Below are 72,089 nucleotides of genomic sequence, written 5' to 3' on the forward strand. Positions count from 1 at the left end.
ACACACACACACACATAATCCCACATACTCAAGTTGATTAGCAGGGCTCCTGTGAGTTTGTGTCACGTTTTAGTGGAAAATTACAGCTCTTTCAACAATTCCTCAGTCGGAATCCCATTCCAAAGTGGATTTTATCTGCAAATCACAATTATTTTGTTCATGCTCTGTTTTAATGGGCACACCCGCTGGGCTGAAGAAGACGCTTCTCTATTCATAAATGTATTACTGCTGGGGAATCATTAACTTATTGTTAGCGGAGCGACTGATGGCTTATTGACATGACAACATTCAACTAGCACTTTTGTCTTTAAGCCATACGTCCATATCACTGAAAACAAAGTCGTCTACCCCATTTCCACCACTCCCCTTCTGTGTTTGAGCTTAGTGGAAGGCTTTCAGTGATTCAAAAAAAAAAAAAAAAAAAAAAAAAAAAGCAAGACAGCAACCAGCGAAAGATAAGTGTATGTTAGGCTTCATGGAAGAATGAAAAGCTTCTGTTTATGATGAGAAAAAGCAGCAGATGTCACGGCAAATAGCTCTGAAATGATGAAAGACAGAAATCTCTATTTGCTGAAAGTGAAATACTGTTACTGTTCACATCACCGTAAGAGGACAGTGATAAAAGCCCAAACACCGTTAAGACAGAGCAGGGACTATAAATCGCTATGTGTGAATTATCTGTAAAGTCTGATATTTATGGCTGCAGGAGAGTCATAGAGTCAGACAGTTTGCACAGATGGTGGCCATCCTTGGTCAACATTCAAATAAAAACGGAATGAGCGTCTCCCTCTGTGTCCAGCTATTCCTCTCCCAGTGAATGCAGATGCAGATAAAAGGACTGGGTGTAAAAGTGTTTAAGTAGGCAGAAGTTGTAAAGGAGAAAGAAAGCAGAATTGCTATTCACTGCTTGTGCAATCCTTTCTGCCTTGTTGAACTTTATTAAATTCTGTCGTTCTCTCCTTCCTGTCTCGCTCCCTTTGTCAGCTTCTTCTCATGCGTAACTCAGATGTGGTTTTTTTTTTCTTTTTTTTTTTTTTCAAAGGTGCTATGGAGGGCATTAAGGCTGAAAGAATTTGTTGGTGATCATCATGCCACAATGGGCCAATGAGAATCCAACAGAGATGACTTAGAAATCTGAAGAGTAACAGCAACGACTGGTAACAGTTTATTGTGAGGAATATATCAGAGTTAGCATGATGGGTGGCTGCGATCAACCTATGGGTTTATTTAGATCTCAAGCAATCGTTATTACAATGAGAAAAAAAAATGCAGTTTGATAATGAAGGTTAAAAAGTAATAAAATGAAAGTACTTTCTAGGCTACATTCAACTTTATTTGTATATCACCACTTCACAACAATGTTGTCACAGGGCACTTTACATACACGAAGCATCATTCACATCATTTCAAGCCAATTCATACATATCCTATAATAGAAACCAACTGATTGCATCAAGTCATGACTTCGATCCAATCCCCCATCCTGAGCATGCACACGGTGACAGTGGGAAGGAAAAAACTCCCATTAACAGGAAGAAAACCTCCGGCAGAACCCGGCTCAGGGAGGGCAGCCATCTGCCTCATACATAATGATCACATCCCCAAACCTGACATTTCTAATTGTATATGTCAAGTACGCAAAGTATACATTCTCCAAGAAGTAATATTAGACAACTATACAATGATCAGAAATGCTTATATGGATGTAGGAGGAAGTGGGATAAAATATGTCATCATCTGGAAAGCAAGAAAACCAAGCTCAAGTCATTCTGATCAACAACCAAAGACCTGTCATCTCTTTTCACAAATTTTTTTAGTTATGAATTTTTTCACTAAGACCATTTTTCTTCTGACAAAAACAAGACTATATTTATTTAAAAACTAATGCACAATAACAAAAACTGTTGTGAAAATGCTTTAGCTTTTTGTTAAAAGAAATTGTAAAAATGTAACTCATTATTTAGTGGTATTGAAATGCAGAAGAGATCCAGGAGGAGGACCTATCCCAAGGAGGAAGGATTATTTACCTCAGCAGACACTTTTCTCCTGAGCGACTTCCCTCTTAGAGTGAGAACAACACAAGTAAGAAGTCAAACAGTAGGGGACATCTCAGATAAGTGCTGCTCAGACTGCTGAGTCCAACTGGACACAGGTGCTGCCGTGTAGTGCTAGGCGCTGCAATTTTGTTTTAATGGGACAAAATATCAACAACTTAGAAAGAGAAGAGCAGACAGATGGACACATCTTTGTGAAGTGTGAACAGAAGCCATCACTCATGCATGTCCAAAAATTCAACCCATCATAACCCTGTCAGCCATCCAGAAATCCATGTTACAGCTGACATCATATGACTGGGCACTAAAAGATGTCACACCTGTCACATTAATGGTACCATACTGAAAACAAATAACTCTCTAATCTGAGATTTAAATCAATAATTGACTGACAAATATAGTATATATGTGTTTAAAAAAAAAAAATCTTCACCCCATGGCACAAATACTGAAAACATTTGATCAGTGAACTGCTGGGTAAAGATGAAGAAAAATGTCTCATTTTTAGGTTTTTTTTTTTTTTTTTTTTTTTTTGTTTTTTTTTTAATTCAAGACAAAACTAATGGAAATTAACAAATAAATGAAAAGATAAAGTAAAAAAAAACATTTTCTATTCTTCTGTTATGCTTTAGACATTGTATATACATTTAATCCAATTTTATAGGCAAGAGTAGATTTAGATGAAGATGACATTTTTTCATGAAGTTGTGCAAAGCCAAAGCAATTTATACAAATGAATTATGAGTAAAACTAACCGAGTTGTCAAAATAAACGCTGGCTTAAGACAAAGATTAGTTAAAGAAAGCAAAATAATCCGAATATCTCCCTGTTTCCCACACTGATATGGGGACCAACACATTTGCCATGGCAACATGAAAGATGTTGCACACTACAGTGTACTCTGATTTACAGTGTGCATCCTGACCTTTCTCGGGTATCAACTGCTCTATAAAGTAATATAATAATTGTACAAAGGAAGTGAAAATAAAGACTGAAAGTCAAAATTAAGAGGAAAACTAAAAAAGGAAGTAACAAAAACAATGACACTCATCTTATGCTCAGAAACAAGAAGTTTACCAGCCTCCTGCCTGGAGAGGGATGATGAGGGGGGCATCCCATGCTACAAACTCCTGACCTTGAGGCGGTGTGTCAAGAACTGCAAAAGACAACTTGTGTGTTTACAGTGTTTTTAAAGTAAATTTTCAGTTTGTTAAAAAAAAAAAAATCTGCTGGACAGCAACACTGAAAAATCCCCTACTTGTGTTAGGACATGGAAACGGCAGAAAACAGCTGCAAATGTAAAGTAAATGACTAAATGGCTGTAATATCAGTTCTCCCAAAGTCTTCCTTTCCTTAGTTTACCATGTCACCAGGCTTTCCATCACCTTAATTCATTCTTCATTTGAGGTTTAACTGCTGCTTAATTTATGTAATCTCATTACTTCCTCCTCTTCCTGCAGTTCTGGCTTGAAAGTGGGCAACAATTAATTACAATTGTTTGTTTGTTTTTTTTTACTGGATTTCTGGTTATTTATATTTATAATACATTTGCATAGAAGCATGCACAGGAACACATTTATTTTAGGTAAGTGACAGAAAACTATACCACTGATCGTTTCAAGACATAAGTTGTCATTTTAACAACCTCCTGCTTCCCTGACATCTATAATGATCTTTCATTAGGACCATATAGTGAACAATGACATCCAATGAGATTTGAAACCAAATCAAGGCCCATATTATTAAAGTTATTACTACATGGATCTCCACTTACCACAAATAGCTGTGAATTAAATTCCAGTGTGATTAAACTCTTCTCCATGTTGCCAAGCATTCCTAAAGGTGCCCTGGATCCATCATGAAGTGTTCAAGACTCCCATATGAATCACAGCTGTTCTACAATTTTCCCCTTTTCTTTCTATCCAAGAGACGAGTTTGGTCGTGAAGTATGTCTGTAGTCTGGTCAGTCATTACAGCAGCCACAAAACACAGCTAATGGATATGAAAGTCACATCAATTGGCCAGGAAAGAGAGATTAGGGAGGGGATGAATCACAATATTCTTCCTTCTTGACAACCATGTCATGTCTTGCAGCCTCTCCAGAGACAGCGCTGATTGAAGCCTATCTTTCATCAGCTCAGCTTTAATCTGACTGACTGTGGGCTTCATAATCATATCAGCAAAAAAAAAATCTATATTACATCAGCCTCTCTTTGCCACCTGTGGAACAGAATATATGTTTTCTTTAAGCAGAAGAAAAAGGATAAAATATAAAGTTAACAGTAGTGTGAGGCACATCTTTATCTATTGATCCGGTTCTGAAGAAATAAAGAAGAGAAAGATAGAGAGGAGATGAAGGCAAGGTTGTGAAAAGCTTCCTCCGTAAAGCAAACAGTCATTGTGAAGTGACATTCTGGGAGGAAGTGGCACACTCCCTCCTGATGTCAGGCAACAAACAAACAAAGAAATGGTGGTGGGGGGGGGACAAAGTGCAATCACTGACCTTTGTTCAAAGAAGCCATCTAATCTGTTTCCACTTTACTTAATTAGGAAAAGCAGAGGGATTTTTAATGTGACCAGTGTTAATGGGAAACAGCTCACAGGTGCTAATTAAATAGAAAAGAAAAACTGATCTCTTTGATATCTTTGATGCCATCAATCTTTGCAAATTTATCTCTGTTTTTAATCCTTCAATGTCGTATGTACTATATTCGATATACACACAGTTTCTGAGACATTTTGCGCAACTTTGTGGTAAAAAATTGTTAAAAATTCTGCTGTGCACAATCTTTTGCCCCCTGGTGGATGCTATTTATACGACAAGGATTTTGACAGATCACATGGTACTTATGGTAAATATACTCTTTTTTTTTTTTTTAACATGTAACATGTAGTCAGGTCTAAAAAAAAAAAAAAAAAACAAAGAAAAAAACCGAATTCCCCCTTTGCCCTCAAATTTTTTGGTTTGGGCTTGAAAGGGTTACCTTTAAAATAATCAGTTAAATGAATGAACATTTACTTCTTTGACATAAACACACACTTATCCAGCAGGAATTGCCGACTCTGGCCTTTGTCTAATATTACAACCCGATAATTTAAGCTTTTTCTCTCTCTGGTTGATGGCTTTTCCCCACTGAGGGCTAAATCCTTATTCTGAGGCTGATTAACTGCTTCTTTACAGGATCAACAGAGGTAACATGTGTGCCCTTGAGGTGGCAAATACATTCATTTCCTATTTAACTCCCACAGTTCAAAAGAAACAGCTGCTGTGGCAAAGCAGCTTCTTCAAGCCGTGTTGTACATCAGATGCTTAAGGGCCATTGGGAGGTCCAACCTTAAAATCAACTAAAACTTAAAGAAAAATACACTTTGTAATTTGAAGTTCAAATGAACTCTGATAATGATATTTAGTCTTATGTGAATAATGATACTGAAAATGTGTGGAGAGTTTAAACAAATAGTTTAAAAAGTTAAAAATTGACAGAGTGTGAACATATATCCTGATCCACTTAGTAAATACAGTATAATAACATTAAAGTCACAGTTCGTACCATTCATTCATTCATTTTCCGAACCGCATTTTCCAATTCAGGGTCGCGGGGAAGCTGGAGCCTATCCCAGCCGGCTTTGGGCGACAGGCAGGGTACACCCTGGACAGCTCGCCAGTCCATCGCAGGGCCAGTTAGTACCAGTATGCATTTAATTAGTTTTATGTAAGGAATAAAAAAAAGGCTGTAATCTGAAGAATTATATCTATAATTTACTTGTACTTATATATCAGAGTCAGGGATTTTAATTTGATCATAAACATGCTTAATTTAACTGTAATTATAGGTGCAAATCAAAGTTTTATATTGAACTGATTCTTGTCTTAAAAAGATCCAGTACTCTATAAAAAAAAAAAAGTAAAACAATCTTTTATAAATAAAGTAACTAAATAAAAAAAGAGTCAATTCCCACAGTTTGTACAATTAGTAATAATTTTGCAAGACAGAGTTAAATACCAACTAACCTGGGCATTTAACATTATTTATATTTCTAAAAAATACCAGTCAGTAGTTATGAGTTTAATAAACTTTTTTTTTTTTTTTTTAAATCATGAAGTAAGTGAGTATATTATTACTCACTTACTTTATTGCATTGAAGCTCAGTGCTGTACAGCTGGAAATAAACGTTTCATTTCTGTCCCTGAAGGTCTACTGGTAATTGTTAGAGAGCTTCTTTGTTCGAAATAGAAGTTGGATTTAAGTTAATTACTGTGGACATTTCTTTCATTTCAAAGATACAGAATCATCACTAATGACTAAAGGTAGATAATTGTATTGTTCAACATTTTAAAACATAAAGAAATACATCAAAACTCAACTTTTTTTTTTTTTTTAATTATTATTAGTTAAGTTTCTGAATTTCTTTCTCCATCTTCAATTAAACTTCACACCAGGATATAATTTAATTGGAAACTAACTTTTTAAATTGAATCATTGTCACAGAGTTAAATGCTTCCATTTACCATTAGATGCTCCTTATTTTAATTATTCATTTCTGTAAACTTGACTTTTGTAAATGGCACCTGTGTGCTTTGGGGAATATTTTCTGTTCCATTTGGTTTGGGCTTCCAGGCATCCTCACAGCAATAAGGTTCCCAGTTTGGATTTTTGCTGCGAGGCCTTCCTGAGCAGAGTTTGCATGTTCTAACGATGCCCGTTTTGGTTTTCTCCAGATTTCCCAGCTTCTTCCCCCAGCCCAGGTGCATGTTAGGTTTGTTTGTGATGGAATGAAGATGGTAGTTTGTCACCTTGTGATGCATCCTGCTTCTCACCCAGTTACAGAATAAGCTTCAGCAACCCAGGATGGAGCAGGAAAAATGAAGAAAAAACACAAGGTTTGATCTGTAAATTTAACTATGTGGAGTTATAGCTGAGTTTTTCCATAAAAATATATTGTTATAAATAAGTATAATTTGTCAGTGTTTACTATCATGTTTTTTTTTTTTTTGTTTTTTTTTTTGAGGGGGAGGATGGGGGTGATTTTTAAATGCCAACTATATTTACCTTTTGGGTCTGTTTGCTCGTTTTCACTGAAGTCAGTGTGAATTCTTCTTCCATCATGTCATATTTGTGTGTGTTACTAATGCAGGGACTCGCATGCAGACAGTTTATGTGGTGCCAGTACAACACCAGAAGAGAAAACGTAGCTTCACTCTTCTCCACTTTCTAAAATCCCACATCAGTTTTCATTAAAAGATTTTTTCTTCATGTTTACATCAAAACAAGAGGTAAAAATGTGTCCTTCATAGATGATTTGGGATCCAGTAGCTGATGACTTCAGCTCTGTGTTATTCCCCTTTTGCCACATCAAAGCCCCCCATGTATGGACAGTGTGTGGTCTGCCTCTTAGGGACGGCAGGGGATGCAGGAAACAAATTAGCTGTCTTGACCTTGGCCTAAGTTCCCCTTCCCCCTCCTCCGTCTCCTCCCTCTTCTCCCCCCTGCCCTTCATCAGGCCACTTTAAGGGTCAGCTGGATCACAACATGCCTCCGTTATGTCGCAAGCTCAAACAGTATACTGTGGGACTGAAATGTGTCATAGGAAATCAAGTTTGTGAGTTCAGTTTTTAGACGCAGGGTCAACTGGAAGTGGTCAGGATGACAACCAGGCACTATTGTCATATTTCTGGTGCAGAGTGAAAGAGTTGCTTTTACCAGGAAAACACACAACAGCTCATGTTCGAGTGCTGAATGAAGTCAGCTGCACCAGCTGGGGAGTTGAGAATGAAATCACATGAAGAAAGAACACATCCGAGACCAGGAAGCTTATTTCAGCTTAAGTTTCAGTTTAAGAGACACACACTTCAACATGTTGCTTCCACTGGGAATATAAAGACACGATTCTTTCCTGTTTTTAACTCCAACCTCTTAAAAACTACAATTCTTATCTCTGCTGCTTTAGCTATGGGTCTCCCTAAAATAATAGACCTTTGGCCAAAGGAGTGAAAATAATCCTTTCAGGGACAGATTATAACACCAACAAGCAAATCTAATTCTCCCACTTCACACAAAAGCACGTTGATGTTCATCAGAAAACTGAAGCAAACAGGGGAGGTAGGCAGCAGAACTATATTAATGCTCATATTCCTCATTGATCTGAGAGGAGTCCTTAATCTAGCAGGCAGACTCCTCCTACGTATATTTCATAATGTGATACATTGTCCATCGATAGCACTATCCTCCGTCATGCTGGGCCGCAGCTTTTATTGATCCCGCACTGAAGTAAACATGTCTTCAACACATGGGACTGTCTCTCCTGGCAGATATGACCAAACTAGCAAAGCACAATCCTCCTTAATAGACCCTCTTCTGATGACAGGAATCAATAATTTATGTGAGAAAATATCATCTGCCAAGTTAATAACTGTACATGTGGAATATGAAGAAGTTAATAAAAGACACCTTGGTGTGGTTGAAGCAAAGCAAGCTCAAGACACATGTTTATTGCTCACCAGTTGCTGGAGATTGTTTATGCGCTTGTATGATTCAACTGGTGTTCTGGGAATGGATAACAATAAATACATACAGTAAAATGACTCAAGGACACGGCTTTGGCTATGTACCAAATTGACCATATCCTTATAACTAAACGGCAGCTTAAACCAGAGCAATTTCCTCTGGATTTTCAGCAGGCAGCCAAGTAAAAATGATTATAGGTGTGAGCTTTGAGTAACGCCAGAGCAGTGTGTGTCTTTAAAAGTTATAAAGTCTTTCTGCACTCTAGTTGGCAACAGTATTTAGGTTTATTTAGACTTCATTCTTCTGTGTATACTTTTTGTTTTTTAGTCCAAAATTCAGCCTTTTTATGACAACATGAAACTTGGATTGGTTTCTTTTTTAATCAGCCTCTATTTAAAATCTTTTTTTTGTATATGAAAAAAAACAGCTTAAAATATCCTCATTTTAATCATAATAATATTAAAAGTATTTTTTATTCTCTATTTAATTTTTTTCTGGTAAAGTTTTATTTTAAGTTTTAAAAGCATGAATCAAATAAAGTATTAGGATTTGGCTCCTCATTCGACTGCTTGTTGCTGCCTTCAGCTTGTTTTTGAAGCAAAATTCATCATCTCACGTGTTGGAGTCCTATAACAAACATCTGGAAAGGTATGAACAAATTTGTTTTCTTCAACTCTCAAGCATGTCAAAGAATGAAAAACATTCAAACTGTCTCTGAAAATAACAAAGTAAATACATGTCACCACAAAGCCTGGAATAAAATATAAGTCACTAAATAAAAGTGACCAAAACCAAAGTACGGAAACATGTAACTTGATACTTCCACTAACTTCTGTTCAGAAGCCAGACAAATGTAATAGTACAATTTATGTAAAGTGGTGTTAAACTATATGTGTACGTGTGTGTGTGTGTGTGTGTGTGTGTTTGTGTGTGTGTGGATTTTTCTAAAGTGAGATCACATGGCTCGCAGTCTGAGTCCAGACAGTAGGAAGTGAAAGTGCCGCTGCAGCCACAACACAGGTCAGGTCTCAAACACGGTTTTCCGCTGTACAGTGCAATCACTCTTCTCGTTTTACTCACAAAACTGCAAGAGATTTTTGCAGACCAAGGACAGAGGAGGAGCCCAAGTTTAATGATGCAACGAGAGGACAATGGGAGGAATCGAAGGCAGTAAAGTCACTATTTTTTCCCGAGAACCAGGATGAGGAGTGACAATTTTTTTTTGTTCTTGCTGATATATTTCTAATCGAAAATACAAGTAAAACACAATTAAAAACATAACTTTTAATTACATTTTTTTCCAGCATATTTTGCTGCAAAAAAATTACTAATGCAACTGCAGGTGGTAATGACATTTATTACCGCAATTATTAAAAAAATATTAAAAAAAGAAGAAAAAAAAAAAGCGCCTGTTTGTGTTATCTAAAAAACAACTTGATGCTGAGATCACACGTTCATTAGAAGCACTTTTCACAGGAATTTAATGAAGTAAGACATCAAAGTAATTTGGATAAAAGGGGAAAAAAACGAAAAAAGGAACGCACTATAGGCACCTCGGCTTTATTTTATTTCATCATTGTGTCTGACATCAAGCAAAGGGAGAAAAGGGCAGACTTGTGAGGTTTTTTGACAAAGACAGCAGCAGATGTGGAAGTGTGAAAACTGAAACGGAAGGGGGATAGCTATTTGTGAGCAATGAAGAAAGACATAAAAAACAGCCTCTTACTGAGATAGTAGCTCTAAATGAAATACCTGCAGGTTGCATGTTGCTTTGCATTTGCAGGGGTATTCAATTTTAATTAGGGTTTTGGAGACATCTTTTATCGGACTGTCACTAATCTCTCTCTTTCTCTTCCACCCACCCCCGCTTCCTCTGAACACACTCTCTCACACACACACACACATATGCAAAAGAAATAAAAAATAAAATACCAGAGGAAAAAAAGGACTATACAACAATTTGTCTGATACATATTGTAAAAACAAAACAATGATTTGGGGACAAAAACATTGTCCCGTTTCATTGTGAAGAAAAAAAAAAAAAACCTATTACCTCTACTTTTTAATTGCATTTTCTTAGGGGCAAAGGTGATAATTAATTTAGCTCAGGGAGACACACATGAACCAGTAACAAGAATATACAAAAATGTTAAATAGTATTCTTCCCTTCAGTCCCACAATTTGAATTCTAACATGATTACTCTATGAAAGGCAAGAGAAGGGAGACAAACAAAACAAACAACTAATCGTTGTACTGTTCTGAGTTGTTCAAGGACAAAAAGCTGTGCTTTTAATCATGAAGATGAAACAGATCCATCTTTTTTTTCTTTTTTTTTTTTATAATTAAAGTTTGATCATTTCAATATACTATTTAAAAAGACCAATTAGTAATAAGTGAATATGAGTCAGGCATACGACATGCATCCCACTCTTGTGGATGACCAGAAATTAATGTAAATATTTTGATAAACTGAAAAAAAACAAATAAAAAAATTGGTTTTATGACTAAATGCAATCAGTACAATGCAAGCACATTAAAACAGCTTTTAATGGTCTTTCAACGTGGCAACTTCTGGCTATAAAATGTCCTCTTCCGCCCTTGTATTCTATCTGTGTGGTGGTGTGGTTGGCCTGTCTCCCTCTCTTCATTCCTGGCCCACTTCCATTGTTAGTCACCTAGTTTATTGGCTGGAGCAGCCGTGGCGTACTGGACATCATCTGAAACTACAAACGACAGGATGCAATAAGCTGGAGAATAGCAGCAATCTGAGGAAAGTTCTCCATTCACCAGAGCTCCCTAACTCTCTGTCTTCTTATCCTGGGCAGAAAATAAAAAAATCAATACGGGCTCACAGGGCTTGATAAAAGTGCTGGACAGGGGGAGAAGCAATGCTGGATATAGTAAATTAAAGTGATCAAAATTTTCCAGTCGGCTCAGCCCGCAGCCTACATAAACTAACAACCCTGTCTCCACAACTGTCCGTCATCCCCCTCCACCTACCATCTCCATTCTCCGTTGCAGCTTTATTTCAATCTTTCCACTTCACTGGCTTTCATTGCTTTCCTGTTAGTGTTATTCTTTACTTTATATTACTAATGTAGAACAGTAACATGGAAATGAATGCACCAATATAATTGCTTCCACTGAAAAAAAAAAAAAAAAATCTACTAAGCATTTGTAATTGCAGTCTTTGCTGGAGGGAAATATTTGAAAGTTTTTAACTTCCTCTCTGGGCACCTTTTAAAGATGGCAACAAGAAAAAAAAATGTTCTGATGTGCCACATAAAAATAATAAAACAGAGTACTGGCTGTGTATATGTTTATTGACAACTCATGACTCTGAATCGTGCTCTCATCACTATCGCTTTAGCTCGGTAGACCCCTTGAAAAGTTGTACATAGAGTATCAGTGCTGCAGCAATTTCTGTTACCATTCCTCCACCAAAGCCACAAATTAAGCTTAGAAGACATTCAACCGGTCAGATCCAGACTCAGATGAAGAGGTAGCTGTACCCCAAATCAGCAACTAGACAACGTGTAAGAATGATGAATATTTAGCATGTTAGCAAGTTGTTGGTAAATGGCTTTTTTAGTGTCTTTTATTTTAACAAACCCTGTTGTTAGCAAATGACATTGGCTTTCCTTGTTTCTACAAACCAAAAATGCGAGCTGTCTGTGGTCTTTTTGGACCCATGAGGTCTTAAATATGCTGGGGTTTTTTTTGTTTGTTTGTTTGTTTTTCCTACAACATGAGGCTTTATCAACCAACAAGCAAACAGGTTTTATGGGCCAGGCTAATGCTAACCTAAGTTAAGTGCTAATGCTAACCTCACCTCCTGACTTAACTTTAACAAGACAGACAAAGGCACTAAAGTGAAAGATCTGTGGGAAATGCATTGGAGCAGGGATCCCCATTCCTGGTCCTCCAGGACCGGTGTCCTGCAGGACACCTCATTCATATCAATGTGCAGAGCTTTTCTGAATCTGAGTCAATCTGAGTCAAGTGTCCCAGCAAGGACACTTGGAAAACCTGTAGGACACCGGTCTTTGAGGACCAGAGTTGGGGATCCCTGTGTTGGAGTCACCATGTTAACTGTGGAACAGATTAACACTCTCATCATGCACTAACATGACAACCAAGCACTATCATGTAGTGTGGTGACTGTTATATGTCAATGATCTATGTTAAAAAGGTTTTTAATGATTACTACTGTGCTTGTCATCATTGTTATGGAATTACTGTAATTGAATTAGCACAAAACAGCTACAACTGCATTTTACTATGAACACTGCCATTCCTTTCATTTGAATGCATTTGCTTAGATTATATGTAAGAGAGGATAAGTGCAATCTATGAAGCAGTATACCTAGTGTTCTCACTCTCATAGGATAGGTAATGCTGATGAAGACTCAGAAAATTAGCCTGTTGCTGTCTTCTCACCACTACATTTAGTATCCAAACCTTTCTTTCACTCATGTTAGTAACTGCTATGTCCACATCTATTTTCTGATAAATCCAATTTTCATGGCAACTTCGATGACAGTGCAGCAAACAGTTGATCTTCCATGTTTTACAAATCCATCCAGCTATTTTCTTATTGCTTATTCCAGTCCTGTGTCCTCTTTGGTGGGACAAAGACGCAAGGTACACCCTTAACAGTCTATCACGGGGGCAACACAGAGAGATTAACAACCCTTCACACTCATGTACTAGAAATTTGGAATGACCAATTACACAACATGCATGTCTTTAGATTGGAGGAGGAAGCCAGAGAACCAATGCTTACATGCGGAGAACGTGCAAACAGTTCAACCCAACGAGGCTTCAACCAGTTAAGTTCTTGCTGTGAGGCAAGTGCTAGCAAGTACACCACCATGCAGTCTCATCTTGAAAATCAGACAATGTTAACATTCTGCAAACATTCCCATGCTTTTACATGCGCTCCAATACACACTGTCACCTACACTGTTAGATATGCATGCGGCCACACGTACACTAATTCAATTACAGTAATTCCGGCTGCAGCTGACTCACTCTGCTTATGCATGGCCTATGCCAGCTCCCACACACGGCCCCTTAGCACCTTGTCCACTTTACAGTAAGAGGGGATTAATAAGGATTGGCCAATCTAGTTTAGTCTCATGGTGTGTGAGCTTTATTACAGAGCTAAGCTCACCACCAATAATTTGATGGCTGTGCTGAGTTGACTGGGAAAATATTGTTTGTGATGTGATGATTTTTAAAAGTGCCATTTCAAATTATCTCCTCATGTCCAAGCCCAAGGTTTGAAAACTTTGGTTCCCATTTAAAAATGTCACATATTCACAACTTTCTGTCCTTCAGACTTACTGGCAACGTGTGTTAATCCTAGCGGAGGAATATCATGTGTGGCAACCCCCCCCAACAGACACCAAAACTTATTAAACTGACCTCCTCTGCATCTCTGCACGCTTGTGTCCTCGAATCCTGTGTGTCCCAGTGTGACGCCGCATGTGTGTGTGTGTGTGTGTAAGGGATCAGCTTAAGAGTAACACCATCCACTTGAACCATTGCTCGCTGTGACCTAATATACTGTTGACCCAAGTTAGACAACAGACAGCCTTGAGACACTAAAATCCAGCCGTAACCAGGACCAACATGCACATGTCTTGTTAGCTCACATCACAGGGACCAGAAACATATCAGGCCTCCTGCCAAAAGCCAGCATGGCCCCTTAGTTTTATATCTTTAAACGGCATGCATGCTGTAACATAATGCATATGTTCAAACTATACAGGATGATCTTCCCTCATATGCAGAAATACAGTAAAATAGCCCGTTGATCAACTCCAGCTCCAATCACATATATATATAATAATTACTCAAATTAATTTTTTGCACAGTGTTTTAATAAGAATCTCATTTCAGTAAATACAGTAATAATTAATTGTTTGCATTTCTAAACTAAATTAGGCAGCAAACTCAGCCAGACACGTCAACAGATTACAAGTCAAATGCACTAGCTCATCGGATTAACACTGAATCCTATTTATCAATGTGTCTTGTTATTGTATTAGCCAAGCAGATCCTGATGGCCAAACTCTGGCCTTCTGTTTCTATATTTATCTATTTTAATCTTATTATAAAGCAAAAGCGTTTAACACTTAAACTCAAATAAAGGTCATAGAAGGGCCATTTCCTATAAATTAGACATACGGAGGGTTCAGTGCATTGTTCTGAAACGTTTTGCAAAAATCTTCCTGTATGGGCTCTGCGACAGACAGTTACCAGCAGATCTTTCCTGCAGAGCAGTAAAAAATAAGCAGGTAAGTTATATGCAGTTTTAAAGCTTGCGCTTTGCTCGTTCTTTCCAAAGTGTGGACAAGCATTTTCCCAAAATCCATCACCAGATGTTAGCTGCAGATCGTCTGCATGCACAGTTAAGAGGCAGGTATCTCTAAAGCTTAGCTCAGCCCTATACAACGCTTGATCGATGCGTTTGTTGCCATGTAAACACACACATCCAAACCTCCATCATGCAATGCACACACACACACACACACTGATGCAAACTGATGCACAAACATAAAGTACATACAAAGCTTGATTTTGAAGGGTCCTTAATCACAATGAAGCAACTGATTGATCAATGACAGAACGGAGTAACAACTGTGGAATGTTAACAGGGCTGCTTTTATCAGTTCCTTTATTTCGCTCTGTTTTTATCACAGATTATATTTCTCTAAGTGTCCGTCGCCTGCAAGCCCTGCCAAGGTATTAATTAAAATCTAAACACTAAATATTGATTGATACCTTATCAGGGCATAGCAGTTGGACTGCAGGCTATTGATCCAGCCTGTGATTTATTATCATATTTAAGAAAAATCATTTTGTGTGATTATACAAGGTAATGGATTCTTACCAAGAGTGCTATTCTTTTTTTTTTTTTTTTTTTTTTTTTTTTAGTTTGTTTGGCTGTTTTTCTTTTGTTTGTTTGTTTCTCAATTGCATTTGGAGATCACTGATATCCTTGGTGCTGCGACCCCCTCCCTCTGAGCCCTGCTTTCAGCCCTGCTTGGCCTGCGAGGGGCTGAAGCTTGTGTAAGAGAACGATCCCTGCTCTTGTCACTGGAAATAATGAGTATTGGGATTACCTCTTTAATCACAACAAAGATTAACAGATGGTATGAGAACAGTTATTAGCAAACATCTTGCACTCATCAAATCAATAAGATGATTTGTAATCAGGCTGTTGGTGCGAGTGAAAAGGGAGCCGTGGATGTTCCCAGTGAAAGATCCTGGCAATCAGAGGCTACTGTGTAGCAATTACCTCTCCACCAAGTAGGTGCTCTTCCTCCACTGCCTGGCAAGCCTCCAAAACGCCAGACTGATAGCAACACAGGACATTAACACGGTAAAACACAAAACACTGCATGGGTAACCTTGTATTTGATCAGGTGTTAGGTTGCTCCGCGATTTCATTTCACTTTGTGCCTTTTTAATTTGGGGGGGATCTCTCCTTGTCGGTAAAAGGAAAAAAATCTAAATGTTTACACTTGCTGTCTCTCGCTATAAAAGACCGTATAGCTCATTAGCGGGTAACCATAAATAAGTCACTCTGGGGACAAAGACGGACGACTATAGAAACTACACAGAAAAGGGGCTGCTTGTGCAAATATTTCTCCCTGGAGACAGAGGCGGTGGGAGAGAGAGGAAAGCCGAATGTCTGTTGACATACCGTTGCATGCAGTACAGTAAGCATAAGAATGTAAAATCCCCCCACCAATAGCTATCAGGACTTTTTCTCCAACTCTAAACCAGTTTAGTTACTCAGAGAAGCAATTCTGTTCCCACAATAATTTCACTTCTTGGTCACCATACTTCAACCCAGGTTCTCCTGGGAAAGCCTGTGTTGTGTTTTTGAGTCACATTAAATGCATGTCTGGCACCTTTGTGTTTGTTTTCAAATCAGCGTTCATGTTTCTCACAGTTTATTCTCACTTCTGCCGAGGAGGTGATTTGATTGGTAATTTTACCAGACATGATCCAAGTGGGCAGTGATTAACTTTTGTCCATGTGCATTCAGGACTTTTTTTTTCTGCTTCAGTATTAGTAAGCAGACTTTGGGTTCTTTCTATTTTACTGAGTTTAAATTCTACACTTTTTATTATTGTTGTTATATAATACACCAATGTCTTGTCACAGTCAAACTTTGATGAATAATTTTCCAGAATTGGTCTTTTTTCATTTAAGGCTTATAGACCTTTTTGTCTCTATGAAGAAATAAATATGTTTAAAACTGGAAAAGGTATTTAGGGTACATTTAATTACAATGACAAAGGTCTATTTTTACACCTCTTCAGCTCTGACACTGGTTCCCAGTGGTGAAGCCAGAAAATGTATTTTTATGTGTGGCTGAGATTATAAGTTTCACTCATGTATTGGATTTTTACAGCACAGCTCGCAGTTATTGATATATCTTTTGAGACAGCTTTATACACATAACTTTACATAAACATCACCTTATTAGGAAAAATCAGAAATATTTTCGAATTTTACAAAAAATGTAACATTGAAAATTTATCAAACTAAATATTAGCATTACTTAGTTCAGTTATTTTTCTTTTGTTCTTGTTGTTGTTTTAACACATGAATCAGGTTTATAACGTGATAAATCTGTATTTAGGTTAATCATTTTATTTCATATAACTGACTGTATTTCTATATACTCTTGGTAATTTTCTTACTAATTTTCTACTAAGTTTTAAAATGTGCTCATTTACGTTTTGTGCTTTTTCTTTGCGAATCTGCTAGTTTTATGAGAAGGAAACGTGACGGTGCTTACTCATTTCCTGAGCTCTGCAGTCCCCCTGTACTGGTTCATGTGTTTGACACTCCTTTCAAGCTTTAGGCCTGAGTATAAGGTTGAAAAGGACAGTTTAGTTACAATACAATAAAAATAGTTTTGAATCGTGATGCGACACCTCTTTTGCCACACACAAACAGAAAGACACGCCTCTTGACTGTTTTACAGTGTAGATGTGCACTCACCAGGATTAAGTATGGCAAATGGTGCCAAAACAATGACTGTATGAAGTAACTGATGCTGTTTAAAAATTCAAGGACCTCTATTGAACAGACAGTATGGCACACATATCACTGGGCTACAGATCCCTGTCTCTCTCTCACCACCACCACCCCCCTCACACACACACACACACACATACACACATCAGCTACACGTCAATTTAGCTACATCTATAACTGGCAGCAAATAGAAAAAAAAAGAAAAAAAAGACAATTGTAAACTTAAAAATGTTCTTTCTGACAAAACACAAAAGCTAAATACCAACACACACACACTGTCTGCACATATGTGGACAACCCTAGACTCACTCACACACACCCAGAGTCACTTGTCGAGTGGCTAATATCTTTCCAAGGTCAAACCTGACAAGGAATTCCAATGAGATTAAGTGTCATCAGTGCGGCTTTAGCCCTTTTCTGCTCATTGTTCTTGGAAACGGCATTAGAGCCAGAAATGACCAAAGCCTTTGTACCATAAAACCTCCTCTCTTCCTCAGTGCTGAGCTGAACTCATACGAGAGATGTTTTAAACCGGGCCGCAACTCCAATGTCACACCGTAAAAATCATCTTTAATAAATCTACATCTCAGAAGATTAGATCAATGTGAAATGAGCATTTATGATATTTGTTTATTCTCACACTTGTGATTCAGACCGAATTTTATTTAATTGACTTTAAATATTAATTCATTAGCGTTATCAGTATTAGTCAGTAAAGCCAGTTTTCCAGTCACTAATGAAGAGGCTCATCCTTTATTTTATGCCTCTTGTCGTCTGATCACTTTAATGTTGGTTCACTCTTTGAACAGCATTATAATTATTCTCACGTTTACTTTGCTTTCATGACATCTGATCTAATTTCTGCATATTTCCTTTGCACAAGGCAACATTTCAGCCTGGCAGATTATCTGAGCATGTTTTATTTGGAGGCAATTCTTGCAGAGCAGCACCCTTGTCACAGTGTCAGGGAGCATTTACTGAGCCGCCTTTCACACTGAATTTGACACATCGTCCTTCGGTGGCAGCAATGAGCATTTTGTCATCTCTTCTCAAGTGCCAACTGGATGTCCAATTACACCCCGGCGACTAATTTAATTACAGTAGCAGAAGAAATAGGCTGATTCAATTTATTTCAATTAAGCTTGCCTGGATCAGTCAGATCAAATTTTACTCATCTCAGGTACAAGCCGTCAGTCATGTTTTATCTCAAGTAGCTTCAGCTGAAGAGAGATGAAGCAGCTTCTGATATAATAACTGCATATCTAAAGTTGATCTCACAAAGAGAGACTCAAATGTCCCTTAGTCACTGATTCTGGGATCAGTGTGACAGTGGAACACGGCATTTTTACGTTTGCTTTACTAATTTAACAAAGAAATTATGTGTAATGAAAAGCTGATTTATTCTATTCTATTCTATTCTACAGTAATTTAGCAGACGCTTGTATCTGAAGTGACTTACATATGAGAGTGAGAACAACACCAAAACGTAAAAAAAATAAAGATGTCGCTCAGATAAACTGATTGTCTTCAGTCTCAGTGGGTTCTTTTCTAACTTTTGAAAAGAGCCTTAATATAAGCAAGTTCTTTTTAATAAGACAAACATAACCATCTTTAGAAAACAACTCTTGGGTTCCTATTTTACATTTGTAAATAATCTAATAGTATTTTAATTTGATTCCAAAACGTACTATAGTGGGAACAACTATACTCTAATACTAGACCAATACAGATTCTAAGCGATGATCCCTTTAAAATATCTGTGAACACACCAGGATTGCAGTAAAGTGGCCTTTCAGACACCTCAGTAAGTTGCTTGTCTACACAGCAAATTCGGCAGTGTTCATTTCACACTTTATGAGTAAAGTGTGAAATAGAAAATAAAGACTATAGTATAAATATAAAGACTATATAAAGACTACAGTCTTCCTAAAATGATCAGAGACTCTGTTATGAGAGATAAAATTACAACAGACATACTGGAATATTATAGACTGTATCCAAAGAATTTAAGGTATCCAGTTTAACAAATAAAAGTGGAAATATTCCATAAATAATCGTAGTTTTTAATGGATTAATTCAATAATGACTGCAACAGAAAGTAAGATGTTCTCCACGCGCCCAGTAAACAAACACTGAAAATAAGCAGAAATAAAAGTTCTGGCTGATGGGACGTTCAGAGAACTGGGAAATAAGTCCACGCAGCGAGATGGAAAAGTTGCAGCTGGTGTTTGATTGGTGCAGATGAAGCCTGAGGAGTGCGCCATAGGCTGCTACAGTAGCCCTGCGGTGCGCGTCTTGGCTCCGGTTGCGGCGCCGCAAACACCTCTGATTGGACGCTGACGCAAGGAGAGCTTTTTTTTTTCTTTTCTTTTTTTTTTTTTCCTTCCAGACCACGCAGGTTCAGTGGTTCCTCCCGAAAGCAGAGGACACGCATGTTACATCGTGGCACACGATGTTGGGTTTTAAATCCACGATCTTTCACGCGCTCTTGCTGTAGAATGCGCAGAAATGAAAAACAAATGAACAAAAAGAGAGACGAACTGAAAGTTTCTTTACCTCCTCGCGTCTTCCTCGCTGTCCGGCCTCCCTTCTCTGTATCCGGATGGGAAAGGGGGGAGCCTCGCGCAGACTGCAGGCTGCGCGAGAGGAGAGGAGAGGAGAGGAGAGGAGGAGAGAGGAGAGAGGAGAGGAGAGGAGCTGTTACAGAAGTCAGCCAGTGTACTCTGATGCAGAGAGGGCCATGCCAAGTAGCATTTTTCCTACCTTGCCACACAGATCCAGAGGGGCTGAAATGGGTAAAAAAAAAAAACAACAAAAAAAAAAACGGTTGTTTGGGTGATTACACTTCCTCCTCTCCCTCCTCTCCAATGCACCCTCCCTCACCTCCACCCCTCCACGCAGCAGCGCGGTGCAACGCGACTGGCCCGGCTGTATCACAGCCTCTATGGGGCTCCAGCTCTGCAGCCAAACAGCTTTAAGGTTAAAGGATACCTCAGAGGCGCATCCGGTGTTCCCGCAGTGCCATAAAACAGACCTTTATTTATTTTATTTTATTTTATTTTTTTGCTTTTCCACTGTGAATCAGGTCATTCAGCTCATCCAGCTCCGGTTTAACTGTCCCATGTTGTCATAATAAGGCATGTAAAACACGTTGTGTTGGCAGAACATTTTACATTTTACTGTTGATTAAATGGATCAGTCTCCTCGAAATCCAGGATCTCCACGTCCCCTCCCTCCCTTCCCTCTGTGTGTGTGTGTGTGTGTGTGTGTGTGTGTGTGTGTGTGTGTGTGTGTGTGTGTGTGTTGTATACACCGGATTAAATAGCACCTGGTCTTAAATGGCACCTTGCCTCGTTTCCCCTTCCCTTTCATCATCAGCAAAATAAAGATTAGGCCTACAGAAGAGATTGTAAAGGCTCGACGGATCTTCATTCCTGCGCCTTTGTGATGATATTGATGATGATGATGGCCAAGTGGACAGTTTGATTTTTGTGTGGCGAGCTAGTTATAAAGAATCAATATTATATCAAGGGGGTAACTTTGGTGATAAAAGACTTCAGCCACTGTGGCTATTCATCATAAGTCTGTAGCAAGCAGATAGGTCAAAAGAAATTATATTGCTCTAAAGAGTGTGTCTCCTTATCTCGCGGCACCAGGGGAGTGGAGGACACGCCGATCGATACAGTAGCTGCCTTATACTCCTTGCAATTATCAATAGCTGATTTTGTCTTCCTGGGGGCTGCATCTATTAATACCAGATAATAACAGGCTTTTGGATATAACTTCAGAAGGAAGAGGGAAGGGGGGATGATGGAAAGAGTAGAGGAGAAAGAAGAAAGTTTGCTCACAGGACGACCTTGTTGTCAACAGATTTGTCTCATATGAGGTGGACGCAGGGGAGTAGACAGGTCAAACAGACATGAGGGAGGGAAGAGGGAGGAGGGAAGCTTTAACAGAGAGGGAGAGAAAAGCTGGGGATCTATTATTACACCTTATTTGGCAAACTTTGTTTTTTATTTTATTAGTGGTAGAATTATTGTTTTAATAGAAAGATTGGGCTTTTTTTTGTTGCATTATTTAAAAGTTCCACCAGCTTCACGTGCCAGTCTGCGTCGTGCATCCTTTGTCCTCGACTTCCAGACAACTGAATGCAAACAGAAGGGGAGGAAAGGAGCAAAGTGAGGGGTTAACATGATCCCTCTGCACAACAATGAGCTGCAACAACTGTCTCTTTTGGCTTCTTTTCATTACAACCAGGTGCCATAAAATTAGCCACTTATCAGAATATTCAAACACATCATGCAGTCATTTTCCATTTTTTAAGTTTAAATATGTTTTAGTATTTCAATAATTCTTTTTTTTTTTTTTTTTTTTTTTTACTGCTCAGTATGATTACTGTCATGCACCAGCAGCTAAAATGTTCTTAAACTGGAAGTGAGGTTAAAATAAATGTGTGATGGGAAAGCCCTCGCTGGGATCTCCTGTCCCATAAAATGAAAATACTTCCCATGATTAATATGACAGTGTATCCTCTCTAAACGGAGTCTGGCGAGAGTCGCGCGGTGTTATATGACGGGAGGTCAAATCTGGGTGTTCACACAGGAGACTGAGGACGATCCACTGAACAGCAACGTGGTGGTACATCCTAGTGGTGGCTGAAAGCAATGGGCTGAACCCTTGCTTGGGGGTTGACTCTCACACACAGCTCAGTCCCACACACACGCAGAGCCATGCCCAGCGACGCTGCGACCGGGCTGCCGCGAGATAACTTCTAAGTTGGCTTCGACGCGAGCCTGCAGGAGGAGACACGCTGGCTGAAGTTTTGTTTTTTTTTTCCTACTGAGCCCGCTCTGTTGGTGCGTTTAGTTGCCAATTTAAGACACTTTTACCCCCCTTTTTTTTTTCTTTTTTTGGTGAGCGCACCAAGGCGAAGGCGCAACCGGGAGCTGAGACGCGGCGACAGGAGGGATTCCAGCGCGTCCACAAGAACGGCACCACTCACTGCTCTTTTGTTTTAAACAGGACGGCTGCTTTTTTTTTTTTTTTTTGTCTTCCTCCCAGTTACTTTCTGGTCACCAAGAGGAGGACTTGTGCTCTGTCGGATCAGACGCGCGTCAAAGTTTGGAGAGCGGAGCCGCGCCGTTTGGTGAAGCCTAAACAAAAAAAAGAGGAACAAAAAAAAAAAAAAAAAAAAAAAAAAAAAAACCCAAACAAACAAGAAAACGGTGAACATTTAACAACTCAACAACATTTTTACTTCTGCTGATGCTTTTTTTTTTTTTTTGTATGAGATAAACATCCACTTTGTCGCAAAGATGTCCATCAAGAGAAAACTTTAGAGCTCCGAAACGTTCCAGAGACTTTGATGTACGAGTTCAGCCAGGACTCACCAAAACAAACAAAAAGAAGTTACTGAGAGAGAGAGTGTGAGAAAGTGAGCCTGGATCTGGAGGCAGGCTGTGTGTGAGGACACTTTCTGAAGTTAGGAGCAACAACAAAGTGGGGCAACGAAGGCCAGGGTGATGCAGAGGAGAGACACTGAGAGAGGAGCACTTCAGAGTTAGTTAACGGAGAGGGAGAAGGAGCATTCCCAGTTGGAGACCCCCCCTGTGTGAACTGTTCAAAAACAAGAGATTTTGGCGTGTTGTATTGTTTTGAGGGGGGGGGGGGGGGGGGGGGGGGGGGGGGGGAGTGGGAGGAAAAAAAAAGACTGATAAAGTGTGAGAGTGAAGCGGCTAATTGCTTAGTCCGTCCCTCATCACCATATCCAATGCGCGTCCGCTGGACTGCAGCCAGCCCCCCCCACCTTCACGCGACGCCGTTCATCGCGAGGCATTATTCACTATCATAATTATTATCCCGACATGCGCAATCCAACACACAGCAACAGCAGCAGCAGCAGCAACACGGGCTAATTTCACGTTTTCCCTCCCTCTCACCACCAAACACCGACCCCACTCTGCGCTGCCAGACTGTTTGCGAACTTTTTTTTTTTTTTTTTTTTTTTTTTTTTTTGCCTGTGTTGATTCATTCGCTCTTCGCTGATGCATCTGCAAAACGCAGACACATCTGGGAGCGTGAACTCAGCAGCATCTCCAGCCCTGACGCCAGCAGCATGTCCCGACGCAAGCAAGCCAAGCCGCAGCACCTCAAGTCGGATGAGGATCCCGCGCTAGCCGGGGTGATCTCGGAGCACGGTGAGTGGGTTAGATCAGCTGAGCTTCCTCATCCACACAACTTCTTCCTCTGCGCTCTTCCCCGCCGATTCTTCCAAGTTTAAGACTCAGATAAAGCAGTTTATGTTCCCTCTCGGATTGTTCAGGGCTACTAGGATTTATTTCTTAAAATAAATACGTATTATCCAGCTATAAATCCTTTGTTTCATATTTAAGTATTAAGTTAATATCTTGTCTCCAGTGCCAGGGAAATGTAAAAAGGAGTTTTGCGTGTATTTTATTCCCTTCCAAGAAACAAAACAAAAAACCTGCATGTGGTCCAGGTTGCACCACGGTCGGCTGTTTGTTGACAGATTATCTTTAAGATTAACGGAACAAATGCACGTCTTAGAATAAATATGGATCAGTTTACAGTAAGAGCATCCGTGTTATGAGCTGAAGGCCTTCTTTGAAAGGCCTGCTTCAAAAGCAGAAGTGATTTAAGACACTTCTTTACACACAGCTAAACCCTGAAGCTGGAACTCTTAAAACCTGTTCAAATCGATTCCTCATTAGGCTATTATTTTATTTGAATTTATTTATTTATTTTTGTTTATTGATGCGTGCTCAACTATACAGGAGTGTACAAACATACAAATAGATCAGATGGGAAATATTTGTTATTATTTCTCAGAGATGAGAAATTCTTCATTTAGCAAATAACATTTTAAGAAAGAACATTTATTTCTAACTTGATATATTTAATATTAAAACAGTCGCTACGTTTAAGTTTTTTTTTGTTTTTTTTTTAATTTATTTTTTTAATTGGGAGTTTGCGTCTTTTGTCCCCCTAACCCTGCCTGGCACTGCGAGGGACAAAATGCGGAGTCTGTTGCAGGTCGAAGCTCTTGTTTTGTCATGGAAATGGTTTTTGTTTACCCCCCTCACATAAATTTAGCACACTTGATTTGTTCCCTTTCGCTCACAATGTGGACAGGATCGCTTGACAGAGCTTGTCCTCGCCATATGGAGAAAAGGATTATTTATTCCTCAGCCTGTACTCAGGCTTTTCAACAACAAAAAAACACGAGTAAAAGAGTGGAAGTCAGGTCTGATGCTAAGGGAAGCGCCTGTGGGATTTCTGCTTTTGTCAGTGCAGAAATATTCATGTTTAAAACAGAAATGCAATCATTAGTTTATGTTTTTAATAGATGAATATAGAAAAATGATATTTGATAAGTATTTTTTTTATGTTTTTTTCTTTTGGGATGTTCATCATATTTTTATTAAAAAGAGAAATTGTTTAATTATTTCTTTCATTTAACAAAAAAATCTGTTATCAATGAAGAAAATGTTGCATTTAAATCACTGCTTTTATTTCTAAATCTTAAACCATGTTGGTCAACACACACACACACACACACACACACACACAACAACAACAACAACATGCATACACACACACTTTCCAAGGCTTCTTTAGAATAGAAATGCGTGATGTAATCTCCGGGGAGCGGCTGTCTTTGCATGGTGAAATGTTGGTGTGAAAGGAGGGGGGGGGGGGGGTTACATTGATGACTCCTGCATGGCTCCTTTGTCCAATTTATTCCTTTTTTGTCTTTTCTTTTAAATTTATGGTCTATTCACATTCACAAACTCTGTCAGTGTTGGGGTGTTGAGATAACCTCTCTGAGTTTGGTCAGCGACACAAAGCATCCATCAGGTTTCTCTCCTGTTGGATGGAAGCTTTCCTGTTGGAAATTTCAACCTTCAGCTAAAATTTACCATAAAAAGTCAATTTTTCTTATTTACAATCGGAAACAAGAGAAGTGGAAACAAATGGTCACTTCTTCTAGATTTATATGTGAAATAAAATCTGGAATGCACACAGACTGCGTTCTGGGTAAAATACTGTATACTGTCAATGCCATTGTGCTGAAGACTGGAAGTGAACGTGGAATGTTCTGTCCTCGCAGCACAATACTGACTCGCTTGTGTTCAGCACAGACGAAGCAGGGAAACAGTCCCAAGCCTTTGGCAGAGCACAGTGAGCCTATACACACTTAAATAAACCTAATAACACCATGTCTCATCCAAAGCTACCTTACACGAGGAGCTCCTAACGTCAGACTGTCGGTGTATCACTGCAGCATGATCGGGTTCTCTGCTCCCTGTGGCTGTGCTGCAGCTCGTGACGAACCCTCATCGATCGCTGGCCTCGACAAATCGTTGCATAAAATGTTGAAAGGAACTCAAAAAGTTCCAAATGAGCTCGATGTAGACCTGAAATCCACAGTGGCTGGAACTCTTATTTTGGAAGAAAGTCCTAAATTTAGTTGTCCAAACGAAAAGATTCACACACTCGGTGTGTTACGTGAAAACGATCAACAAACAAAATGTGTCCACATATATATATATATATATATTTTTTCCCCTCAAATTTTAAAAACTTAATCTGACATATTTAATGTGTGACTTTTTTTTCTTTTGCCACCCTACCCTGGTTTAACATGCTTCATCCTCAAAAACATGAAAAAAGTGCCAACAGGTTCCTGTGTGGCATGTCGTCCCCCCCCCCCCCCCCGCCCCTTTCAGGCCTTCCGGATGCTTGTCCCCTGGGTGTATGGGGAGATGGGGGTAGTGTATATGTGTAAGGATAGAAAGAGGAGGAGATGGAGGAGTACAAGGGTGGGTGGCATGAGTGGGGGGGTGGGGGGGGGGGTCTGCTTTGGAGTGCTTTTACAAAGCTTGCTGACTTAACCTTTGTGTTGCCCTGGCCAGCCAGATCCTGCCGCTAGATGTCAAGCTCTTTGTACAATTAGAACATGTGTGCCGCTGACCTTGGCAGCAAAGCTTACTCGTGTCCTAGAAAGTGTGAGCGGCGACGGGCTTTCCACCACCCCACCACTTCCTCCGCACCATGTGTCTTTGAAGGTGTGCATCTGGAGGGTGTCAGCAGAGTGGGGCTGGGGTTTGGAGCGCCGGTGTGCAAGTTTCACACACTCACAAGGAGATCATTTTAATTCTCATCCAGCAGAGCAACAGTAAACGAGAAAAACTGATATTTTTTCACGATAATTGTTTTATAAGTAGTGTCACATATCTGCAATACAGTAGAAAAAAAGGCACATCTGTGATGCTTTTATTGTCCATTTTCAGCCACAGCACCCGTTCAGGCTGTATTCGTAATCATTTAAAACCAAAATCTATTAAGAGTTGATATGTTTGGGGAAGTGTTTGGTCTCCTCGGTAACTGAGGAGAAAGGGAAGGCATGGGCACACTCTGTTGATGAGCAGAAAATATATCAAAGTGAGAAAATCCCTGCTGACAGTGACTACATAGTTGTTTCCCACTTCCCTTGCAGTGGGGCTTTGTTTGCCTTTTGTTTTAATCCCTTCTCACCACTGGGTGCAGGCCTGTGGACCACCCACATAGTTGTGCCAAGGATGTGTTCAAGAAGGCACTCAAATATGGCTGCGTCTTAATTACAACTCCGCGCTGAAAAGACACACACACGAGCAAGTGAGATCCTGATTGAGAGGAAGGACGATCAGGCGACGTAAGCACTATTTAACGTTAGACAACGGAGCATTTTTACAGGATTTAGGAGATCACTAGCAAGTCATCTGCTGGAGGTTTTTCGTTTGGTTTGTTAAAGTGATTTTTAGCACCGGAATGAACAAACTATAGGAGCGGTTGACAACGATAACAAGAAAGTCTTTTTCTTTTTTTTTATTATTTAAATCTGACAAAGAACAAATGGAATATATGTGTATTTTGTGTTCAGGAGGATGAATATCTATTAGATCCTGAAGTCTCCTCATGTCAAGTTCTTTTGTGAATCCATTCACAGAGAGCCATCTTGACGGGTGACACGGTCATCTGGAGAGAGTGCCGTCATTGAATACTGTATTGCAAATGCTTACACAAACAAATCGTTAATGTTTTGGCTGCTCCACATCTGCAGGCGATGACAAAGGCCTCTCTGTGTGTGCAGATATGACTGTACCACTCTGCAGTAGGACTGACCGGCCTGATGACACACACACACACACACACACACACACAGACAGAGAGCTGTGCTGGAGATGCTCGAGCCTCTGCAGGTCTGAGGATGCACAGGATCGCCCGAGGAGATGCTAAGTGAGCAGATTGTCACACATATTAGAGTCCAGAGTTTGTTTAGCTGAAAAATAACTTCTTTTATTTTTTTAAAGAGATCCGCTGGTGCAAAAAATGATTAAAAATCATTATTCAACATTAGCGTTTTAAATTGAAAATTAGTCTTAAGATGAAAATTTACACTTCATAAAAACACAGAATGAAATTAGTCAGATTTTTAAAAATTATGTAGCATTTTAATTCTGTTCAGATTTGTTCCAAAATTAAGATTAAGCTGAGTACAGAATATATCCTCGCCCTTGTCACAGAAACAAATATAATTAAATGAGTTATTTGAAAATGGCAGATGCGGAAGTGTGAACTGGGAGAATTCAGTGAAACAGGGAAGAGTTCCGGCATCGCCGGACCCCACAGGCCTCTTTCTGCTCACAGCTTGAGCAGGAACTTAACGGTGATGCATCTCTGCGAGGGTGTTGAGCTGTTCGCAGGTTCTTCAGAGGAATAGAACTTAAAGAGGAGCAGCTCGAGGAGCAGCGGAAGTAAAGATGCTGATCACAAACTCTTCCTTCGGCCTCGGTTTCAGAAAGAAAAGAGAGAAGAATGAAGAGGTTAAATTAAGACGGTTGTTAAATGATCTATTTTTAAATGAGATACTGATATTTTAAACGGGACCATTTTCATCATCTGGGTGGGAGATGAGGCGAGTATTTATCAAGTGAATCTGGAAATTGTTAAGAAAAGGGGAATCTGTAATTGTCCCATGCTTGCCTCAATGCCCAGCTCTGTGACTGTCACAGAATCAGCATGAATGCCTCATCTGATATAATATGTCAGATTAGCGGTTTCAGTTAGCATGCCAAAGATTGCTGAGCATGATAGCGGACACTTAGATTCGATGTCTACAATCCCCCCATTGACTGCGTTCAGCTAAATATTTGCATCTGGGAAAATGAAGACTCTTAAAGGAATGAAAAACGGATTGGATTTTTTTTTCCATGTCTTTCTTTCTTCCTTTTCCATCTTGTGGGGAAATCAATACACCCCATCCCCACCCCCTTTCCACACACACACACACACACACACACACACACACACACATTACCGCCACCACCAAACACTTACATACTCATGCGTATAGATAACAAAAAACACACACATATGCATCTTTAACACGTATTCTAAACACTAAAGCACAAAATGTCGCCTTGACAGCTGCACAACACAGTGGTCCCGCACTTCAACGGTGAATCATGCTGCAGATGTTTTATGATGATGGGCCCGGACTGTTTTTTCTTTTTTGTTTTTTGTTTTTTATTTTTATTTTTGGTGGAGGCATAAAAATGATCAGGTGGTTTATAGCTGTAGCTTGTTCAGCTGTAATTAACACTGACTAATCGCTGCAACATTTAAACAGACATAATTAACCGCAAATTTCTGCATCTCCACTTCTTCCTTTTTTTCATGACCATGACACCATTTTAATGCTTTATCAAATATGAGAACTTCCAGGAATTGAAATTGTTGATTTTTAACTTTTATTTGGCTAATCAATTTTTTTTTTCAGGTCTCAATAGTTTTGTTCTTGCTCATTGCTCATAGTATGTGCAGCACAGAAACACAGTGTGAGACGGAGAGGATGACGTAAAGGGAGAATGCTTTAAAATTTACCAAACTTAATTGAAAAAAACAAGAAAACAGAAAACAGTCGTTTATTTTTTTTCTTTAATTAAACATACTCAGAGTATTTTTGTCAAATGGGGAAATGCAAAACATCAATGCAAAGTCCAGACTGGTCATTTTCAGTTAGTGTAAAAATATTTAGACTTCAGTTTCTATGTTTTAGGCTTGTATTGCTGAACATAAGCACATAATCCATGCATGTTCTTAGTCTGTGTTTTAAAAGCGTATCAGTGTGTGTGCTTGTGTGAGGTCAGAGGCATACACAGGCCCCCACTTGTAATTGTATGAATGAATAAAAGAGATTGACAGTAATACCATTCTAATAACTAATCAGCTCAACACAATGCCTACTCATTTGTGTTGACCTTTCAACCCTCAATTATGGAAATGAGTTCTGCTGTCCGCTTCTCGGCTAAGGAGCTTTTTAGCCTGCTGTCACGTGTCGCTGACGTTTCCAATCGTTCATTCTCTTTCTATGTCTTTACTTTTCCTTTTCCTTTTCTTCTCTTTTTCCTGTTAACTAATTTTTATTTAGTGGATGTTTATACTGATTTCACAGATTGATGAAATTGACACTGTAAAAAAACAAAAAAACAAAAGTGATTAAATTCAAATTCTCAAATTAAAATGTGCAAGATATTCCATCTTATTTTCTCTAGACTCTGTGATGCCAAATTGTGTTTAATTTTTTATTTATTTATTTAACCTATCAGTGTGCATGATTAAGCAAAATGATACCTTCCTCTGTCGGCTCGAGCACCCAGTGGGGATAAGAACACAGAGTCTATCCAAAACCATTGTGCTGATAATTAATTAAGTCACAGACACCAGACCATGATAGCGCTTGCCCCCCCCCCCCCCCCCCCCCCCCCCCCCCCCCCCACCCATTGGCTGCAGATTACAGGAGGAGTGATGAATTTCTTTTCTAATGAGTCGCTGTAATTGGCACAAATACCTCATGTCTTCTTCATTGTGGTTTTCTCTGCCTCTGCCTCAGCGTAACTGCTGTATGAATCTCACAATGTGCTGTGGGACATGAGCTGCTGAGCAAGCGTAAGGTGCAGCCCTTTCTGCTAGTTTTCTGGGGCTACTTTTGACCCCCCCCCCCCCCCCCCCCCCCCCTCCCCTCCCCCCACATACACACACACACACACTCTCCAAACATATTATTCAAAGCAACCTTGTTACATTTTAGAAATTCGCTTCAGTCACATTTTAGTTTTACTGATGATAATTGTCATAAAATAAAAAGTCATAAAATCACTTTGGAACTCAGTTCTTTCATAACATGCTTTTAAGGTGTTTATTATTATTATTATTATTATTATTATTATTATTATTATTATTATTATATTAATTATATCTTTATATCTATATTTATCTGTTTGAAACTTTGTGTGTATATGAAATACTTCAAATGGTTATGCAACATTTTTGTTGGTTTTAATATACAGAAGCAACACACCAGATCGCACTGAGTGTGGACCCTTTAACATTGAAATAGATATGTTTATGCAGACTTACACACAGACACACATACAAATCTGTAGTTTTAGAAAAAAAATAATAAACTTACAAGGGAGGCCCTTTTTACATGGTTTTGATCAGGTGTGAATTAGGTCAGTTTTCAGAGCTTGTGCCGGTTTGTTTGACTCATGATGGTTGTATGTGAAAGAGGAAGTGGCTTCTTACAACTGTGATTAAACATGTGCAACTAATCAGAGACTTTGCTGCCATTGCACAGTATATAATTTGTTGGGTCTTGTGTCAGAGAACTTGGGGGGTGTGGGGGGAAGCTAAGCAACCAGAAGAACCAGTTGGCGTTTTTGGAAATTTTTACAAGGTTTTGGTTGCATATATTTGATCTTATCCCCGTTTTTATTTGTAGGATAATTATAAAAGAGCTGCCACAAAAATAAAAAGGAAATATCTGTATATCCTATTACAAATATTTGTGCTGACATAATAACAAAAGTTGGAGAATAGAGTTCTTTGCTCTTGGGCTGTAAAATATTGCCTTTTCTTTGCTGAAGGAAAACAGCCTCACCATTTGAAATTCAGGTGGAAATGACTGAGCTTGATAGCAGAGGGGAATCCTAATGGGACCATCAAAGTCCTGATTTGTACCCAACAGATGAGGCAGCTGTGAATTGTATGAAATATTGGAAATCAATGGGTTCTATGGAATTTCATTAAGCGGCAGTATCCACAATTGATAGGCCCTCATAATTTGATGGATTGCACAAAGAAAATTATTAGCTGGCTCTATCGAGAGGGTGTGAATGCACAAATCTGGGTCTTGAGAATTGGTGAACTAGGGCAATTTGTTCAGAGTAAAAAAAAATAAAAAGATATTGATTTTGGTTATGTTAAAAGAGAAAAAAAATCAAAGGTTAAATCTTTGCTGCACTGCACTGAAAAATATGTGTGAATTCTATATTGATTATTTATTCATTAATTCTTGTTTCACCCCTCCCCTCCTCCCCTTTTCCCTATCCCCTTCCACTCTCCTGACATTCTCCCCTCCATGCAGCCCGAGGTGACGTGCTGGATGATGCCGATAGTGGGAATGAAAGTCGCAGCGGCAGTGAAGAGACTCACGTATGTGAAAAGTGTTGCGCTGAGTTCTTCAAGTGGTCAGACTTTTGTGAACATTTAAAGAGCTGTACCAAGAATCCCCTGGTACTCATAGTGAATGACAATGAGGACACACCTAACCCTTCCCAGGAGTATCCGTCAGAGCCCTCGCCTGTGCCCAGCTGCCCTAGCGAGCAAGATGACAGTGAGGACCCCAGGGAGGGCAATCAAAGTCCTGCTGGTGAGGGGGATGATGTCCCAGAGACAACAACCTTAAATGAGGTCAATGTCCTGGAAAAGGAGGATGAGCAGATGGAGCTCGAGCTTTCACCTGAAAAAAACATAGATTCTGAAGAGAGAGATGTGACATCTCCTGAGCCAGACGGCTCCCTACCTCAGCTCAACGATGTTGTCCCTTCTGCTCTTACAAGCTACACCATGCCAAGCACCAATGTTACTTTGGAAACCCTGCACAGCACCCGGGTCGCAGTTGCCCAGTTTTCACAAAGTGTAAGGGCTGCAGTGGGCAGTGGGGTTTCCACCATGGCTATTCCGATGATTCTGGACCAGTTGATGGCCCTCCAGCAGCAGCAGATCCATCAGCTTCAGCTAATAGAACAAATCCGCAGTCAGGTGGCTCTCATGAACAGACAGTCAGGCCCACAACCTGCTATCAACCACCATCACAGTAGTGCTGCAAGTCAGGGGCCTGTATCTTCCTGTGTTCCTCCTGCTGCAAGTCAGCTTCAACTGCATAACTTCATCACTCCCCCTGTCCATCAGTTGCCTGTAAGGTTGCCAGCAACTCTAAACGGCCAAGGCCCTTCAGCTATGACCTCAGCAATAGAAGGGCCTCTCTCTCAAACACCACAAAGTGGCACTCAGCAATCTAGCTCCTCAGTTTCAAACACATCTCCAAATAATGCAAATAATGCAGTGTTTCCCCCACCCAATGGAACTGGTTTGTCGTCTCTTCATCCTGTCTGCTCATCTTCAGTCACAAATAGCAGCAGCACTAGCAGCAACATAACAGGAGGTGGGGGTATCAGCAGCAGCTCAGCACTCCCCAGGAACTCAACCACCCCTCCCACCCTCAATCACAGCAACATTCTGAACTCTGCCTCCAGTCTACCACTCATACCTCACAGCTCCTCAAACAGTGTCATTTTCCCCAATCCTCTGGCCAGCATAGCAGCCACAGCCAATGCTCTTGATCCTCTCTCTGCTTTAATGAAGCACCGCAAGGGAAAGCCCCCCAATGTTTCTGTGTTTGACACTAAGCCCAGCTCTGATGACCCTTTCTTCAAACATAAGTGTCGGTTCTGTGCCAAGGTGTTTGGCAGTGACAGTGCCCTGCAGATCCACTTGCGCTCCCACACTGGAGAAAGACCCTATAAATGCAACATATGCGGGAACCGTTTCTCCACCAAGGGGAATCTGAAAGTTCACTTCCAGAGGCACAAAGAGAAATACCCACACATTCAAATGAACCCTTACCCTGTGCCAGAGTACCTGGACAATGTGCCCACAAGTTCAGGCATCCCTTATGGCATGTCGTTACCACCAGAAAAACCTGTTACCACATGGCTAGACAGTAAACCTGTCCTGCCCACCGTTCCCACCTCTGTTGGGCTCCAGTTACCACCAACGCTTCCCAGCATGATTGGAGGTTTTGCTGAGTCTCCAAGCCTCACTCCACTCAACAGGTCTCCTCAGAGGCCTTCGCCACCTTCAAGTGAGTGTGTATCTTTGTCCCCAAATATCACCACTGACTCGGGTATGACCACTACATCACCCTCTCCAAAACCCAGCCTTGGAAGTGAAGCACCTCCTCTCCTGAAACCTGAAGGCATTATTTTGTCCCCAAGTTGCTCTAGTAGACCAGGAGAGAACACAACCACCACAACTACAGTAACTCAAGTGCTTCTTTCCCCCACTGTCACATCCACAACATCATCAGGCAATGGCCAAGTTATTGACCCCATCAGCAGCCCCAACTCAGTTACTAATCCTGTCTCCCATCCTGTCCTTCCCATGTTATCGGACCAGTTTAAGGCCAAGTTTCCATTTGGAGGCCTCCTAGACTCTATGCAAACCTCAGAGACATCAAAGTTGCAGCAGCTTGTTGAGAATATTGATAAGAAGATGACTGACCCCAACCAATGTGTCATCTGCCATCGTGTTCTCAGCTGTCAGAGTGCTCTGAAGATGCACTACCGTATCCACACTGGTGAGAGGCCATTCAAATGCAAGATTTGTGGACGAGCATTCACCACCAAGGGAAACCTGAAAACACACTTTGGTGTCCACAGGTCCAAACCCCCACTTCGTGTCCAACACTCCTGCCCTATTTGTCAGAAGAAGTTCACCAACGCTGTTGTGCTACAACAGCACATCCGCATGCACATGGGAGGACAGATTCCCAACACCCCTGTTCCTGAAAGCCTGCAGGACATGGAAACAGACCTGTCATTTGATGAGAAGAGCTTAGATGCAATGAGTAATTATGATGATGACTTTCTGGATGAAATGGAGCAGGCTATTGATGATGATGGTGACCTGAAAGATGGCGAGGTGGACTCATCTAAACCTTATTCTCCTGGAAGCTCACCCCCAACTTCCATTATTTCTAGCATCGCAGCACTGGAGAACCAGATGAAGATGACAGACTCTATTGCCAATATGACTCGCTCATTTGGTCAGAAGCCTCCACAGAATGGCAGCAGCTTTGCAGTGGAGGCTGACTGTTTTACCACTGATTCTCTGTCATTAGGAGGAGATGCTGAAGGTCAAAGCTTGGGGAGCCCCGCTTTGTCTGAGTCCTCTGGCTCCATGCAGCATTTGTCCCCAGTTCATAGCCATTCTGAGAGCCAGCGATCCAAGTCCCCAGCTACATTCTGTAATAACAACAGCAGTGCCATGACAGCAGAGGAGGGCCATGAGAACAATGCAGCTGGCTTGGCAACAGTGAAGTCGGAAAAATCAGAGACCCCATCTCCGCTTTCTGCAACTGAAGGCACCGGGGCCCTTGACCTCACTGCCACTCAACCTGGCAGGCACTTCATCAAGGAGGAGAGCCACTTTAACATGCTGTTTCTAAACAGAGACCGAGGTGAGTTTGAGGAAAACCAGCTATTCCAATTCATAAATTTGAACAGATCTCATCTGCTTGTCAGTACTTGAATATGTGCCAATAATATTATAATATTAATGTAGTGAATTTTGTGTTTTTTCCAGGACTAAGTACGCCTAGTTTGGCCAGCACTGCATCAAACATGATCAAAATGGAAATGAATGGACATGGCAAGTCTCTGAGTGACAATTCTCACTTGCCTGTGGGCATTCAGGTTCCAGCTGCAGCTCCCCCAACCACCATGAGCCCCAGTATCAACCCCATGTTGGCTCCTCCACCTCCACGTCGCACTCCTAAGCAGCATAACTGCCACTCATGTGGGAAAAATTTCTCCTCAGCCAGCGCTCTGCAAATCCATGAGCGCACACACACAGGGGAGAAACCTTTTGCCTGCTCTATTTGTGGAAGGGCTTTCACCACAAAGGGCAATCTGAAGGTATGTTTATAGAGATAGGGTAACTTTGGTTATAATAACACATACATTTTAACATTTAACACATTAGCTTTTGATAAATACCACTGGGAACCATGTACATGTTAGAATTTTAGCATTTAATGTCTGCACATTCAACCTACTGCCTTTAATTCCAACCCACAGAATTCTTATATATGTAGTTACTCATTAAACCTTTGACTTACAAGGAAAAGGCTTGTGATGTTTAATTATTTTTTTTTTCTATATTCATGTTTCCACTTTTAGGTCCACATGGGAACACACATGTGGAACAATGCTCCTGCCCGCAGGGGTCGGCGCCTGTCTGTGGAGAATCCCATGGCTCTGCTGGGTGGGGACGCCATGAAGTTCAGTGAGATGTTTCAGAAAGATCTGGCCGCTCGAGCCATGAATGTCGACCCAGGCTTCTGGAACCAGTATGCAGCCGCTATCACCAATGGGCTGGCCATGAAAAACAATGAGATCTCTGTAATCCAGAATGGGGGCATCACCCAGCTGCCCGTCAGCCTCAGCGGGGCAGGAATCACTTCATTGGGAGCTATGCCGGGAGGGATGGACCGTGTTCGCACTGGCAGCAGCCCTCCCATGACGGGTATGGAGAAGGCTGGTCTGGAAGTCATAACCAGTCGTCCTTTCTCCAGATATATGGAGGAGAATAAAGAGATTGGAATCAATTAAAAACTTTTCTGTATTATTCCAAGGTAGGAGTTTGGCAAAGACTAAAAAATATGATGATGAGGAAAGAAACTGCTGATCCAGTCTGAACTCGTGTGTACTAAATTATGTACAGATTAAATATTTTTGTTTGATTTTGAAAATATAGTATTTAGTATTGATTAGAGGTCTTTGCCTTCCACCCATTCTCTCCTCTCTTGGTATTTCGCCTATACAAAGAAAACGTTGTCTCTTGTTTGAGAATATGTGGTCTTGCAAGATTTGCATGGTACTTATTGGTTTTTATTGGTATGTTTGACTGCTTTCATGAATCCCTTTGAAATCCAGGATGCTGCCTCAGTGATAATGGGCAAGTGTCTTATCTGGACAGAACTATGACCCAAAAAGGACAGTTTTGTTTGTCCTGCAACTGTGATTAGGGCAGCTCTTTTAAATATAAAGGGCCCTGGATTGATGAAAGAAAAGACTGAGAAATAGTGTTTCTGTGCTCGCCTGAAATATTTTGTTTCTCATGAATTAGAAAACTTGAAAAAATAATGTTTGAAATATTTTAATCTTTACATTTAGTCTCTCAGCATTGTCTTATAATGTTGTCCTGTGTCTTTAGTATTTATGGTATTGACAAAAAAAAGAAAAAAAGAAAGAAAAAAAAAGCGGGTATACAAGAATATATTTAACAGCCCAAGCATTTTATTGATTCTTTTTTTTTTCTAAACTGCAGGCTTCACTGATGAATATCTCTGTCAATAAAGACAATATGTCATTTGAGTTGAAAAAACAGAGAAAAATTGTAGGTTTTATTTGGATATCTGTTGAGATGTTGTTCTCGTTACATGACAAAAAGGCAAGAGATATCCGAAGCTGCTATGACCACAACCCTGCTTTTAACCTTTGTAAAAAAGAACAAAAAGAGGTGATCCTTTTGGAGAAATATCTATGTATAGAAATACAAACAAATCTAAAACAGGTATGCATATTTTGTATCACATAAAGATAGACATCATGAGTTGAGAGTACTTGTCATGTTTGTGAATGCACTTTTTAAAAACAAGACGTTTTGTCTGTGAGTTACCGTTAACCTTTTGACTGAGCTATCTATCATGTGCTGTTTTCATTGTTTTCAGCATACCACTCCTCCATCCCACAGAGGCGGTTCTCTGTTGATGCATCCGTGCTCCTCGTCAGGGTGCACTCATCACTCAATCAAAACCTTCACAAATAAAAAAAAAGGAAACAGGTGTGGGCTTGAATGGTCTCCTTATCTGAGTCACATCTCCCCCTTTATTATCCCATCTGCCATTCTTTTATTTTTTTAGCACCATAATTTTTTCAAAAATTACATTTGAAATATAAATATGAACAAATAAAAATCCATATGTTTTATGTCGCTGTTAGTGCTAGTTAAAATGTGAGCAATGTTTTGCTGAGCAGTCTGAACAACGGAGAAAATTATTGTAACTGACAAATTTGTTTGCTGACTGGTGATGAATTCTTAATTGTCGTTATAGTGATTTAACAGTGTATGTATATATACATGCATACACACACACACACACACATATATATATATATATATATATATATATATATATATATATATATATAATCCACTACAGCAAAAATTCAACTGATTTCCAGATATGTCCAACATCAGAATTTTTTTTTTGTTTGTTTTTTTTCTTAATTTGATTAGTTAATTTTTTTTTCTTTTTTCAAAAAGTACATTTTTTATTTAAATTTCCAAAAAATTCTTTTTAGATTTGCAGATGGTATTTATTTCTGGGTGTTTAGAAAAAAAGACAACTAAATTTTATTCAATAATTACTTTTAGTGTAGTAAAAACAAAACAAACAAATAAGAATCAACCTGACATAGATGCAGCCTATCAAAAAATAAATGCAGGAAATATATTCTTTTCATAAACACATTTTCTAAATTATAACAATAAAGTTTAAAAATTGTTATTGTAGGTTTTGAAAATCATGAATATAAAAATCAAATTTTATCTTTTTGGTAAATAATGTATTTCATCAATATTTCTGTATTTTAATATTAAAACTAAAGACCACATGCCTTAATAATTGACAGAAAACATTAATATTGAAGCTTGACACAAAAAGAATAACTGTTAAAACTACGACTGCTAATTAGAAATGATAGGGATGCTTGCTAATGTGTAAACCGACCTGTGTTTGTTCAGCAGTGTGTACAGGTATTTCACTTCATGCTGAAATGTCTTCAGGTGCTGCTGTGGCAGAGAGCAGAGACACAAGACAATGCGGTGTCTGAGTAGTGGTGTGTGTCTGAGTGTGTGTGAGACAGGGTGGTAAAGTGATGGCAGCTTTCTCTCACCATGACACCTGACACATGGTCCACACATGTGCTCACATTTGCACAACCTCACACTCCCACACAAATCCCCGCTGTTTTCACTTTTGCTAAATGTTAAAAAAAAATTCTCAGGGATGGATGAGAAACAAAATATCACTGCTGTGAACAATGTTCAGCCACATCAGGTGTAAGATAAAAGTTAAACCTAGATTAAAACACTGAGAACAAAAGAGTGCTTTAGCGCTTATCTTTGGCAAATGAGTTGACAAATGTTGCCGGTGCTGTAACCAAGATCTTGAATTCTCAGCAATTGGGAAGTGAGATTACTGCAGCTTTACACTCATTCCCGTGTCAATCTGTGAAGGGAGAACATAAATCATCTTCCGAAGCAAAAGTCAAAAGATGCACTATTAAGATTTTCTCCATCTTGTTAGCTGAAATAAACACACCTGGTGGGCAGCTAATATATTTAAGCTAGAGCCATTAGACCAGGTAATTGTATTTAGGAAATATTAATTAAATATAAAGAGGCATATGAAGTTACAGTGCAGACATAAACTCTGTAAGTGCTGCTGTAGCCACACAGCATATTAACCTCTGCAGCCACGCCATGACCATTCTATCAAAGCCCCCGCTTACATCAGCTTTCACCACTGAGTCTTGAGTGTTTATTTTTATGTTATTCCCTCCCCCCCTTTACTTTTATACACATATTACTTTTCATGTTGATGGATGCAAGTTAACTCTGCCCTCAGGAGGTCTTTTGGGCTGATCCGGTAATGCATGCTGCCGTTTGTAAGCCCATTGTTTGACATTGAGCTGTCAGCTGATCGCCAGGCTTAGTCAGAGGAATTGTCAAGTAATGAAGAAATTTCATACTGACTGTTTTTCTCTGTGAGGGCGCTCATTTTGCTCATATTTGTGTGGAAACAAAATAAATTCCTCTCATGCTTTCACCCATGTGCTGGCGTTTAGTAAATGATTTTGCAGACAGCGAGTACACATGCATGTGAAGACGGTTGTCTGAGACTCAAAATGGTGATTCTTCTCAGATTTATAATATAATTCAATAGGCTGCTGCTGCTGCTAGTAGAGAATGTTCTGCTTTACTTCAAGAGATGATGCCCTCCCCGCTCAAGATGGGGTTACATCAGGTTAGAAACTATGACACCGTATGAATGTTATTTCCATAAGAAAACGTGTTATCCAGATCTTTTTTGTTGTTGTTGTTGTTACACTTTTATTATTTTTTCCATTAAGCAATACAATACAATGGAATGTCCAACATCTGAAGTGCATGCAATTTCATTTTACTGTTAAAGAACTTTTAATAGAAACCAGGGGGAGTGCAGACAAGGCATTATTTGAGTTGTGTCCATTTAAGAGGATTTTAACAAGTACAATTTTAGAGTGGGTTACAAGGCTAATTATCTAAGTAAACTTGGTTTTTTTCTCTTTACAAAATGAGGCAGTTTTCTTCTTTGTTCAGCACACATAGAAAATTGCTTGGCTTTTTTTCTCCCCATTTTTAGTTTAATCTGCACTTGACTTGTGTTTGTGTGCTACCTGTTTGAAGGGAATATGTGTGACATTTGGGCATGGCACAGTGTGAACAGACAGGCCATCATTGGGACAGGGCTGTCGGCTGTTTGTTTAATGCCCTGCCTACTGTGAAAGTCTCCCTGAAACAGGCGCAGTAAATATCCCCATTGATCCAGAGGCAGGGGGCCCTACGATGATGTAGTGGTGAAGAGCCTTGGGAGTAAATCTAACCGACAGTAATCCAATCCCATTCTCAAGGCTGTGGGATCTGAGATAGGTGCTTTAAATCCAAAAGTGTGCCTTTTTGCACAATTTCTCTGCCTTTGTTGGTGCAGCTTCTTCTTCTTTACTTCCATGTCTCAGCTGTGGAGTCAATCCATGGCCTGCTGAAGTGCTTTGCTAGCTGTACTTTATATTCGTTTGAATTCCAACCCTCTTTAATGATGCTACAAATTTAGTTTCTTGCCACTCCACTGTCTAATATACTTCCACGCTTCCCCACACTTTTGCTTCTCCAAAGTGTTCTCATTCACCTGAAGTATAATCTCTAAAGATTGTGCGAAAGAGGTGTGTGTTTATGCACAGGCATGATAACACTCCTCAGGTAATCAGTGTTTTTGGTGGATGGCAGAAGGATAGACTGGAAATCCGAAAACCCCATTAGGCTGGAATTTCCCTGTGATAGTGAAAAGCTGTCTACCAAGTGCTTGACTGACTGCTTGGCTGCTCCTACAAGTGTTAGTTTTCATGCAGGCCTTCAAGATGACAAAGTTACGCACTCCAGATCCCCTGAAAAAGGGATTGTGCGGTTACCAATTCAAATTCTTTCCTGTATGGATTGTTAAGAGTTGCTGAGGCGTGGTGCACTTTTCGCCTGGCAGGCATTCGGAACATTAACAGTTTGGTGCAGCGAGGGATTGACAGTGAGGGATCAGTTCAGCGTTGCTCACCAAAGAATGCCTGTGGCTATAAGTTTGCTTTAACATGGTTTTTAATGCACTTTGCTAACTTCAAACAGCAGTAGTTAGTGGTGAAAAGGTGAAAGGTGTAATAACCTGGTCTTTTCATTACTCCACGGTCCTCTAAGTGTTTTTAAATAATTGTTTCAAAATGTATTAAACCAAAAAAATTTAAAAAGTGCTTTTTACTGACCCTTTATCCATAATAAAACTTATATTGTGAGATTTCATGTGAGATTTTGATAAACGTAAAAAAAAAAAAGTAAAAGTAATGTTAATGAGGCGCACACTGATTGATTGCTGGAAGTCCAGCACCGGACTGGGGGTGGCCCAGTATGTCCAATGCTAAAAACATCAACAGCTAGTGATAGCAAGCTACCTGACAGCAGCAGCTTTCTGAATTCAACCATTTATGTTTGAGCCCGACTCTGAGCCTGAGAGAGAAGATAGAGATAGTAGAAGGAGAACGTTTCCAACAAACTGTCTCTGGTAAAGTTGTCATTTTAATGTCTGCTCACCTTGCCTGCAAACAAAGTCATAGCATGTTGACAATGAGACATGTTGTTCATCTTAATATGATTTTATTCTGTTGGACCATTTTTTAAACTCTGAACGTACTTTCAGAGTACAGAGTACTCTGTACAGAGTACAGAGTAAATCCAGAGTTAAAGATGTAAAAAAAAGGAAGAAATGTTGACCTCGGCATGATATTTCCCTACCAAACTTACACAGACACCACACCAAACTTACTGGCAGCCAGATAAGCACACACACACACATTTTAACGACATGGAACTGCACAAAGCAGTGTGTTTACTTTAGGTTTTATTTACCGTCAGTGTTTATCTCAATTAATTTGTCTATTTTGATGGGCTGCCAGGAGTCTTGAAAATGATTTCCACACAACAGATCTCTGGTTTAGCCACCATGGAGCCATGTTACTGTACAGATAAATAACATGAAGTTAAATATCTTGTATAAATGAAGTGTCACGGTTTGGCAATATCATCCCGATTAGGGTTCCTGCTGACCTATGTAGACACATGTTTTATAAATGCAGCATCACCTATCATCTTTTATTTTCTAATTATCGTCTCTGTTAAGCCGCACATGTTGAAATTCTGCTACAATGCTAATAGAAAAAGAACAGGGACACAGCAAGATATTACTTATTACTGTGCTTAGAAAATAAAATGTCTCTTTTTCATTCCTCAAGTGCTCAGACGGAAGGACGAAGCTCCAAACTCCTTCGTGTCTGATCCAACATCCTGGCGTGGAACCTGTCTGTTTAAATGTTTTTTCATTACAAAATGCAAGAAACATTTATTAGCAGAATAATGAACATTTACCTGTTGGAAGAAATGAGAGGGAAGTTTCTCTTCTATATCCAAAAATTCAGAAATAAAGCTAACCAAAAGGCAAATAACTATAAAAGGTGATCATATATGTTCTTGCCATTTCATATAACAAATAGTAACTTTGCTGCAGCCACTTAGGACAAAAGTAATTGAATTAAAGTAAATATGCGACTTTACCATATACACATTTCTGCATCTGTCTTTTGAATGTAAAATGTAAAGCTGAAGTAAAAAAAAAAAAACAAAAAAACAAAACAGCTCATTAAAATACAATGTCTTTATTAGTGTACAGAAATAAAATTAATGCTCCTTTTTAATGTAATAAAATGAAAATGATATTTTTCACTCTTAGTTATTGATTCTGTTGACACAGTAGCTGAGTTTTCTGGGTTAAATGTGGTTCTGGAACCACTGAGCAATCCTCCAAAGAAATCTTTATCTTCCTTCAGACTGAGTTGAGGCCTCTTCAGGGATGCCTTTAGGACCAGGGAAGGCTGGAATTACAGCATCAAGAAATGTGCAGATTCCTACATCATCTTCACTGCTGTCGCCTGTGTTACTTTTCGGCACAGAACCATATACTGATATCAAAACAAGCAATAAAAGTGCCTCTTAGCTTCCAGAATGTATATGTGTTTGATTAATCATCATTTTCTGTATGTAAATTTAATGAAAACGATGACAAACGTGTACTTTTGAAATGAGGGTAGAAAGTCCTTAAAGACAGCTGTGTTCCAGTTGTTACCTGCATTTTAGCGTCAGTCTTTCAGCCAACATCTACCTGTAGATTGCTGGTGCTGTGCATGACATGAGGTGTGCTGGACTAACATCTGTAAATAGAAGTTAGAAAATATCAGATCATCTCATGAATATATTGTAGGTGTAAATAGCTGCAGTTCATGAGTTATCAAAATACTCACCAATCTTATTTCACACACTGCTTTACAGAGACAACCCCCCCCAAACCTCATGTACATAAAAATACAGGCAATAAAATTAAAACTAATAAATATCTGGCTTGACGCAAATGTGACAAAACATATATTTCAGATTCATGCACGCCAGAAGTCAGATTGTCATATCCACAGAGACTGTTGCCATAGCATCCATCCAGCTAAAAACAGGTGGGGTCCACATCTCAGCGGTAACATGCAGGACCCTCCACCACCGGACTTTACGGAAGCAATAAAGTAAATGGTGACTACACACACTATAGCCTCTAGAATACAGACAATTCACCAGCTTCAGCCTCCAGGAGGCTCATTTCTGCCCAGTGTAACCAGTAAAATTTATTTGCAAATGTTACGTCCTGCACAGCTCCCGTTTTACACAGATTATGTGAAAATATCAGAGAAATTAATGGTTAATGGGAATGGTTCAGTAATAAAATCTGATGCTATTGTAAATGAAAAAGCAGTAAGATGACACTTTTTTAAACAAATACATATCCTTCCTAATGCAATAATGCCAGCAACAGACTACATGATGGTCACCATTTTAAATTAAATGATAACAACGGTCTTGTCGTGGTCGGAATAAAAAGACAGGCATCATGACAAACCAACCATCACAAATAGTGTATTTACTGTGTGGTAGCAGACATAAAAAAAAAGAAGGAGAGAAGCCTTTTACAAACATTTAAGTGGCAAAGCATAAGATACATATAAGAAAATAAGACACAGGTTTTATTTGTACACAGCAGGAAGTTAAACCTTTAGGCTTGTCCCATTAGCATTAGCGTTAGCACTATCTGCATCAGGCTAAGTCATGTCTCAGTCACGGCAAAAAATAACTTCATATCATTAGCAAAACTTACCGACTTCACTGATGGTGAGCCGTTTTAAGTTGCAAATGCACCTCTTTCCAGCAGCAGCAGGGTTGATGGAAACCAGGTGAAAACCAGGGTCTTCACCTGGTTTTTCCCTAATGTTTGCAAAATACACTAGCTGGCCGCAGCCGTTAGAGGCAGGTGCATTCTCAAAAAAAAAAAAAGTAACCCATTTTTACCTGGTAGTTTGGTCTGCTGACGAAGGAGAACAAAAACATCCGGTGTTGGTTTTGCCAACAGACAACCAAGCAGTGGACATGGGACCGCTGTTTCCACATCTTCTCACACCTTGTTGATAACTGCGACTGAGGCAGGCCAAGCAGGTGTATTTAGGCGTAGAAGAGGGGCGTGTTTAGGCTTAGAACAGGGATGGGTTTTTGCAATTAGCTCCCTGGGATGACAAAATCCCGGGGGCAAATAAAAAAAACGCGTTTGCGAGACTACAGCCTTGTGGACAGTTTTGCTGCAAAAAAGCGCCCAGATAGAAAAACTCAACCGTCTTCAAAAGGCTGGTTTCCAAGGATGTCAACACGTCTGTCCAACACCAATACACACGTTTTAACTTGAAAAAGTCCAATTTCCAGGTGATGATCCCTTTAATGCCACTCAGCAAGGGCAAGGAAATAAAGAGAGTCACATAGTTATAGGGAATATTTTGTAATTCATTTAAGCAGAGAAACCTGGGTTACAATGAGACCTGCTGCCATGCCAGTTCTTACATTCAGGTACATGAAATGGAAGTTAAAAATATATATCTAGCACCTTTTTGTGTTTAAACGTGTGTATTCCAGTCTATTCTGTAATGAATGCATTCCGAGTTGACTTTTACACAGTTCTCGTGACATTTTTAAGTTGATACACACTGACTCCTGTATGAACAAAGAGGCACTGTATAACTACCTCTGAGAGCCTACAGGCTGGTCAGATAGACACTTGTGCCCCGTTGTTAAGGGGGTTGGTAAGGTGCGGGGTGGGGCTGTATTATGCGGGAAGGTGCCTAAAGAAAGCAAGTAAAAGAAATGTGCAGAAAGGTGGGGGTTGTTTTGGAAAATCAATGAATGCATGGAACATAGCGGTGGTCCACCTGAATGGGGAACATGTCATCAATTAAACAAACTTGGCGAACAGGGCCAATTCATCAGAGTGCGCTGTGGATCAGCTATTGGGTTCAGCTTCGACGTGACAAATGCCGGACCTCTTCTGTGTTCCCAAGGTTGCCGATCGATAGAGATCATCATTGTGATGTGGCCTTTTATCTCACAACCGGCTCCCTTAAGCCTTATATTATTCCCAACACAGATATCTCAAAGGAGGAGGAGGGGTGAGAAGGGCACAAGCTTGATTGTATCTTTTATTCTCAGAACGTGCGTGCGTTATTTGTTCAGACTAGTTCCATGGCTTTTCATGATCAGTCCCTGACCAGAAAAGTTTAAGGGGTTGTTGTAATGTTCTGTACATGTTCTGTAGTTTGCTTTTTCTTGTGCCATTTCCTTGTAGGTGAATATTACTCTGGTTAACAAGTCATTGCTTGCTGAGGGATGGAGTCCTTTCACAAGCCTGCGCTCCCTCAGCGGCACTTATTCAAATATGTCAAATCCGGCTGAGAGGAAAGCCTCCTGGCTCGCTATTGATTTGTGCCATTATGGAATTCCATGCCAATAAACTGTCATGACTTACTGTAACAATCCAATGATTAGGCTCCGCATCACTCACATGACCAAGACGAGCTTTCTCATTATCAGAGGCCATTATGAGAAAATGGAGATTTACAATTAAATTATGCAATGATAAATAATGACTTATTACATTTTCAATGGGCTATTTTAATTGTGTTATTGGTGTATGGGGCCTATAGAGAAGTCACTAATTGCAGTGTTTTTATGTGCATCTGTGCTTATTTATCAATTTAAAAAAAAGAATCTATACTTCAACTTTAATGCAATGTTCATTTGTGGAAGTACCCTAAACATGTAGCACATCATTAACTCTAAAATTTCCATGGTGTTCATAAAGAGAATAACTTACAATTCCACTCGATGCTAAATAAATAAATAATGAAAAGTCTGGACAAATAACCAACACTGACGTTAAAAGTAACAATTTGCCCAGAGACAATAGCTGTTCATCACATAATATACATACAAATGTGCCATAAGTCCATTTCATGATCATTACGGTAAAGAGATGCTCCATGGGAGAGAAAAATTAAAACTTTTCTAGAAATTTTTAGTCTGTTACTCTATTTTCCAATATTAAGCTGTTAAATCTGTCATCATAGAGATCACTAAACCAACTAATATAAAGCTTTGGTCTATTTTCTCAGCCAAGCCACCCCACAGTCACACACTCTCACACATTTTGTATTACCTATGTGAAACACAACGGCAGCTCAGCTTCTGAAAGTGCTTTTTAATATGAAATTGATGGAGTTAGCGCTCTTAGAAGTGGGAAATTCTACAGTTCTAAGTTGCCCTTCAACTTTTACACTGGAGTTACATCCTCTTTTGCCAGTTCAAAGGTACATCAGAGTCAAATCAAATCATATTTGAGTCCCATGCCATATATAATGGTCTCTCGCATGCTTGTGGATGCTGCACAAGTGAATAAAGCTTTTATTGTTTGTTGTAAAACTGCTTCAAAATAAATGATTTACTTAAACCATTAGAAAGCTTTAAACAAGATAGTAGAAGCTCAAATGATGTTTAATTAAATATTTGGTGGTTTTAATAATTATTTAGCATCAAGTAAAACTTTTATTTATTTATTTTAAATGCTTTTTTTTCATTCCTGTTTTAGCTGCTTATGTATTCATTCAGACTGAATAAAAAGCTAAAATTTCGTCCTAGAGACCAATGTGTTGTATATACTACAAGGACTCACTTTAGAAAAGAAAATGAACTGGGAAACACAATTCCAGTATGCAATAAACATTAAGTACCAGGCAAATTTTGGACCTAATTTACATGCTGTCTCCACCTATTTATGGTCATTTCCCATATCTTCCAGTCTAACTTTGTCAAATCAGTTCAGTTCCTTTTCAAGTGCTGAAACATTACACCTGGCCTGTGATGTAAAATATGCATGCGGACACTATCAGTTACATGCTTCTGGCCTGCTCCAGCTGGGAGAAAATGAGGATATTACAACTCACTCTGTGTTTCTCCAGCCAGCCTGAGTTTCCCAACACTGATTAGAACCAGTCCCTGCTATCTGCTGTTCATTAGATGAGATTTCACTTGCTGTTGTAACTGCAGGAATGAGTAAAACCAAGTCTCACAAAACGAAACTCACCAGTAGCACTTGACAAATGTGGCAGCGACTGCTCTAGATCTGTTTCTGTGGAGCAGAAACAAAGATTTGTAACTCCAACAGGCAGCTGAATATGAGGAAATTAATGTTAATTTGATGTTTATGGGTTTATACTTAAATTATTGTGTTGCCTTTCGAGATAATCACAGGTGATGATGCTGATTTACATCACAGAACTGTTTTCTGATTTATTTAAATAATGTCATTATGCATTTAGATAATCTGTTTGCATATCTTTGCTGCAAAAGGTTTCCCAGAAAAACGTGGCCGAGCAGCAGTACAGAAGGCAGAATGATGCAGAGCACTGAAATTGGACTGGTCCTTGAAGTACATTACAGTGTACATTAAAAGGAAAAGAAATCCAGTCTCAGCGGATCCTGCAAACACCATCTCGACTCATACAGTCTTTGATGCAGCCTGATTGTGTTTGGTACTTGCTGATGTTCAGAATTTGAAGAGTTCAGACTTGTCACTGTCAGTGATTGACATGATGAGAGGATCAATGTAAAAGCCTATGCTGCCAAGCAATAATCCATCCAAAGTGATCACACTTAAAATTGCCTGGGTGCATTGATCGCATGTGAAGGACCAGAAAACACCGTAAGCACAGCAATAATAATCAAGTTGGCTAATGAAGCAGTTTTTTTCCCAGGTCATCCCTTTAGCATTGCTTATTCTTTATATTGTATACAACCTTCTTCAAGTAAAGTTTAGCTCTGCGAGCAGTTTTTTAGACTTTTGTGTGTAAGTGTGCAAATGTCTAAGGAATACATTAAGATCTGCATCTACAGACTGACAGCCTAGAAATTGTGCACTTTATAAAAAGCCATGCGCCAAGTTTATTAATTATGTCTGCACGAAAAGTAATAAAAAGTTATAAAAGTTGCCACCTTAGCAGCCTGCAAGGCAGTAAGTAGGACAAAGCTGTCCATGATCACAGTAGACCATTGCATTACATCTTATCATTTCCTCTGGAGCTGAAACTCAAACTCAGACTCATCAATAATGTACCCATGATCTCCCATACAGAAGCTCTCAATGGCAGCTCAAGCTACTGCAGTATCTCCTCTCTGCTCCCTGCCATGACTTCTTCCACATACTTTATTTAATGTCCACATATCGCTAGCCCCAGAACGTAGTTACCTAGCTCATATTTTAAGATTTTATTGGCAATGATGCACAGTCAGCCATCAATATTAGTAGATTACTTTCAGACAGATATCACAATTTAGCCAAATATGACTTAGGCAATTGACCTGTATGGCTAACATTATGCATGTTTGCTTCACTGGCCACAGACTTTACATTCATGGCTTCAAATGTCCTTGACAATCATTTGGAACCCTTAATATGTACATAGAGCTTCCAGTCAGCCCAGTGCTCAAAACTCATTCTTTCTTTTTTTATATATATATATACCTGTATTATTAACCTTAGTAAAATGGATGTCTCAATAAACAGCTTTGTTTTTGTCTTCTGTTGTACATTGTATAATATAAGTCTTTTCTCTGGCCAACATGTTTTTGACTACACAGGTAGCGAGAGGCCTCTCTACCTGAATTATTAAATATTCAGGTTTAGGCAGCATATTTCTAAAGGTCAGAAAGTTCATTAACTATGAACTGCCATTGACTGTGTGCTGGTATACTTCTCTTTCTTGGCATAGGATTTCTATTGAATACATATACATCTTTATATATATATGTATATATATATATATATATATATATATATATATATATATATATATATATATATATATATATATATATATATATATATATATATATATATATATACATATATATATACATACTGAAAACTCCTGTTGTGTCTCGTAAATTGGGATAAAATGCAGAGTATACTTATGTCACATTGAGCCAGTGTCTGAATCTACCACACTTTTTGCTGGGTTAACAGAAAACAAAAACAAAAAAAAAACTCAACCATTCCCCTGCTGTATCTTTTAACAGAAAAATCCATAACGACTATGACAGCCTCAGTATCTGTTTCACAACAGCCCGCTCATGTCAATCAGCATGATGCAGATACAGATCTGTATTTTGACTGAAAGTGTGCAAAACTACTCATACTTTACACAATCGACTTTGATGTTGACTCATTTGAAATCATATCAGATGCAGACCGGCTAGAGAAAAAAAGAAACACTCCAATCAACAGAGATGATTTCATAAAGAGGGCTCTTGGGTTTCAGCATCATAAATAACTTATGGTAATCCCATATTTCTCTGACTTCTCTCATTTGAGCTTGAAATGGAAAGAGGGCAGTTGTGACAAACATTGTTAGTACGGCTGCCAAACCACTCGGACCTGGCTTTATACGTATTGGCTGCTCTGGTTTCTTTGAAGAGGGACCTATGAGGTGATGTCCTAAGTGACTCACATCCTTACATAAAACAGGTTCGCTAAAAATGAGCATCGAGATCAAGCTTTTTGAGCTCAGTGAGGTAATCCTATCATTTCATCCAGGATAGTAAACATGAATGTTCTCTCCCTTTCATGCTGAAAGTGATTTTGCTGTTCTTGGCTGCCTATTTTACAATGATAATAATTATAATAATGTGTGAGAGCATATGCATGTGTGTGTGTGTGTGCTGCTGTAAAGATCTTTGAAATGGCTTGATTCATAAGTCAGGAGTACCCCTGCTGAGACCTCTTCCTACACGTGCAATTTTCCGAAGCCTGCCACTTGCCAAGCAATAATTATGCTGAAGTTTTCAATTACACTGCCTCCATTTCATTAACAAAAAATGTTTGGCTATTGTATAATTAGATATATGAGCTTACCACCTACATTTAACATAGCCACTACACAGCAGCTTGATGGAAAACAGAGGAGCATTTTAGCATGTGTGCATTTACGGTGCTTCAGTAGTCTGCTATAAAGTCAAATCAGCTAGACATTATGCAGCACTCTTCCTCCTCCTTTTTTCCATCATTTGACGGGGTCCTCTAATCTACACGGCACATACAGGTCTATAATTGAGTATCATGAAATGTTTCATGAAGTATGGGAGGTTTTGTTAACATGCAAAGCACACGTGTTATGAGTTGTTGGCGCCTATAATTAACCCGTTACAAGGTGTTACAAGATCACATTTATACCACACATGCTGGCGAGAGATTGTTAGTTACCTTAGAAGATGGTATTAGGTTAAAGAAGAAAGAAAAAACAATAATCTAATATCATTTTAGGTTTACTTAATTCGTTTAGAACTGATTGAAGAAAGCTCCGTAGAGTTTTAGCCTCACTCCCCCTCCCTCTGCAAAGCATGACTTGTTGATGATATTATATAAAAAATTAAACTGTCCGTCATCGTGGTTATCTCGCCATCTTAAGTGGCTGTACCCTGTTACCACACAGGCTTGAGTTTCAGAGCGATGCAATCCAATCCAAGCCACAGAAACTCTCCTCAGCGCTGTCATTTCGCTCGCAACAGGTTTCCACTGGAAGCCAAGGCTCTGCTCAGTTATGAGCTCTGCGATGCGCCTTTTACCTACATTACGACAAAAGTGCAACACTTATTGTGCCTGACAGGAACGTGAGTCTTTAACTTGATATCTGAGGTATATATTGTAAATTTTCCCAGAGGACTAAGGGCAATTAAAATAAAACTGGGAGGTTTCCAAGTTGTATTTTAACAGTAAGTTAAGGCTAACTTGAGATGTGGCTGACCTCTTTGTTTGAAACAGCTAAGGGATAGTGACACCTCTGGATGTGTGTGCTTGTGATGTCAAAAAGCTGACAGAGACCGTACTGGAGAGGAACAGGGAAGAGCGATCTGATGACGCGGAGATAAAGTCAACAGGGGACGGAGTTTTAATGAGGCTTGCTTCTCAGCGGAGAGAAGGCTGCATGTTCTGTTCAGCTGGACTGTAAAGTGATCGCGGTCTGATATTCTCCGGCCCTGTGACAGAATTATTAAAAGCTCATCCTCTTAATGCAGCATCCTCAGTGTCACCTTTCACAGGTCCTCAGAGATTACTTGCCTTGCAAGACTTTTTTTTTTTTTTTTTTTTTTTTCCACAGGTAAATTGGCAAAGACGTGGCAAGCAACCAACCCAACATGATCCACGGTGACTGGCGGTGGTAAAGTGAACCCTCTCACCACAACTTGGGACATGACTTTAAGCCACACTTAATTCTCTCTTCTATCTGTCAAAGTTAGGCTTCAGTATTATGCATATGAGGCCCAATTCCTTGTCATTAGTAAGAGTAATTGCATTAGAGTGGTCATCAGTTGCAAAAATGATCTCAGAGTGGTGTCCATTTTTAAGGCAATTTTGATACTAAATGGATTTTGCCTCTTTGTGCATAAGAGCAAGCCCCTTCAAGCCTGTACTAATTACATCCATAATCAAATGCATTCTGCGTCTCCCTGTTAATGACATTGATCTTTAGGAATATCCAAGCCTATATTCTGTGAGATTATTGGATAAAGTGCAGGGCGAAGTCTCTGTGACCCCAGGAGGAAGACGTCGTTGCAGACATAAGTGGGTATTAAATGGATGTAATTGACAGTGACCCTTCCTGGCACTCTGCACTGCCGAGGCCTCTGGTTCATGGATCATACAGCAGAGGGGATGAATTAGCATGGGTTAGGAAAGAGAAAATTAAAATTAAGAAAAGAGAGATGTGCTGAGAGATGGATCACTGCTGAGCCAGAGGGCTTACCAGCAGATATGGACTACAGAGGGGGTGTTCAAACTTAACAGATGAGGCTAAATCCATAAATTAAAACTTTTTTTTTTCTTTTTTAATTTCGCACCACATGCTTCCCCAAGTTTGAATAGTTTTTTTTTTTTTTTAAATTTATAAATGCATTAGTTGCCACAAACTCACTGCACGAATGCTAGCTATTTTTGCATGATGATCGCAGCCCTTCATTTGTTATGATGTTGGTTGGCAGATGAGTTGGAATGAGTTAAATTCACCCTTACAGCATACAAGGCTAATGAAGTCCAACACTATATTTATGAATGCATATAATAGTAGAGGCGAGCATTACAATTTCTATGACACTGACCTCCCTGCAACACTCTGGCAACTGCTCCGCCCCTGCACAGGTGGGTCCCATTGTGATGCGTGTGCGCTGTTTGGTTTTCTGCTGTACTGTTGGCAAGATGGGGGTAATTGGAGTGTTGGCCTGGTGAATCAGTGCCAGCCTGGGTGGGCAGATTGCATATGATGATCATGTTTTGACCAGATGGCTAGCTGGCACAGGGACTTTGACTGGTGCGATGTGTATATGCATGCTCATTTGTGTGCATTTCTCTGTATCCATGTGCAGATGAGGGTTAAGTGGGTGGTAATAGCAATTTCTTGTTACTGCTCATTATTGAAACTTGAAGACCATTTAAAAAAAAAAAAAGTGAAAAAAAAAAAAAGTATTATATATATATATATATATATATATATATATATATATATATATATATATATATATATATATATATATATATATATATATATGTTCACAGTACCCATCTCAGAATTCTCCAGTCCTCTAGTTTAGAGGAGAAATCTTCTTTGGCAACAGTGGATCAATTGTTTTTTCAGTCACAAATTGAATGTCAGCTTAGACTAATTTGATACTTGAATTATGGACGCCTTTAATCCTGGACCAGCTGAAGGTGTTGCCAAGCAACAGTAAACATAACAATCCATATGACTAACATGTGCTAATGCTGACAGATTAATTAAATATTTTTTTAAAAGAAAGCATAACTTTGTGTCAACCACAAACTATTTCATCATTAAGTTATTCCATGTTGTTGTTTTTGTTTTAGTTGTGTTTGTGTGAATTTCGGATCTTGAATCTTATGATCTGATCTGAATTTTGGACTATATTAGTCATGTCCGTAGTCTTTTGTCAACACAGAAAGGAAGAAAAATCCATTTGACTTCATAATAATCTTTTTAACAAGCAGTTTTTACAATTCAGAGCTCATTCCCAGTACATTCAGTGGCTTTGAACCCCTCCCCAATTCAAGGTAAAATTTCTTACCTTTAACTTGGTAAGAAATTCAAGGTAACCTAACCCTAACCCTAACCCTACAATCACATATCAAATGCTCATAAATGTTACATATGAATATAATCGTATAAATATTTGAATATTCAAAATACATTTGCTTTTCAAATACATTTCTGAATAGAATTACACGACATTTAATGAGTATTTATTTATTTATTTATTTTTTTGTTTACTCCTTAGAACTTATTCTGTAATTTCATAATTATATTACTTTACTTGGAGGAAACTGCCATTGGCTTAACTTATTTCAATAAGAAAAAAAATGTTTTTATGCCTTGAAGTATTTTTATTTTTATCCAATCTTATGTCATTTTAATCCACAAACACCTCAAATGTGTTGTTTCTGTTTCCATGAGTAAAGTTTCTGTTTAATTTTTGACATACATTTTTAACTTTTATGCCTCCAAAGCATTTCCAGGAAGCAGCTGTCATCATTCTTGTTATGAATAGTCACCATGGTAACAGCTGTCATTGACATCTGTTGCAAGTTTGGGGGAAAAGATAAGTGGCTTGTTCACACACGTTGTATCCATAACACTCCGCTCGCATACAATGTAATTACTCCTTGCTGTATTGTGGTAAAAGAATGAAAGTAAAAGTAAGACCGAGGTCAAATAGTATTTTAAAGGAAGAGAGAAAAGTTCCTGATTTTAATAAATCCATCTTTGAAAGCTGAACAAAATAAGAGTTATGAACTAAAAACACTGAGAACATAGACCTCTGTCAAGCAACTGGAAATTTTTTATATAATTTAATTCTTGTTTTTCCTGGTTGTTTTTCTGTCTTGTGGGGATTATTTTTGAGTTAGAAACTCCAATGAAAAAATGATCCCTTTCCCTCATTGTAAAAATTCCATGAAACCCTCCTGTATCCAGGATGTATCATCAAATCGCTTGTTCTATCTTCTGCAATGTCACAAATTTTATGTTCATCTCATGTTGCATTAATTTTTCAGCATCTTGTATCGATAATAGGAGAGTCTGACTACGGTGCGAAGCCTTTTCCAGTTGCCTACATCCAAATGATTCTCAATAAGGTCTGGACTCTGTGGTGGCCAATCCATGTGTGAAAATAGTGTTCGTGGACCCTGCACAACTCTCACAATTTAAGCCCCGGAATATGGCCGTGCCATCAGGGAAGGAAAAACCTACAAAAAACCTGCACATTCAATATATTCAGGTATCAGCTGACCTTTTTGGACACATACTGTTTCTAAACATAGACCTGACCAACTGCAACAACCCCAGATGACAGACTCCGCCCACAATCTTGTACAGTAGACACCAGCTGGTTGCATCTCTTTATCTGCTTCTCTTCTTACCCTGATGCCACCATCACGCTGGAACAGTGTAAATCTGGACTCGACAGATCACACAATGTTCTTCCATTCAGCGTCCAATTGATATGCTCCCTAGCAAACTGAAAGGTTTTTCTCCAGTAGCCTCACTGGTTTGTGGTTTTCTTACAGCTCCACAGCTGTTCAGTTCCAATCCCTTGAGTTCCTTTCACATTGTGTGTGTGGACATTAGACCTCTTCAAATTTGACTGATATTATTCCCATTCTCCAAGGTCTAAATAAACTAAATATATAATTTACTTTGATCTTGAACCTTGGCAATGCCTGCCTCATGAGCCATGTTGTTTTATTTTTGACGTTTTTCAAAAACAATGCAAAATTTGGGACATTATGTCCTTGTTTTCATTGTAGCTTCCCAGAGGCTGATGCTATAGCATTGAAAGTTGTACCAAATGAAAGCTATTCTACACCAGCCACTGTGTAACCATCACATCTGACACAGCTATCCATGATCTACAGCTTATGAACCTCCTGTTGAGGACCTCCTGTCCTCAACACAGCTACAGACCTGGTAGCCCCAGACTCTCACTTTTTGTTTGATGTTCTTGGAGTGAAATGTGACTGGCTCATTACTCTTGCTGACACCTAAATACAATTAGTTCTAATTTATACTGTTGTCAATGTGTTTACAACCATATGCAAGAACATTTTATTAGCTTTCATTTGGTTCAACTTTCAGTGCTACACCATCAACCTCTGGGAAGCTACAATGAAAACAAGGACATAATGTCCCAAATTTTGCATTGTTTTTGAAAAACGTCAAAAATAAAACAACATGGCTCATGAGGCAGGCATAGCCAAGGTTCAAGATCAAAGTAATTTATATATTTAGCTTATTTAGACCTTGGAGAATGGGAATAATATCAGTTTGTATATGTTTGATGAAAAAGGTCAAATTTATAGTGGACATGCTCTTACTCATGTCTAATGAACACAGAAATTAGGTTTACTGCTTTTTTTCTTCGATTTGATTTGATCAGGTATTTAGGTGATTATTAATCACAATCTTTCAAGACTTTTCTCTGACCACATTTCTTCCTGGTAAGCGATGGTTCCCTTCTATCATTTCAAGTTTTACTCATGCATTGGACAGAACCAAATCTTAGTAGTTTCTGCAATCTTCTTAGATATTTTCTCTGCCTGATGTATGCCTCTAATAGACTAGACTAGACTAGAATACATCTTTACTGTCCATCAAAGTGGAAAATTGCAGAGGTGTATAAGTAGAAGTAGAAAGCAGAAGTCCTGTCCGGCAGCTCTTTCCAACCAGTCACTAAACCAGGTGAATTTAATCAGCTCAGCTCCACTGCAAGGTAGGTGAGCCTGTTAGTGAAAACACCTGTTTTCTGAATTCATCGGTAGATCCAAAAACATAGCAAGACTTCAACTTAATTTCTTCTTCTGCTTTTACTTTATACACCTGGAAATTTGTCTTGTACGTCTAAAATACAGTGGTGCCAACAAAATACATAAAACCCCTAAAAAATAAATATTAAGAAATAAAAGTGCAGCAGATCAAATCAACCTCTTTAGGGACATTCTGAAGGGATCTTCATTCGGGGGAACTCTCAGTCACCTTCTGGATTTAATCTAGATTTGACCCTTTGACTTTGGATGATTTGACTCATGCAGTAATTTATGCCTGCAGTGTTTGCTTCAATAAATCCATTTTTTTTTTCTTTTTTGTTTGTTTGTTTGTTTTTTTATGGCCAGGCTGTGTAATTCTTTCCTCTGCATTAAAACAGTGGATGGGCAGCAAACCATGCTGCGGTGGCCAGTGTCATGTTCTTGACAAAATCCAAGCCACTTGGAAATATATTACCTTCGAAGATGACAAATGGCTCCAGCAAAGTTTTGCACATGCGGCCGGATAAAGTTTATCTTTAGGGCATGCGCAGCTGCCAAGAGTGCTTCCAGAAAACTTTAATCTTTCCTTTCAGAGGCTCACTTCCTATTTCTGTGCAGGGGACTTGATGGGAGGCAGACTGGTGGGGTGGGGGGGGTTTTGACACCCGTCTGAGGAAACGACTGCAGTGAGTGGAGCTGCTGCAGCCACTGTTGTGGCAGTGCAGCCTATCTACTGGGTTTCACACTGACTGTTTCTTTGTAACCTAGCACCCTAGTTTCTTAATTAGAGCTTTAACATGGGGGCTAACCACCCTGTCAACATGATTCTTCATCTAGTCAATCAACCATGAGGTTGAGTGACCAAAAAAAGGTGTATTTATGGGAAGTTAATCTATCAGTGTGATCTTATTGGATGATGATAAATGAGAAACCTAAATGGGAACATAAAAAGCTTGCATATTAGTAAATTCTATAGATATGTGGTGCATGAGCAGCAGATACTACAGACAGCTGAGTCGCTCAGCGTCACATATCCTTGAGGGCAAACATCCTTACAGTGATGCCGTAGCCTACTGCTGAACACTGAACAAATAAATTTAAGAAAAGCATGGAGCAAAGCAAACTGACAACAGTAAACTATTGATGTGGTTGGCAGATTTCATTACTACACTCTGCTGTTTCAACTAATGACTAACTTCTTCAGCAAAAATCTAACAATGTGAGAGCAGCAGCAGCAGCAGCAGAGAGAGAGAGAGAGAGAGAGAGAGGGAGAAAGAGGGAGGACGGGAGTATTACTGGCATTGCTGTCAGTAGGGGGCTCAGGCCAAGTGGGAAAACGTCAGCACTGTCAATGGGAAGGAGGGCTTGATGTTGCAATGATAGGCCTCTGTAATGGGCACTTTGAAAGAACAATCACTGCCTTCTGTGAATCATATAGCCCGACATGTAATTCGTGTTTGCGTCTGTGAATTTGAGCCAAAGCATGAGAACAAAAAGTATTTGTAGTCTGTAGAAACTGAGCTAAAGGTTAGGCATGATCTTTGAGGACTCGCAGCAGTGCGGCCTATAGTCTGACTCAGAGCCCATCGTGATGCTTTGTTGCTCTGCTGTTTCAGTTTATGGCTTCTTTATAGACTCCCTATTTTAAACTCAGAATTTCCTGGTACAAGACTTTGTTTTGTTACTGTCAGACATTTCCATTTCCAGAGCTGTTATGTGTATTTACAGTATTAAATTGGTATTATTAAATCAGTATTAAATTAAATCACTGAACAAACCCGTAAAAACAGGACTTGGTTATGTCGCAGGTTTTGTACACACACCCAACAGCACTGCTCTTATTCATCATGTAATGGACACATCGGAGCTGTAAATGGGTTCAACAGAGATCCTGAAAGCAAACAACTGAAAAAAAGATAACAGATGGCAAGATTCTTTGTGTCTCTCTTTCCATCTGAGCACAACAGACAGAATAAGACAAATCTCTATTGCCTGAACCCCTGCTCCTCCTGCAGTGTTAAAAATTCATAAGCTATATTGAATTGGTGTGGAAATCCCAAAATATATGCACTTTGATCAAGTGGGGATTAAATGTGTCATTTGCTTGTCAATAAGGGTTGGTGGCGACGTGGCAGTATCACATTGACTCTGGCGTATTAATACTCAGTGTCCTATTGGGCCATCAGCTGATTGTTTGGAATGTAAATGATGCTGCTGATGGCTCCAGTGACTGATGGCTTAAATTCCAATTAATCAATTGCTTCATCAGTTTCCCTAATTCAGATCAAATATCTCCTGAGTGCACACTCTTCTTTCACTGGTATTAGAGGAAATAAATGCTCTGGAAGTAATTTTCATCAATCTCGTGTACATGCCAATAACCCTCACCAACCCAGTCCAGGTTGAGGACTTAATGTCTTCGGAGTGTGTATGTGGGTGTGTGTGTAGGAAAGAAACTTGCATATAGGGAAGGAATATTAGGTATGAGGAGCCTGGGTACACATCAGTAATACTTTGTTAATAAAATATATGTTGCATTAATTTGAATTTGAGTCTGAGCTCTTTTTAAAACAGTTAATGTAACAATCAAGTTTTTTTCTTATATATATATATATATATATATATATATATATATATATATATATATATATATATATATATATATATATATATATGTATATATATATTCAGCAATTTATTTATTTTTTCTGCTTTGAAGGTGGAGTATGTAAGATTTTTAATATTTTCAAAGTTTAATTAATGACAAAGACCCTTCTTAAATGTTTGCCTACCAGTAAAAAAAAAGTTATTTTTGTCATTTGTCATTAATTAAACTTGTAATTTAATGACGCATCAAATATGGACAGACTGGAACCTACATGTTCAAAATCAATCTAATTATGATTGTAGTTACTTTATTAGTTCATTTATTTTGAAAATACTGAAAATCTTACATACTCCACCTTCAGGGGAATCACTTACAAGTTGATCTTGTCTAATATCCCACTGATTTACACGTCAGACATTTGTGACAGGTACTAAGATCCAATATTTAGGGAAGTCAACCAACAACCAACCCATGAACCTAAAGGGAGTCCAGCTGATTCATCTCCTCGGTTTTTACTGCATATGTGCATCACATCATCCACACCCTTGTCTGCCTTCGAAGAACTCGCTGTATGATGAGCTTTGTCAATTAAATCAACTATTCATAAGTAGGCTGTAACCAGATATTGGTTGACAGATTTAATAATTCAGTTTTGCTGAGGCTTAACTGGTATTAGTTCGTAGCTAATGGCTGCTGTTGTAAAAAATTCATTGACGACAATGCTGGAGTGAGAAGATACACATAATAATGCTTACTTCATTTACTTTAGCCCCCCCCCCCACCAACCCACTCCGCTACTTGAAGAGTTCTGCTAAAGAGTACTCAATTGTTTAAGCATGCAGAAGGAAAGGTACTGTAATTTGATTTATGAATTTGATCCAACCCACGCTCTAATTTGATTCATCAATGTTTCAGAAGAAGCAATTATGCATTGTGCCACAGCTCTTCATCGCTCCATTATGCAGCCTGAATCTTTGTTGGAGGGTGTGTAATAGTATGGCTAAATATTCCATTATGGTTAGACGAGGTCTTGTCCTACTTACCCCTTTTTACTGTGTCCATCTCTTCAAAGTGATTTTCTTTTAATAATAGCATTTGGCAATGACAGAAAACGAGGATACAATTGAAGTTTGAGAGGCTGCACAGTGCCACTCACAAACTTAGACATTTTTTTTCCCCTGATCTTTTGTTTCATTTCAGGCACAAATATATTATTTGGCAAATTGAAAGCCTTGGTTGATGTTTGATGTGACCTTTTCCTGCTGGTCGTTGAACTCTCAGTAAGTATGCATCCATTTCACATAGTTTTAATTTGAGCATAGTGGAATAATGGCAACCAAAGTGTTTTTCATCTCATTAAAAATGAGTTCCTGCATAGAAATTCCACAAAACAAATTTAAAACAATTTTGGGAGAGGGCCTCCACTCATTCAGTTGAATACACCCACTTATTTGTGAATCTTTTCTTCTTCCTTCAGATTCTTATCTGAGGGGAAAAAAAGGACCTTAATAAAGAGGAAAGACACTGTTTTCAGTCCATGGTGTGAACTATGTGAGTATGAGTGGGTGGTCAACTAGAACATAGTCATCAGATCCCTGAGAACAAGTGGGGACACACACACGGCCGTCCTCTTCACCCCCCTTTTCCCGCCCCAACCACCTCCACCACCCCTCGACAAATGCTCAGCGGTCGCGAACTACATCGATCCTGGGTATAATTCTCTATGAAATTGATGGATGAGGGCAGCCATTGACAGAAAGGGTAAAGACCACTTTGAGATGTCCCCTGTGAATAAGTATGATGGAAAATAGATTGTTGAAGAAGATTTATGTTTGTTCTCCACTGCCACAAGAGAGGGCCACCCCACCCCTTATACCCAGCCTGGCTCTGACCAATCAAACATGTCATTGTGGTCAGATTAAACTCCCGGGTGCTATTCAGCCGCCAGCTCAGTGACAATTAGCTTATTCTCAAGATGGGCAAATAACAGAGAAAGCGGCCGTCACAATTATAACACGGAAATATTCCTTTAAATTCAAAGTTATCACAAACCCACAGGATATAAATAATTTTATTCAAGAAATGAAAGAAAATAAATTGTTTATCTAATGATATATTCAGATTTTCCATATTCTGTAGTGCTTGTTTTTATCCATAGTTAATTATTTAGAAAGTTTTACATATAAATTGTAAAAACTATATTTGAACTAAAAGACACAAAGCTTGGTGAAATTAGCAATTAATATTATTGCTAGAAATTGCATTCAGGCTGTTTACAATGCAAGTATAAAGACCTAAAAGGCTAACGTAATGGATTCAAATGAAGCCTACCAAAAGTTTCACCACAGTGTTTGGTAACAGGAAGTGTTGCAAATCATTTAAAGTCCCGTTTTATACTCCAGGACATTTAGCTTTAGATGTAGCACGCTCTTGGTCGCATGCTTTAATTTCCTCTGGGATTAAAAACACGTCTGTGAAATTTGTTTGAACTTGTAGTGAGAAACATCACATTGCTTAAAACAAGTTTTCTGTTAATTATTTATTACAGTTACAGATGTATGTACAGACCACAGACTTCCGTGTGAATTAAAAAGGTGCAAAAATGATCATTTTATACTGATCATCACCCTTTCTATTGCAATAATATAATTAATATTGTGAAGCAACTTCCAACAAATTTGCCACTGCTTTCCTTTGTATTAATCCAGGTAAAAAAAATATATACCAAGTTCTGTTTAGTTTAACATTTTTTAAAAAAAAAAAACAACTTTGCGTCTATATTTTCATTCAGAGCATGTGCTCTTTCAGGATGTGTTATTCTGCATTTCTATGTGCTGAGAGGCATTCACCGGCTGAGCTTAGTGAATGTGTGTACAGTATGTCTAGCTCCTGTCCTGGCTCCTCTGTGGTGTAGTATTGTTCGGCTGCCAGCAGTGTAATCAGATAATACCACTGAGAGGTCAAAAGCACTGCAAGCTTTAGCTTCAGATTTCTGTCACCTTCTAAAAAACAACCAAAAGAGTGGTTTTGAATAGGGTCTGCATGCCTCTGCAGGTACACAGAAGTGAACTGTGGAAATTGGATTGCAACTTCGGAAACAGTTTTTCATTGCCCGTCACATGAGCTGTAATACGTTGGGTTTATGAGCAAATGCCTGCAAATTTAATTGCATTCCCATCAGCCTTAGCTGTACTTTCATTTTCTGCTAATTAGCAATTACTGTCTTCCCCAGCGCACTAAATTAAGGTGGTAAACATTACCTGATAAACATCAGTATTAGCATTTAGCTCAAAGCGTTGATCTCCACAGTGAATTTGCATCTTTTTCTCTTTGTTGCAGTTTTCCATCCAAATCATCTTTTACTCTTCAGAAGATTTTTTTTCCCACAAATTGTCCACAAGTGTGTAAATCTGAAAGTACCTTCAGTCAACAAACTGCCTCCTATTGTTTGTCTTGGTATGCAGTTTAGCATTACTGTAACCAAAATAAAACAATACACTGAGTTGATATATGTGTTAAGACGGTTTGTTTCAGTTGTAATATGATTAACAGGATTAACAATAAACTCATCAAGTTGATTTTGGTACTCCATGGAACATCTGTAATACATACCTTACAATGCAATCAGCAGTGTGTACTTGAAGACTAACTCTGCAAATTTTAAAAAAAGGAGAAAAAAAAGGAAAAGGAAAAATAATTATTTTTGTATCAAAGTTTTTACATAAACCCAACACACATTTCTTAGCCATTCTTTCGATAATCAAAATGTCGTTAAGGGGTCAAAAGGAAGTCTAACACAAGCATGATGTCCATGTTTAACCTTTTGCTGTCGTGATCAGCATCTTGTGTGGGCTCTGCTTGTAGCCCCTTCCCATGATGTTCTGCTGGTAGGGGTCCTCTCCATGTGTAGCCTATATTTACATGATCCTCTTATGAAAACATCACCTTTGGCTTCCCAGAGGGTTGAAACAGGATAAAACTAGTATCAATTAGGACAAAAAAAATCCCTACAAAGGACTTAAATCAAGGACTTGAGACCTTAGTGGGTTCAGCTTTTATCTAGATTTCCAAAGGGTAAGGAGATCTCTGCTCTGTTTATGTTTGATTTGGCAGCTGTCACTAAGCATTCCTCATTGTCAGCAGAGTATGGAGACAGTCAGGATTTTACCTTCCCTTTATATCAAACTGGTTTGTTGCAGTGAAACTGCTGTGCATCGCCATAAGCAACTTTGAGAGATCAAACATAAAAAATATTGACAGAAAATTGACCCTGTCAAAGCACACACAAATCCATTTCCATAATGTTTGACCTGTAATTACCGATGAGGTCAGATGGATGTTAAAAGGGCAGTGTATTTGGATGACCTGGACCAGTAATCCAGTGTACTGCAAATTAGTGCACGCATCAGAATCCATGTTTAATTTGTTATTTAAAATATGCTGTTTGATCAGTTTGGGAAGTGACATAATCACAGCGACACAAATATATTAACAGAGGCACTGAATATCTTGCTTCTGCAATGTCTTTGTAGCTAATTTCACATTACAAGTTGTTATTTAGACATTTCTGAATTCACGTCATATGCTGAAACATAAAGACTTCCACCAGTATGTGACCTGGCTACAGAGCAAACAGCACCAGTTTCATCATGAATTCTCAGAAACAGTCACATCAAAACATAAAATATTACATTCCGAGATTTTTACTTGAAATTATGATGTGTATGGTTTATGTGGCTTTGTCACATTTGTGATATTACACAACTATTACACTTCAGCTGAAAGTGGGCTGTCATGACCAAAGACCAAGTTAAAGAGATATTCCTCTTTCTGTAAAGGGGAGTGCCCAGAGTCTCTGCAGGAAACTGCTGCCTTCTGGACAGTCATGGTTTGCAGTCAGACGAGCTGAAAAGCTATTCAGCAGGCAACCAACACAAAAGATGTTTTTTTCAACATCTAAAATAACTTAAACTTCAACTATATCATAGTGGTTTATGATGAAACTACAATGTTAATTTTTTCATTCATATAAAACATATTTATTTGTTTGTTTGATTGAAGGTGTTGACATGTATGGGTTTTTGGATGTTTATGGTTAGTAAGACTTCATCTTCTTTTAAAAATAGGCAAAAAGGGAGGGGAATAACTTTGCAATATTTCTACAAAGAAAAAACAATATTTTGGGGGTTATGCAAAGCAAAGCAAGGCAGAGCAATTAAGGGAAGTTTATTACACATTGGATGTACAAAAAAAGTTCAGTGTGCTTTTCATAAAATATTAAAAATGTTTCTGTGGAGTGCAAAAGTAGCATTTAAAAGTATATTAAATAATGAAAAGAAGAGAAAAGTCATATCAGTAATATAAGTACATATAAGTAATTATTATTAAGCTGAATATTTTTTAATATATTAATATTTACTGACCACTAATATTACATTACTTAGTGTACTGCAGAGAGGTCTGGGGCTATCACTATTGTATTGTGTTGTTGTTAGCCTGTATTTGAATCATTATATAGTTCCATAACAAAGAAAAAAACAAAACAAAAAACAGATACTACAATGAGATATTGATTGCATACAACAGTTTTATGAATATTGTTGTTTGTATAGTATTATGTGGTAATTTTGATAATGGTTTAATCCCTGTGGATTGCTGTGATTTACTGCATTGGGATTTTATTAACATAACTACCGCTTTTAAACTTTTTATTTCTCCTTCTTTGGTCACATGTTTTATGTATATTTTTGCTTTTTATATTTATCATTACGTTCAAATAAACTCACAACCAATCAACCCTATCCCTAACATGTCTTGTTGTCCATCTGTTTGCCATTCATCATATGATGCTTTTATTTCTGATCATTTTTCTGCACCAGCTGCCAATGGAAAGTGTGTTCATTTGAGAACTGAAGCTGAAACACATCAGCAAAGATTTTTGTCACAAACAATAACATAAAGTCTCTGTTTTTATAATCTATAAGCATTTTTTTTTATTTTTGTGTAACAATGAACAAAACAAAAACATGAAAATAAATGTTCTTCTTTAAATTTGTTTATGTAAATTTCCACCTTCTACTTACCTTATTTACCACGAAGTTTTCAAATACAAGTTGCTGGTGTTGTTGCTTGTGTGGTTTGTCTCTCTGTAGATGCTCCGAATGGTTCTTGTTTCATGACAGAGGTTTTTCTTTTAGGTTTCTTTAGGCTCAGATTTTGCATGCAGTGTATGGGGAAATGATGTCATGTTGGATATTCAAAGGAGCTGAATACATTTTAGACTCAAGTGTCTAAACCTTCTTACTGTTAAAGTTGACCAGAAATACAACTAATACAGAAATATGTTGAGCATGTTTTGCTTGATTTCAAGCACAGATTTAACTTAAAAGCTTGAATGATAAAAAAAAAAAATTAAGCATGAAACTTTTTCTACTTTTTTCTATCCATCATATTAAACAGTCTGACTGATTATGATAAAGAGCCTCAGAAAAGTAGTGATGCACTCCACTGTGCACGTGTCTCTGTGCTGACTTGCCACCTGTTTGATTTCATGCTGCTGCATTTCACCACCTGGACATCCTCACTGGAAGTCTGGGCGATGAAATGAGCTGTCACACACACACACACACACACACACACACACACACACACATCATCTTATGCAAAGGTGTAACCAAAGCTTTTATAAGACACCAGTACTGAACAGTGCGCATCCTTATACCGAAGGACCTCTGTATCTCTCTTTGCAAAGAGATGACACCACCAAGATCTGTTCTGCAGAGTTTGTTGTTTTCCACAAGCACTTAATGTGATCAGAGAATTAAAATTTCAGTGAGTCATTAAATGATAGCTGGGGCCATAGGGCCTGCTACACCAAGCTAGAATTTCCTGTGGTTCTGCAGTCATATCTCTGGCATCCTCAGCCGTCTCATTTTGTTTCATGCTGAGTACATTACAGCCCTCCTGAATTCCTCACCCACTGCCTGTCCCCGATTGATGCAATCAGATAGATTTTTATGTCCTACAAGGTCACTGAAACTTGAAGAAATCGGAGTCAGGCTGAATTACTTTTACAGTTTCACAGTGTTATAAAACACAAGTATTTCAATAGAATTGCTTCACTTGAGCCCAGATCATTTTATCTGAATTAAAACATAAACTGTGGTTGTGATCATTTTCAACAGAAGAACAAATATCTTCCTTCACCTGTAAGGTTGAACAGTACTATCTTGTTTTGTTTTTATTTATTAACATAAATATTAAGAGAGGCCGAGGAATCGTGTTAATGTGCAAATACAGACATATTCTCTGTCATTTTTGGGGGGAATATTTTAACAGCTTAAGGCCAAGGATTAGCTTGTATGTCTTTTTTTTTTCCTTTTGTTCTTTGAAAATTTATCTGCAGTTCAAGTGAGCGAGGAGCTTCTCAGTTACACATGAGTGAATGGAGCATATCAAAGCAGCAACACTCTGATGAGCTTTTTAAATATTTCAAGGGATTAGTGTTCAGAGTCTTGTAGTACTCAAAATCAAGTCAAAAATGGGCTAATTTAGCAGTTTCACACTAATTTATTTTTTTCCACTTCTTTGTAATCCTGTGCAGCGAGTCTGTGCTCTTTGGAAGTTGGCCAATGTATGCGTACAGCTATGAGATATCAATGTCAGCAGCACTTTGGGCATGTGTATCTGTGTGTGTCAGAATTTCTCCTTGTGTATGTGTGTGTGTGTGTGTGTTTGTAAATTTGTATCAGTGTGTCAGTATCTGTGTGTCTGGGCTGTAGATGCTTTGTCTCATTAATGAGAAGCGTTCAGGGCCTCCACGGGGGCCGGTGCAAGATAATCTTCTCCTGTTTTGCTATGAAAGCTCTTCTGAACGTAACCGAAGAAACTCACTCAAATGGCGGAGGGCTCGGTTGAATAATTCAGCATTTACAATCAATTTTGGACCCCACTTCATCCCGACACCTCCCTGGACCACAGGGCCTGCAGGCTCATCATGGGAATGTTGACAATTCCCCGTACAATGCATTCTCTGGCCCCGTGGCAACATGAGAAGCTGTGGGAGCATGGATATTTGTGTGAGTTTGCAACTTAGTATGTTGAATTATTAAGTCCCTCAAATGCTGTTTTATTGCAGTGAGTGTTTTTTTTTTTCTTTCAGACTTTCGATAAATGTGAAGACTTTGCTTTTCTTACAGTGACCAATGTTGCCATTTGAAAACTGGATTTACAAAAAAAAAAAAAAGAAACAAAAAAACTCTTTTGACCTTGTAGCCTACATGACAAAACACTTGTATTTCACAACAGAATTTTTGGACCTATGAAACATTGATCAATGTAGTTGAACTGATTTAATCCATTCTGTTTTTAAATGGATAAAAAAAAGAATAATAAAAATGTAGCTGTTTTTTTAAAAAATGATACATTTTTACTCATCAATGATCTAACTTTTTGTAGTTTTGAAGTTTTCTGTATCGTAGTTTGCAGATGAAGTTTTATTTTCATGTTTGGCCATTTCAGTGAGATTATGTTTCTGTTTTGAATAAAGATTTAACACCCTTTGGTTTATGACAAGATTCTTTTTAAATCCTAAAAATTAACGTTTTAAAAGTTTCCTTCCCCTCATAGTACAGCAAACAAGAACTTTACATAAGAAAATTCTCTTGTCACTTTCCAGGATAATCCTGCACATTGTTGCACCAATTTAAGTTCTGACTCAGTGACATTATGGGTCATTTTACCCAGTGGATCTGTGTTTGCAGTGCTACATTCAAACCCATTTGTTGCTTAATATGTTCAAATGGCTATCCTGGGGGCCAACTTTTGGCCATTTATTAACTTTTAACTGTTCATGTTCTGTCATTTTGCACTGTCTTTGTTTGCTACGTCAAGCAGACTGACACATATTTGTAGCAATAACCAAAGCAAATAGAAATACACAATCAGATATTACATGTCAAAAACTCAGTATGAATGCTGTGATTATTGTAGTCAAAGTGAGCAAAATTCTTCCACTTGATGGGATCTTTTTTAAAAAAAAATATGTTTCAATTCAATAAAAAAAAAAAAAAAAAGGAAAGCCAAATCTTTGATCTAAAAACAATGTTATGTATTCAAGCCACGGTATTCATCAACATGTATAACTCTGTTAGGTTATATCAGTAAACTTGTCTATGTGAAATATGACACCAAAAATGGTACATTTATAACTGTCTGCATAGCTGAGGAATACACAATAGCCTGTGTCTACTGCGTGCTGAGAGTGTATCAGTCTGGTTGGTATCAACTTTCCTGAGGTAGGATTCAGCTGTGATGAGGGTGGTGTTGATGGTAGAGGTGGTGCAGTTGCTATATTCTCCTGTACAATAAGCTGCAGTATAATAGTCCTGTGGATTACTTCAATTGCAGGTGATAACAGACAGGCAGTGGAGCGAACAGACCGATACAGGACACCCACTCCTGTGTGGGAAGCCATATGAATTATTTCTTGTCTACCTGCAGGACTGTGGGGGCCCATGATGGGTAGTGGCTGATGTGTAAGAGGCGGGGGCGTAGCACCATGACTCACTGACACTTTACAGGTGAAGTAGTGCTAATGGTGCACAAAGCATAGACAAGCCTACTTCAGAAAGTCATATTCGTGACTTTAAATTTTACACACAAATAAAGGTTTCAGGAACATTAAGCTTTTTCTTTAATGTTAATTATGTATGAATAAGTTTTTAATGTGAGTTTTAGGCCACATTTTAAACCTTCTGGTTTGGGTTGATGCAGACGTCTGCAACATTCACCATGTCACGGACTGTCAACTGCAGTCTGGGAAGTGCTGCGTATGTGTGTCAATCACAGATACTTTATCAAGCAGGAGTCCATAGCTTTGCTCAGTGCAACGCAGTATCTAGGATTCTTTGTCAATGGTAGAATCATGAAGGAAGGTGATACCTGGTTTAAGCATGATTAAATTGACACCCCATAGAGTGTCTCAGATACGTTTTTGTGCTCTCGATACTGTGACGGCTGCTTATTCAACGCTGTCTCGTGTTCAGTCTCAGCTGTCATGCTGACATCATTGCATTGCAATTACAGTGAGTGAGAGGGAGAATGCATTAGGCCAGTGCTGTGGGAAGACGATCGAGGCAATGTTATCTCTTTGTCTTTCAGCTTACTGTTGTCTTTTTTTCATTCTGCCCATGATTTTAAAGGCATCAACATAAACATAAATGCTTATTTTATTTATCATGTTTTGTAGATGTTCGAGACGGAGGAAAATCTAACAATGACCATTGCTTTTGCTATCATTTAATGACCGAGTCAGAATTTGTTAGGCACATTCACATTTCCCTAAATCAAGCGGACTTTCCGAGCAATTGGACTAAGATCCTAATCAAAAAAAAGGCTGATGTGAATTTGTCCTTCAAGTCAACCCGACTTTAAAGAACCTGATTCAAATTCATGAACTACCTTGTCAAGATCTTGGCAGCCTGTTTAATTCTGGTGTATAAAAGTAATAGTAGTAGTAGTAGTAATTGTAATAATAATAATAATAATAATAATAATAGTTTGATCTTGGAGGAGTTGATGGTGGGCAGGGGGTGTCTTTACGACTTACTTCTGTCCTGGTAAAGATTACAAGACTCACTGCTATCTTGACATGAGGAATATACCCAAGTAATTACACTCTTTTTCCTCCTAGATGTCCACGCAGTTGTTTAATCAAATGTGTACCAGAGGTTTGTTTCTGCTTTCCAAATTAAAACTATGAGCAGCATTGCTTATACTGACAATCCTTGGCAATGTAGCCTTATTTATTTTCTTAGAAGTCAACAGATTTCTGTATAAACTATTTTAATTTTACTTTTCAGTGGTCTAATGTACAACATCCTATGATCTTATGATGAAAATTATATACATATTTACATACATACTTATTCAGTGACAGAAATAATATAATAATAAAGAATGCCACTTAAAACGGCATTTTGATAGTACACTGACTTTCTTTATACCCATTTGTGCATACATCACTGCCTTGCTGGGCCCTGAGGATGAGAAACCAGACTTCACATCCTATCTTTAGTCCCAATCTGAGGCATCATGACAGTCGCATTTTCCTTATACATGACACACAACACCTAAATATCAACACACCGGTTGCTTTGGACATGCACCGTGGCTGGTTCAACAAAGCAACACAAGACAACATCATCAGAGGAAGGGAGGAATATCAAGAGAGAAAGTGACCGAGAAATAGTTAAGAGAAGTCTCAACCTTAGACTGACTTTTACTTGCCAGTGAGAGCTAAAAGTGGAGGCAGACTAAAGTACATCCCATACTAATCTTCATTAGGGGCGCCACAGCATAACTTAAATTAAACAGCAACACTTTAAATATGCACGCAAAGGCAAAGAATGTTTTTTTGCACATGATTAAGTCTGCTTTTCACCACCATAAAGATGTATTAGAATAAGTTTGGAATTACATAATTTAAGTACTGGCCAATTGTAAGGCTGGCAGCCCTCCAAAAAGTATTTGTATTCACAGTCATCTCTGGACCTCCAAACAACAAAAAGAGCAACTTCCTGAACATCTGCTCCCAAGATCAGAGCTCTCTGAGACTATTTTGGTGTTTGCAGTTCCTCAGAGGTTATGAGTTCATGCTCTATTTATTATTTACATAATTCAGATACAGACTGTATTTATTTTCATAATGCTTTCTCAAAGGTCTTTATTATTTCTGTCCAGACATGTGGTTTCCCTACACTGTTACTGCTCGAGGCAATTTTTAGGGGCTTTTTTTATTAAATATTTTTGAAATGTTTATTCATGGAAGTACTTAAAAGCTGTATATGATTAAACAAATCCATGGTTAGGAAGTGCATATTAAATGAGTATGTCACCATGTGTGAGGGGCGGGAAGAGAGCAGCAGAAAATGAAGAGAAGTCATAAAGAGGAGCTTTGTTTATAGCCATCTGTGTTGGCCACACATGAGTTTTAGCTAGAAAGCATTTCCTGCACTGATTCATTCACATTTGTGGGACTAACGTCTCTGTTGCTGTTAATAAAACAGTCTCCAGTCGCTGTAGTATCGCCATTGAACTGCTTTGTAAATGAACTGAAACCACACTTCAACCACTTCTCAGGAGGCTCAAAGCCCAATAACACTTAAAATCACAGCGACGTCGACAAACATCCTGTCAATAAATGTTTGACGAAGATGTGTGCTGTTGATTGGAGAGCTGAAGTGGGTGACCTTCTGATTATGTTGATTACAGGAAGTACGATCAGAATCAATCTCTCTTAAGAGGCTAAACATTCTAATTTACGTAATTTCCTTTAATATCATACAGCGGAGCCAACAGCACTGTGGCAGTAGAAGCTAAATGTGCATATCATGTTGATACCCTGTCTTTTATCACAATACTGTTGTGGTTGGTCTTAAGTTTAGAGCACATTATTCAGAATAATCTTAGAAATAAGATGGATGTACTTTATTTATTTATCTTAAGTTAAACATAAGATTCATTCCCATATCATAAAACATTGAAGGTCTCTAAATGTTTTTTAATGGTAAATGGACTTGTACTTATATAGCGCTTTTCCAGTCATGCAGACCACTCAAAGAACTTTACACTACTTGTCACATTCACCCATTCACTCACACACTCATACCCTGATAGGCACATCAGGAGGCTGCTTGGGGTTCAGTTTCTTGCCCAAGGACACTTCGGTATGTAGTCAGGAGAAGCCTGGAATCAACCTCCCAACTTTCCAGTGGAAAGACGACAGCTCTTCCTCCTGAGCTACAGCCAATCCAGGTGTCTGCTGCTGGTGTTTTCCCTGAATCCCACCACAGTTCTCTCAATCCCTTTTAAGTCACTGTTGCAGGAGTCCTACATATAATGGCAGATTTTAGCTTTCTAAATATATTTAGTGAGACACATTGGAGCCGTCATTGCTTACCAGTTT

General features: G+C 38.8%; 1 protein-coding gene across 1 annotated transcript; it reads left to right on the forward strand.

The window, feature by feature from the left end:
- Window positions 1–23,742: 23,742 nt before the first annotated feature.
- sall3a (spalt-like transcription factor 3a) lies at window positions 23,743–36,427 on the forward strand (the record flags this gene model as incomplete). The annotated part of the gene is made up of 4 exons (XM_079241283.1): window positions 23,743–23,824; window positions 32,119–35,274; window positions 35,400–35,731; window positions 35,996–36,427. The coding sequence occupies 4 exons, from the start codon at window positions 23,743–23,745 to the stop codon at window positions 36,425–36,427; spliced, it is 4,002 nt and encodes a 1,333-aa protein (XP_079097409.1).
- Window positions 36,428–72,089: the final 35,662 nt, after the last annotated feature.

The sequence above is a fragment of the Telmatherina bonti genome (genome assembly GCF_933228915.1).
Source record: "Telmatherina bonti genome assembly, chromosome: 5".
Taxonomy (NCBI): Eukaryota; Metazoa; Chordata; class Actinopteri; order Atheriniformes; family Telmatherinidae; genus Telmatherina; species Telmatherina bonti.